The 72,089-nt window shown below is 38.3% G+C and overlaps 1 protein-coding gene across 3 annotated transcripts; it reads right to left on the minus strand.

The window, feature by feature from the left end:
* Positions 1-16,524: 16,524 nt before the first annotated feature.
* Positions 16,525-49,038, minus strand: mpz (myelin protein zero). 3 transcript variants are annotated; one of them, XM_030160505.1, is made up of 6 exons: positions 48,755-49,038; positions 47,249-47,415; positions 35,263-35,476; positions 34,331-34,460; positions 32,414-32,456; positions 16,525-19,785 (listed from the first exon to the last, which is right to left on the minus strand). In XM_030160505.1, the coding sequence occupies exons 1-6, from the start codon at positions 48,798-48,800 to the stop codon at positions 19,774-19,776; spliced, it is 612 nt and encodes a 203-aa protein (XP_030016365.1). In that variant the 5' UTR covers positions 48,801-49,038; the 3' UTR covers positions 16,525-19,773. The 3 variants fall into 3 exon arrangements, with proteins under 3 accessions (XP_030016365.1, XP_030016363.1, XP_030016364.1); XM_030160503.1 differs by having other exon boundaries at positions 16,525-20,798; XM_030160504.1 differs by lacking the exon at positions 16,525-19,785 and adding an exon at positions 20,814-21,090.
* Positions 49,039-72,089: the final 23,051 nt, after the last annotated feature.

The raw sequence follows: 72,089 nt of genomic DNA on the forward strand, positions 1-72,089 counted from the left end.
TCCTTTTTTTCTCGTATCACTCTATCTGATGTCTGGATGGCGCTGCATTTTTATGCCCAGCAACGGGTCAGAGAGAGAAAAGTACGAGAGGAAGAAACGAACATTCCGGAAGAACATCACTGGAGGAAGAACTTGAAGAAACCTGAATCTTTGACAAACCCCCACAGTATCTCTGAGTATGAATGTAAGAGTATAAGTGAGTAAGCAGAAACCTGTTTAATTGAATTCTGCATACTGACTATCCTACATTGTCACTGTTTGAGGTTTGCCAAAACTTATGTGCATATTTGCAAACAGAGTGTGGAAGTATATGTTGTTGTTTTTCCTTCTTTTTCTTTTTGTGTAGTAAGTAAAGAAGTAATAAGTGAAGTAAAGTGAGAATAAGAGAAATCTGACCCCAGGATATGTCTACCATTTCTTCTCTATCTACATGTTTTCTGTCTCGTGGTGCCAGTTCAGGGTCAGAGCGGCCTCTTGCCTTTGGGGGAAGAGTGCAAACGCGGTCACTGAACCCATACATCATGTGTTTTGGATACCTAAGCCAATGGTGAACTTGGCGAATTATGTTTGGACACTTTGGCCTATGGTTGTAATATCCATGTTCTTTCATAAGAACTTAAGGTGGCCACACACTGTGTGATTATTTCGATCATTGCACGCAGCTCCATCTCAAACTGTGCGAATCAATCGTAAAGTCAGGCTCACGATTCATGTTCTCACACCGTACGGACTGATGCACGTATGCAACCTGACTGCTCACACTGTAGGACCATACACCAGAGGATGCACGACACGTTCGAGAGTTGTATCCAAAAATACAACGTTAAAATACCAAGGAATCCAAAAGTGCATAGACGATTTTGCATTGGCATGAGTCACGAAATGGTAGTGCTAAACAAAAACCAACGAGCTGCTTTGGCAATATGTGCCATTATCTGAGAGGAATCAAAAAAGAAGAAAAGAGGACGACGTGTTTGGCGCAGGAATTAGTTGTCCAGATGTGGACAGTATGGGCTGTTAATTCTACAGCAAAGGGAACTAGAGGGAAGCTGCAAAAGCTGAACTGCACTAGGACAATAGCCAGCTACTGTAAGCTTAGAATTAGCTTACAGTAGCTGGCTATTATTGTATTCACGCGTGCACAGTGTGACAGTTTGAGGCCCATGGGCTCATGGCACTGCTTTGACAGTGCGATACCCTCACAAGGAGCGAGCAGGATTTCAGACAGCTCCATTTTCCTTGCAAACACACAATTGCTGGTCGTGAGGTGGTCGTGAGGTGTTAAGCGCTTCTCCCTACCCCTTGTACACTGCACAAAGCATGACACACGATTAGAGGCACATCTGGCCCGATCCCAGAAATAGTCGAACGAGTGAGAAATCGTCTCTAAAATCGCACAGTGTATGGACGCCTGTAGACTTCCTGGTGTTAGTCAGGCAGCTGCTGAATTTTGTTGTATGTACTTGACTCTTTGGCGCAAGTAAAGTCTTCTGATTCCAGAATCCAGTGACTCTGTCTGATTCTTAGATGGTATCTCAGAATTTTTCTATCAATCTGGTATGTTGTTATTTTATCTGGTTAGTTCCACTGGTGCAACATACATCTGCATAAACCGCTAATACTGGATCAGTTTAAGACTTTAAGAATTTATTGATTTAGTTTGAACTTCTGCACAAGCCCTTTCCCACTGTTCATCTGATATTTCAATTCACAGATCTTCTTTCCAGGCATTTAGTCTCTTTTGTGGATTTTCAGATGAAAAGAGTGTCAAAAAATTATAGAAGTCTGAAATACTACTTCTCAGACCGGCCTTTATCATAATCTTTTCCATATTTGAATGATTAGGTCGAGTGACAACTTTATTTTGGTTTGATTTGATAAAATTTTGGAGTTTCATATATTTAAAGAAATGTTTTCAATTAAGATTAAATCTAATCCTCAATTCTTCAAAAGACATTCTGTTACCTGAATTTGGAAGAGATAAATCTTGGATCTTTTGGATTTCTTTTAAAGTCTGTATTTTAAATGCACCATCTGCTCTTCCTGGTACAAAGTGGTGATTACCTCATATTGGTCTAAACTGTGACACTGAATGTGGTTCTTTCAATTATGCTTTAACTTCACACTATATCTTGATCATGTGTTTTAAGATTGGATTTTTACCTTGTTTCTGTAACTTTTTAGGTGAGTTTCAGCTGAGTTCTTACTATACCATACCATACCAACTTTATTTATAAAGCACTTTAAGAACTTGACAGCTGGCCAAAGTGCCGTACACCAAACATAAAACAAGGAATTAAATAAGGAAATAAAACTAGTGAAAACACAGGGTGTTAAGTGGGCTAAGAACAACACAATACAAACATAAAAACAAAGACAAGTTAAAATCTGTTAAAAACAGCATTAACAAAAAAAAAAAAAAGTTCTTCTGAGTTAATATTTCATATCTCTAATCTAGCTAAGAAACTCAAATTGAAGATTGGCTTTTAGTTTAGAAATAAATCCTGTTTCAAATTTTCCACAAAGAAAACACTTGTGGAAGCTACCTTTCTGCCTGTGACTGATAATGGTGATCTACTGTACAGACATGCAGCTACCTTCACTGTAAGGAGCCTCCATTCAGTATATCATGCTTCTTTATGTTTTATTTCTGATACAAAGTCTCTCACTCGCCACTGCATTCTCTATGACTTAGTGGGCTGAACATCATTAACCATCCGTAGACAAAAACACTGGTTTATGTTCATCTATAAGGCTCTGCTGGGTAAACTCCCAGAATACCTCAGTAATCTTCTTTCTGCTAGCTCTAGTAGTTTCCATTTATATTTCTCCAAGTGGTTGCTTTTGGCTGTTCCCTGAGTTCTGACAGACTTTGGAAAAACAGCATTTTCCTACCATGAACCATGGTCGTGGAATAATCTTCAAAAAACTGCAAAACTACATACATTCATTTCTGTAAATGATTTTAAAAGTATCATGGAGAATGCAGTGAAGGAGGAATGTCACTGTTTTTCTTGATGCCATTATGGTTGAATAGTTGTTATTCTTCATTGTGTATCATGTATGTGTTTTATGTTTTGGTTTTTTTTTACTTTGTATGGCTGCTACCTTGGCCAGGTCTCCCCTGCAAAAGAGATTCCTAATCTCAATGGGACTTCCTGGTTAAATAAAGGTAAAATAAATAAATAACATTTCTATACAGACTTTATGATATGCTTCAGTAATCCCAAACTGGGAGAGGTCAGGGTGATTTCAGGAAGGGGTGAGGACTGCAGCTCGAAAATGAAGCCAGTGTGGAAGTAACTTAACCCATGAAGACCCATAAAACAGACACTGGCAACCAAAACCATCTACTGATCTAAACTGTGTAATACCTGTTGATCCACTAATCCTGACAACACATGTAAATAATTGGTGCAAAATGCTGTTTGTCATCTTTTCATGGTCATCAGATATGACCCATTTGGACGTTCAGGGGACCGTCATCTTCTACAACACTGACTCACCAGTAAAACCCATGGAGTTGGATCAATGACAGTGGATGGACACACTTGTTTTATGTTCAGTTAATGATATATTTGACTGAAAAAGTCACTTTTCTTCAGTTTTCTCTCTCCCTCAACTTTAATCTGAGCTTTTATGAAAATCTACATGATCAGTAAATTAAATACAGGAAAATACCTGATTTTCACTGAAAAAATGCAAAATAATGGAGATATTACAATAAATGGTCATAAATCACTTAAGAAAAGGTAAATATTGAGGAAAATTTATTTGGGAACTGCCACAAAAGTAGCACTGGGTCTTTATGGGTTAAAGTTATCGCACCACTGACAACTACTGGTGTTTGGCCCCAACTGGCTCCCATAGACTTACACTGATTATCTCTGAAAATACTGTCAATGATTTGTTGACCAGGACTCATCTATGATTTTTGGACCCTCTAGTACACAGGTGTCAAACATGCGGCCCGCGGGCCAAAACCAGCCCGCCAAAGGGTCCATTCTGGCCCCTGGGATGAATTTGTGAAATGCAGAAATTACAGTGACAATATTAACAATCAAGGATGTTAGAATCATTTTAGGTCAATTCAATCTCAAGTGGGTCAGACCAGTAAAATACTATCATAATAACCTATAAATAATAATGAAAACTACAAATTTCTCTCTTTGTTGAGTAAAAAAAAAGGAATATTACACAAAAATGTTTACATTTACAGACAAGCCTTTTACAAAAAAATGTGAATTTCCTGAAATTTTTTAAGAGAAGTATGTGGAATTGTACCAATATTCTGCCTCTTACTAAATGTTTTGTGTATTGGTAGATCCATTGTAATCTGTAAGTTGTGATGCATATGTATAAATGATAAACTAAGGCATAAAATTGTTCAAATTGCACTTATTTTTCTCAAGAATTTTCAGGTTCATATTTGTTCATGTTATGTTCAAGTACGGTTCGTAGATGTAAACATTTTCATTACGGAATTTGACTTTTTTCACTCAAAAACAGAAAAAAACTTTGGAGTTGACATTATTTATCAGTTCTTATCCTATTATTTATATTATTTTACTGGTCCGGCCCACTTTATATCATATTAAGCTGTATGTGGCCCCTGAACTAAAATGAGTTTCACACCCCTGCTCTAGTAAGTGACCTGGTGGTCCATCTTTAGATGTTTTTCACTGTTGATCAGATCTCAGGTTAAATAAAAGCTTTGACATATTCATTGGTACAAATATATTAGTGTCAAACATAGCCATGGGAACCCATTTCAAATCGCGGGTGCTGTGAGGATCATACCAATGATGACGCAAAATCAATTCGTTTTTTCAGTTGATGAAAATACATTGCTTGACTATTAATGCGGTATTACTTGTGTAAAATAAATAAATAAATAATAAATAAAAAAAACCACAGGCTTCACAAAATGTAAGATAAATGAGTGACTGACTCATAGAAAATCCAGATTTACACAATACTGCAGCAAGTACGAACAACCAAAAACTGGCAGCTGTGGAGGCTACTGGCTGCAGAAAGCAAGATTTAAAAAACAGACTATTTTAAGAGCATGGACTACTGATAAATAATATTCAAGGAAAAGAACAGACATATGTTTCTTCAAACTGAGGTGATGATGAGCGGGTAGACCTATTTATGCCCAGTCTGAATGGGATTTCATATGGGACAGGAAATGAATTGTCCTTCTCATTAAAAGTCCTTTGTCAATTGATAATAGAAATACTAGGATTTTTTTTTTTTTTTTTTTGTGATGAAAACAGGAATCAAATTAGACACTGACAGTGGACCTGCAACAGGTGACAGGAGTGTGAGCGGTGCTGTCCATGGTTCTGACAGGGTCCTTTTCAGAAACATGGATAGCAACCTTATATTAAACAGTGGTGCTTTACCACAATTTACAATTTGTTTGTATGTTTTTTTTTTCATTAGGTCAGAAAGGAGGCTCTTCACATACTGCTTGCTTACTGTCATTTATTTTCAGAAACTTTTCAGAAGCATTTCCACCTTTACGTTTTTCACAAATCATACTCTGGGTTTACTGTTGTAGCAGTTGCACGGACCTTAAGCTGATGCTCCAAATGTGTTTTTACGTTCTGGGATAACACTGATGAACGTTTTCACCATCTCCCATATATCCAGCTGTTCCACAATGTCTGTGTGCACGTGCATGAATGTGAGGTGCGTCAGTCTCTTCTGGGTCATGCTGCTTCTCAACCAGGCTTAAGGCGTCTAAGTGCTTCTGTCTGAGGCGGCAACAGATATCGACTGGCACATGCATAGTTTTATTAGGTTCTCTGCTTCTTCAAAAAATTTTCTGGTTTGGGGATGAAGTTCTGAGAGAACTGCAGCAACCTCCTGCACTGTCTGAAAGGGAGCAGTCTCTTTGAAGGTGTTTCCCAGCATTTGGAGCTGAAGATGCAGGCGGCCCAGATCAAACTCCTTGGGGAGAGAGAGTGACTGTCCGTCCTTTTTGTTTGCAGCGTTGATGATGGTCATCTCCCTGAGTGCAGCTACTCCCATTCCATCCTGGTCGAGTCTCCTTCTGAGTTCGGCATAAATCAGACCTACTGCTTCATAAAACTCTGCTCTCCATCGGTCCTTGTATATGGTATGTGATGATGATTCAGGCTCTCTGGTCTGACAATAGCAGGCAGGAATTTTGCTTTGCCTCCATTCAGCTGTATGAGGCATTTGTAGACCATTCTGCAGGGCACTCTCTTTCACTGCACTGACCATAGATGCCACCTTATTATCAGCTCACAGTGCCCTCACTTGTTCAACCAGAACGAACACATTCCGTAGCACCAAGAGCACTACCCTTTTTGCTCTGCAGGGTTTTTGCGACAGCTTCACACGGTCCAAACAGCATCTCACAACAGCTCAGGCTGCAGAGAGTTCTTCTTTTGAGGGTCTTCTTATGAAGTCCAGCTACTTTGGCACTGGTGTGCCTTCTGACATTTCTGTCCTCCTTCAGACTCTCCAGTGTTGCCAGTAACACAGGGTAGGATGAGCAACAGCCCTGGATTGCTTTTGTTCATATACACCATCTCGTTGGACACAAGCCCAAAATGTTGACAACCAAAAAGTGATTCAAACAGCTGTTTGTGTTTAGCTGATTCATTCATGAGTACAGCTATACTCTACACAAAATTCTGTACTTCTGCATTCAGGCTCACCTCACATGCAACCTCTTGAAGAACAAGATCTAAGGAATGATTGCAACAATGCACATAGAGCGAGTGTGGGCTTACTTCTTTAAGTCGGGCGTGAACACCAGACAAACGGCCGGACATGTTGGCAGCACCATCAAAGCAATAACCCTGAAGTTGAATGATGGGAATGTTGAGCCTCAGTAGAATGTCCTTCAAACATGTGAACTGTGTCTCTGCAGAAGAGCCTGGGCAATTGTAGAATCCCAAAAAGTCACAATGTCTCTGCAGATCCTTGTCAACATACTCCACACAGCAAGAAAATTGCTCTGCAGCGCTGTCATCAGTTGTGCCATCAGCTGTCAGTCTGTAAAAGCCACAGCCTGATGAGCAGGATACTACTTTCCGTTGGACAAAGTGCACAAACTGGGCAATGATTTCATTTTGGATTGTGTTGCTCATCCAGTTATCTCGCCTCATTATCCATCTTCTTTCTTTTGGAGAATTATAAGTCCGCTCCAGCATCAGCTCATAGAGAACGCCATCACTCGTCATGTCCCCTCTAAATGGCAATCCCTTTCTTCCACAAATCAAAATAAATGAAATAAAATTTCCAGGACGTTTCTTGCTGTCTGTTGTTCTTTAGCTGCCATGTCTGAAAGAAGAGCACTTATAGGCATTTGCTTTAGAGTCTAAATAGCATCTCTGTGTGTTGGTGATTGTTCATGTAAATTGAATTCTGTGGAAGTTTTACACCAGTTGTTGAATACTCTCTCATCAAAAAACTTTTCCAGACCACAGTTGTCCTTCTCCTCATCATAGTGCAGCCATCTCCACTTTTCAAACCAACTGGGCTGAAAGGAATGCAAAAATCTTTCTTCACTAAACTTTTTTCATGGAAAAGCATGATCCCGCAGCTGAAAGGGATGTGTCAGGGTGACTCCCTGTTGTCTGTCAACTGTTGGTCCAGTGTCTGAAGAAGTGCTATGGCTTGCACTAGCAGCTTTGTTGTGTCCAGAAGTTCAATTGTTTAAAGTGTGCAGAGACTGGGCGGTACTCTGGGTGTCATCCACAGCAGAGGGTGTACTCGGGGTGCTGTCAACATTCTCACTTTCTGATGGTGTGGCATGTTTTTTTTTTTTTTTTTTTTTTTTTTTTTTTTGATGGAGTCTTGAAGAAGTCTGAAATTCATTTTTGCTTGGCCATTTTGTGTTCTGTGCTGATTGCCCACTTTCTACGTGTGATGTTATCATGCACATACCAACATACATAAATTAGGAAATCTTAAATCTGCCATGGAAATCCTAAATCCTAAATTAAATGAACATTAGAATACTTACCAACAAACAATAATAAGATCACAGCTCTTTATTGATGTATCAGTGACTTCATTTATTGAATTTATACATTTGGAATGTTTTGTCCTGTGATCCAGAGGGGGGTGCTGCAGCACCCTGTGCACCCCTACTTCCCATGACCTTGGTGTCATAGCAAATCCTACTTCTAATGCTCATGAAATAAGCCTGGTGTAAATTCTCTTTTGGTCAGTCACATTGTTCAAGTTAGCATAAGTCGCATCTCACGCTTTAACACGATTGCTAATTTTAATGAACACTAAAGGAATGTTATCAATATTATTAAAGGGAAGTGGGCTCTGTTTGCGTGTGTTTGTGTTTGTGTGCATGTCTTGGGTATCACATAAAATCTGGAAAGAGCTGACTGTTGCGGTTTGTCAGACATATGTATTTTTGGTCAAGGAAGAGACTAGGGAAAACAGCAAGTTGCTAGGACCCAAAATTTTGGATGATATTAGTCATTTTGGAATACAATAGCCTTACAATCATGTTGCTATGCTAATGACAGTTGACAGGAAGCGCAGTACCACGCTGCATGACGGGAAATTAAGTTAACAACAGGAACGACGCATTTACTAACTTCAGCCCCTAGATGTTGATGTTAATAATTTCATTGTCATTTGAATTTTAAAGAGTCAGCATTTATAAAATATAGACTAACATGTTTTCCCAAAAGTCAGCTCCACAGCATAAAAACTACCACATCTAGAACCCATGGTTCCCCACACGCTATTAAGGAATATAACAGTTATGTCAGTTTAAGCGGCTTAACCTGCATGGTTTAGGCCCTAAACTTTAGGGTTTATGAGAGTTAACATAAGGAGAACCATCTTTTGTACTTACCTTGGAGAAGGAGAAGGAGAAAAAAAATGTGTTTATCCAAGTTTGCACAGGTTTATTTGATGACTATACACTTAGGAACACTAGACTGACATGTCACATAGCTCATTAGTGGTTAGCCATCTGCTAACTGTTGCACGGTTTTTTCTGCAGGTTTAACCAGGGCTTCAGAATGTAAGTTCAAGTATTTAAGTACTACAGGTTTTATCTTATTTTATGTTATCAGCAAAATATAAATGTAAAAGGCTACATGTTTTTTCAAATGAAACGATGCCTATCTCTGTTTAAGTAGCTTTAATGACAGCAGGACTGGAGTAAAGAAAAGTAAAATGAATGAAACTGAACAAAAATACAAGCACCCCAGAGGGGAAAAAAAACAACAAAAAAGCAATCTCCATTTCCAGATGTAATGGAAAAAAGCTAAACTGACTTTGACTTGACATATATAATTTTTAAGAGATAACAGAACATGCAGTAAGAAGTTGAGAGGTAAAAGGGAGAAATGGCAGCATTTTGAAGGTGGTGCTTCTACGTTCAACATAAAACCCCAACATGTAGGACTTCAGCTCCTTCTTTCCATCAGTAATTGTATCTATTGTATCTATAGACACATGTGGCCTTTCAGTCTGGACTCACTGACATGAGAAACAATAGACTGCACTAATATGGTGTCTCTCCCTCAAACAAAAACGGATATTAGACTAAAATAAACCATGCTTGATGTGTTCTTATTTAGAGTAAGAAGGCAAAAAAAAACCTGAGAACAATCTATACAAGTGTCAGACTAAGACTGGAAGCATGTCGAAACAGCTTTCCTGACTCCATGCGAAATCCAATAATCCATCTACTGAAACAACTCTGAAGCTCACTAAGACGTTGTATCTTATTTGTCTAAATCATGCAAAACTGTGTGAAATACTTTCACACTATCCTGTGAACAGGTTCTTGTGGTCAATGTGAGGTTGCAAGGCCACCATCAAAGACTCCCAGCACAGACATGCCGTTCAGATACTGTTCATCAGCTGAACTGTAGACCGTTATCCGTGGCCTACCACTCATTATCGTTAGACTAGCGCTTATTTGCAGATTAAACAGACGTGTTAATGAGCTTCAGAGGTGTATCTCAGCATTAACCTTTGACAGATGGAGGGGAACCGTTTCCACAGCTGTGGTCTGTATGGAAGACTACACTAACAATAGCTACTGTTTATTAGTCATACTGTAGACTTAGCTTCCATTCCAGTGCTGTTCTTGTTTCCATTTGTGCACCTGTCATGTTGGCCTTCATGCAAATTTTACTGAGAAGTGGAAGATACAAACGTATGGGAATGTTTTTTTTTCTTGTTTTTTTTTCTCCTCCACTCAGCTGCTGGGGATTAAACGCTAAAAAGAAAGCAGCCTTAAATTACAGACAAGAATCTCCTTATCTAAATCTGAAAAGGACATAAGGGAGGTTGTCAGACAGACAGGAAAAAGTGAATGTTTGGCAAGATGCTACTTTAAAGAAAAGAAATATATGTACTCTTATAGTGTATAATACACTGCTCAAAAAAAAAAGTCGCACATGCAATATCTGACTGCACCACCTTTGGTTTTAATTACAGGAGACATTCACTGACACATCTTTTTTTGCCACATGAGGCTTCTGTAGTGTCACAATAAGGTTCATAATATTTTTTCCATCCATAGTTGCAGTAATTTTTGATGCATCAAAGCTGCATCAAGTTTTCATCACATCCCAAATTATAATCTGGACTTTATGGAGGCTAATCCATGTGTAAATCATGTTTCATTCTCCCTGAACCATTCTGTTACAAACCTGATGAGCCTGATCAATCCTGGCATTGTCCAATCTGTATGAGGTTAAAGACATGAGAGGACACTGACTGCATCAGTTAGAGCAGTGGTCCCCAGCCCCCAGTCCCCAGGCTGGTACTGGTCCATGGATCATTTGGTACTGGGCCGCAAAGAAAAAAAAAAATTGTGGTTAATATCAAAGCAATTTTTCCATTAGTCTTGCAGAGATTTTATTTTGAAATGCGACCGTTTCCGCCCTTGTCTTAACCGCTCTTGGCTCTGGTGCAATTTCGTGAATCAGTAGTAACTCAAGCTAAAGAAATGAGCCAAAAACAAAATTCACTGCAGAACTTTTTTGGGAAGAAACGAGGAAACGATGGTGCTGCAGGAGGGTCACAGACCGCCTGAAAACAGAAGCTGCATTTAGAAGGAAATATCAGGATTCCTGCCTCAGTTACAGGTTCGTCGCAACAGGTGACACACAAGCGCCTCCAAACTGCTCCGGCACATCAATCCATGTTTGAGACAACTTCAAACCGCTGTGCATTCTAGATTAAAGTCAAAGCAGAATATGCGGATATCACCACAAAAGCCCTGAAAGTCCTTCCTCCGTTTCCAACCTCATATGTTTGTGTGTCTGGGTTTTCTGCGATGAGTAAACTGGATCTACGGAACACACCTGGAGTGTGTGTCTCCCATCAGCCCCAGATGGGACCGTCTAGTTGCAGGGAAACAAGTCCAGGGTTCCACTGGTTCTGCATTAGGGTGAGTTGATATTCTACTGTAGAATCATTGTAATTACCTGATATACAGTGGAAGTGTTTCAGATCACATGCTCTGAACTGACAAAGGTTTTTGGTACTGGAACCCCCACACCTCTACCTGGTGCGTGGAAAATTTTCATGCATGAAACCGGTCCGTAGTACCAAAAAGGTTGGGGACCACTGAGTTAGAGTTCAATAAACAGCCTGGACAAAAAAAACAGTAACTGCCTGGATTTAACTAAGCAGATGGTTCGGATCCTTTCATGGGTCAGTACTGCAGTGGTTCAGAATGTTTCAGCTGGAACAGGTTATTGAACTCTAACTGATGCAGTCAGTGTCCTCTCATGTCTTTAACCTCATACAGATTGGACAATGCCAGGATTGATCAGGGTCATCAGGTTTGTGACAGAATGGTTCAGGGAGGATGAGACATCACTTACACATGGATTAGATCCATAAAGTTCAGACTGTAATCGGGGATGTGATGAAGACTTGATGCAGCGGTCCCACTCTCCATCATCAAAGATCTAAAATTACTGCAACTGTGGTTGGAAAAATTATTATGAACCTTATTGTGACACTACATAAGCATTATGTGGCAAAAAAGATGGGACAGTGAATGTCTCCTGCAACCAAAACCAAAGGTGGTTCAGTCAAATATTGCATGTGCCACATTTTTTTTGCCCAGGCAGTGTATATACTGCAGGCCAAAAACAAAGATTAATGTCTTTCAACTGCAACAAAAAGTTCTTTACATTAAAATAACGCAGTGTGGAGCTTCTCATTTGTTAAACCACCGTCAGTTTGATAGAGAGCATCAGCTTCAGTGGAAAAGTGTCATGTTCCACAGTGATGGGTGCATCAGGGTGAGAAGGGCGGCAGCAAAGTGAAGTGATTACCCATCATGCCTAGTGCCTACAGTACAACCCTTTGGGGGCAGTGTTATGATCTGGGGTTGGTTCAGATGGTCAGGTCTAGGTTCAGTAATGTTATGTGTCCGTAAAACCAGGTCAGCTGACCCTGAATAAACTGAATGACCAGGTCTGAACATTAGTGGATTTTTTTCTTCCCTGATGACACAGACACATTCCAAAGATACCAGGATTCACATGAAGGAGTAGTTGAGTAGCATGAGACATGATTTTCACAGACTGGCCATCACAGAGTCCAGACCTGAGCCCCACTGAGACTTTGGGATGTGCTGAAGAAGACTTTACCCAGGTGTGACCCTCCATCATCAATACAAGATCTTGGCTAAAAAATACTTCTCTAAATGGAAATAAAAGTGGCGTTTATTGTGACGTTGCATAAACAGTGTGTGGCTTGAATGATGCCACAGTGACAAACAACATATTGACTTTCTTTGGTTGGACAGTGTATATTCCTCTTATTATGTTGTATAGTTATTAACTGTCAGTTCTTCTTTCAGCTTTTTCTTGAGCATTTTCACTAAACTGAATAATTTTCTCTTATGACACAAAAATGTAAAACCAAACCTTAAATTATATGCAAATGACAGACATTTATAGTCATTACTGTCAAACTGTGCTCTTTATGTTGCATTAAAGTACAAAAACTATATAAACTTATGTTTTCAAAGACTTGTTGAACTTGTACTTATTTAATAATTCCAATTTACATTTTACCGTATCATCCTTTCAACACTGTTGAATACTTTTTGCAATTTAGGATCAGTGAGGATTATTACCTTATCTATTATCTTCCTGTAAGGCAATACTCAGCTGTTTTAAAGGCACTTTAACATCCCACTATTGTGCATGTTTTGTCAGTACCAAACAATATTTCACATTTCTGTGACCTCACAATTTCAAAATAACTCCTCATTAGCAATTAGGAAAAAACATTTGCATAAATCTCTAACATTATGTGACTGATGCAAAGTTATGACACCAACAACACACATGCATGCAACACTTACTGTGTTCAAAACCAGAATGAGTCTGAGACAAAATGTACTGAGGGCACTAATAATGGAAAACACCGGGGGGTTAAGGTTAAGAAACGAAGAGATCAAACTCTGATGCTTTTTTGACAACACTTTTACTGATGTTACTATGGTACACACAATTATCTGTCACTTTTTACCCATGTAGATCGTTCAGCAGCAGTTAGGAGTATAGGCATAGAGATTAGAGAGAAAAGACTCCTATTGTGATGCTTTTTAAGAACTGCTTTCAGTGCAGACTGGTGAAAAAAGCAGCTCTACCACACAACTGCAATGGAAAAACACTCCAGCTCTCACTTCTTGTCAATATAAGTTCTTTGCCTCAGTAACATGACCTTGATTTGGCTCCTTCAACTAAATGAGGCTGCCTGTGGAATGCCAATTTAACGTTGTAAATCAATATATTGTCACAGCAGAGGAAATGAATTTTAGTGACAAAATGTAACAGATTCCTACACTTAGAAATACACAGCCTAGCAAAAAAAAAAAAAAAAAGTCACAGACAACATTCTGTTAGACCAAGTTTTAATTATGGGATGCATTTGCAGTGGCATGTTTTATTCAACACAATCCTTATGCAACATCACAATTTCGGTCATTTATTTACACTGGCATTTATTTCCTTCTGTAGTTTCTTTAATTGTTTACTAAGGTCTTGTGTTGATTATGGAGAGTCAGACCACTGTCCAGAGTCTTCTCCATCACATCCCACAGATCAGGGGTGGACAATATGTAGATTGTGACTGCATTAAAAAAAAAAAAAAAAAAAACTAATCTATGGCCTAAATGACTTTTGTCCAGGTTCCAGCCAGGATTTGAACCCCAGTCTACTGCATCTAAGGCTACGTTCAGGCAGAAGGAGGCAGAATATTTTGGCGAAAACCAATTTTTTGTGTGCTTGTTCATATTACACATTAAATGAAACTTCTATTCATTCATTCATTTATTAGTTTTGAGCAGAAGAAAAAAGCAAAACATTTTCATGTGTACAAGGAGCTAATATCAGAGCAAATACATTAATAAATAAGGGTGATCAAGACAATATAGCAATTGCCATGTACACTAGTAATAACAAAATAAATTCAATATGTACTGCTCAAAAAGGAGTGGGAAGAAGAAAACTTATTAACCTTTACCTTTAACCTCCATCAGTTTTGAATATGAACTGAATGCAACCCTGAAGTGACCCACATGCGTGAAAGAGGTCCTGACGTAATACGTGACCACACAGACAAACACTGTGTTTTCGGAAGGAAATATGGAGGTGTCTCAGTATGTGTGTGGCACTGATCTGTATCACTTGACGTTTGTGGCATTTCAATGACCTAAGGGTCGGATAAATGCAACTTTGCTGTTCAGACGGAAGTGGTATTGCAAAATATCAGATAGGTATCAGGTTTAGGACCACATATGAAAGTGGCCTGGGTCAGATTTGAAAAAATCAGATTTGTGCTGTTCAAACTGTCTTTAACAGATCGGATACAGGTCACATATGGCCGAAAAAATCAGTTTTGGGCCACATTGTCTGCAGTCTGAATGTAGCCTAAGTCAGTAGTGTTACCTACTGAGCTATCCACTGACATATATATCAGAATATAGTGGAGAGAGAATACTTTTCCCTTGGTCACTTTAAAATTAACTCACAAGCCAAAAAAGTGTGGGCACCTCTGCCGTACATTCTCACTGGGGTTCAGGTCTGGAACACTCTTTCATATTTTGATCCTGAAGAATCCTGGCTTTGTCATCTTGGAATAAGAAGAAAAAAATTGAGACCTGGTCATTTAGTATATTCAGGTTCAGCTGAACTCATATTATGGACATATAACAGTACTGTAAATATAAACCAGACCAGCTGATGTAACCCCAGATCATAACACTGCCCCCACAGGCTTCATCTGCCTCTCTTCACTCTGGAACAGGGTCAGTCTGGACTCATCAGACCACATGACCTTCTTCCATTGAAACAGTCAGATCTTTATGCTCTCTATCAAACTGATGGTTGTCACCGCTTCAGTTAAAGGATTAAAGAACTCGTTGCCACTGAAACATATTAATCACTGCAGTAATTATTCAGTGGAAGGACGTGAACCGTTTGAGTTAATCCAGGTGAAGACTTTCTTTTGGATAGGCTGTGTGTATGAATGAAGTCAATGATTACCAGATTAAATGTTTTTATTCTTAATAATACTTTTGCTTCACTTTTAAAAATTAGAATTTAAAGAACTAATTTTGAGACACCAAAGCACATTTTATAACAGGACAAGGTTTTAACATTTACCAGATTTTAAATGAGAATGAGTGTAATTATTTCCTTTTTATCTGCTGTGACAGTGGAAACATCATGTCAACAGCCTTTAAACATATTTTCTCCAAATGTATTCCACCATGATTAGACACAGTAACTTTACAACCCTGAAGTGAAGGATTTCATTGTGTCCAGTGGCATTTAGAAGTTATGTCTAAACAGGCAGTGTGGCGGACAGCAGTTCTCAGACCGTTCAGGTGCTGCAGTCAAGCAGGTCAGTGGGTATCAACCAAAGACCCTGTCCACACTGTGTGTGTGTGTGTGTGTGTGTGTGTGTGTGTGTGTGTGTCTGTGTGTGTGTGTGCGTGCATGCGTGCATGTGTGTGTGTAACTGCCTGAATATGAAGCGGAGCTTTTGGCAATAGAGTGTGCATGCTCACTGAACCCTACCTGCAAATTTAGTTGAAAAAATGAAAATTACCGCTCATTTTACCACCCTGTGAATGTGAAAGGTTGTAAATGGATAGTGATCTCTTATTTTCAGTTCATCATTATTGCATTTAGGTAGATGGCTAACAGAATCAGTTTAGCTCTTAGCAGCCTCCACAGAGCAGACATTTCAAAGTTTAATTCCAGTTGCTTTGCTCTTTGAAATAATCAAATAGTGGTCATTGTTCTGTATTAAAAAATAAAAACTATTGTCAATGTGTATGCAAATATCTTCATTAGCTAATAGATCCTGTACTGTTTTAAAATAAGTCTCACTTTCAAGTATTCAACTGTTGCAATTGGTAAAATATTTAATCAAGTTTTTTTCCTTGATTAGTTGACAAAGGAACAAAACCTCAGCCTGGGAGTGGAAAGAAAGCAGACCAGAGATGTTTTCATCTACTGTGTGTTGTGTTGACAACAGCTGCGCTGGGGCTTTAATTTTTATTTCTCTTTACAACATATTACACAGAGTCATCAAAAGTTGTTGTTAGTGCTCTGGAATTATCACAAGCATTAACATAAATGTAAAAAAAAAAAAAATGTAAGAAGCTCCAGTCATTTTCAAATAAAGAGGTGTTAACAGTGCAACTATGACTAATACAGTTCATAATACATACAAATAAAACATCTTTTTAGGTTATTTTAGTGCTGTTTGTCTTATATCAGGTGTCTGTGTGGCTTTGCTGAAAAAAAGAAGAAAACATTCAAACTAATCCATGTGAACGGATAGTTAAACAGCTTCTAGTGAAACAGTTCTCCAGTTATAAAGTTGTGGATTTTAGCACCTCCATTCCAGTTATGAATTTTAAAGGAACATTCAAGTCGACACTATCCACCCTGCATATCAAGCGCGTAGATCGCAATCCATCTTTGGCTCAGGGTTGGGGAAGGCGCACCCTTAAAAGACAGCTGTGGGGAAGAGAAGGCTCTATCTGTAGTGATACATATGGATTTTTGGCTTGGCGTAACACACACCAGATAAGTCTCTTCCACCAAAGCTCTCTCCCACAGCAAACACCTTCCTCCCACCCCCTCATCATTTTTTTTCCTCTTCCCAGCCACCTCGCTCTGAATCTGAGGTTAACCAGACTCTTATCTGCTCTCATCTTCTCTTTTATCACCGCACAACAACCTCAATTCCCCTTCTTCTATAGAACAAAACACGTACCAAAGAGGCAGCCACACAGTACCATCCATAACACGCAAGGTCAGAAACACAATAGGATATTCCATTACATTTCTGTCCTGTATTGATAGACATGTTGCTACATGTGTCTTCTTGTGCACACGTAAAACAATGTCTTAGAAATATTATTGGCTTTACTTAGGGTGATGTACAGGTTGTTGCTTTATATCAAATCTCATTTTTAACACTCTTAAACAAGACACACATATACATAAAAACATATCTGCAATTGGAAACGAGCTAGCTAGATTATAAGTTTCTGTTTGGCATCTTCAGTAGAACAAAAAGGTGGATTTACAACCCAATCGCCAGGAAAAAAATGTTGGCATTGTGAACCATGGACACGAGTAATGTAACATTTGTGAACCAAAAATACTCCTTTTGACACAAGTGGTTGTGGTGGATGGACTGTGATTTTACATCTATGAAAACCACGGCACTAAAGGCCTGACTTTGCACCCCTAAAGCTTTGACAATAAAAGCGCTTTGATAAAAAGACTCAGGACTCAATATTTCCATATTCGATTCCTCATCGGACAGGGATTTTCTGTACTGAGTGTCTGTTCTGTGCAAATACTAATACTGATCACTAATGCTAACACAAGGTGTTGTGTGCATTTGGATGGGTATAATAGGAGAGACCAAGTTAACGTTAACATTTCTTTCATCTTTGCAGACTTTTTCAGGTATCAACAAGAAAAGCCATTTGGTTCAGGCTGGGAAAAGATACCGGCTTGGTGGAAATTTAGCTAAAAAGATCATGACTCATTTTTTAAATCGCACCTATATGAAATCTATACGGAATGAAGGCACTTTGGTGCAGGTTAAGAAAAGACTGGTTTGGTTTTTGACGTTACTAAATAAATCACTGACTTTTTATGAGCTCTTGTATCTTTTCCTAACCCTAACCAACCTGGGATCAGTCAAAACACTGTAAAGTAAATACACTAATGAATAAATGTTGATATGGAACACATTTTCGGTTCACATATAAATATATATGTTGTATATATATTTATATATTTCTGGCTTTGCGTATAGGTACAATGGCCAACATTTATTCTGGCGACAGGGCTGGGATATCTGCCCATGTATTTCCTTCCATTGCCGGTAAGAGGCGGAGGAGAGCATTTCAGCCTTCGAACCAGCAGAAATGTGGAAGTAAAAGGGGTTTGAAGGAGGGGGCATGCCTTTGAGGGAGGTGGCATTTGAAGGGCAACTGTCGATCATTGGGCAAGATGGAGGGAGGGGAAGGAGAATCTGTCGTAGAGTTTTGAAAAAGAAGGAGGAGAAGGATGTGAGGAAGGACAAGAAGAGAGGAGAGCATTGAGCTGTAGGGCTGACAGTCAGATAAGAAGAGGCTTAAAGAGTGGAGTGGATTGTGTAGAGGCCTTTTCTGTAGGGGAATAACGCAGAGCCGAGTCACCAGACGACAGGAAGAGGAAGAGATAAAGGAAGGGACAAAGAGAACGAAAAGAAACTGTTGTTTGGAAGAGGTGAGTCCTGAGATGGGAGAATAGATGTAGAGTGAATAATAAGAGAGCGCAGACAGCAGAGGACAGGAAAAGATGGAGAAGGAGATATCTTGTTACCAGCACGCGCTGAAATAATTAGCCCTGGGTTGGTGGGGAGAAAACGTGCGGGTGGATTAACCAGACCTAAAAAAAGCTGCACCTCCTCCTGGTAAGCCCCTTTGGTCAAGACTCCTGAGAGCGTCCGGCGGCCCTCGAGGGGGTGGGGGCCGTGTGACGTCATTCTCGGTTGTCAGTCGCCGGCCGTCGAGTTAGCAGCGGACACGACTCAGGCACAAACAGCAGGACAGCGGGCCACCCCTCCCTCCCCGGCTCGCCATCCCCCCACCCTCCTCCTGATGGCTGAAAAATGTGCAGCTGTTACAGTAAGCCCGTACACTCTTATAGCGCCAGAAATAGCCCCATTTAGCCAGGGCAGGGACACAGCGACAACCTCCATTAGCTCAAATGTGAGAGGATTGAATCACCCCGAGCTTGAGGGCTTGAACCTCTATCTAAGCTGGCTGAGGGCAGGAATCATATTTCTCTCCCACTATCATTCTCTTCTCCCTCTCTGCCTTGCTTTTTCTCTATCTGAAGTCCAGAGTGCACTCACAGCTCCACTCAGCGTGTGCAACTGAGTCGTAAACATTAAGGGAAGATTCAGGGAACTCTAAACACGAGGGGATGTCTTTCAGGTTCCTCTTAAGGAAGTAATGTGTGCAGTTAGGCCTTAAACACTTTTACAGTTTGCCCAATGAGTGAATACGGGGTCTCTGATGAGGCGTTGTAAAAATTATTTGACATTGTTGCCACTGATATAGCAAGACAATTCTTACAGCCAATGCTGCCTTGAAAGAGAAGAGATAATGGGAAATAATGGGGGCTGCATCAGGCTGGGCAGAAAAGGAGGGAGCAGACTAGAGGAGTGGAGGCAGTCATGGAGAAGTCAGACCTTTATCTACAGGAAAAAGAAAAGAAAAAAGAAGGGGAGGGAAGTGACAGAGGAAGAGAGACAGGATAGAGCAGTTAGCATATAAATCACTTCTGTAATTTGAATTAACAAGAAAAGTCAGGAAATTCACAGAGAAGGAGCAAGAAATGGGATAGAGGAGAGAGGAAAAAGAAAGTGAGGGGGGAAGTTAGAGTTTGACACGTTGCCTCCGAAAGAAAGCAAATTGGCTTGTCCCCACAGCTGGGAGATTCGTGATGCGTATCAGATGCACTTGGAGAAAGCGTGTTTTTTTTCTTTTTTTTCACCGGATAGGATCACAATGAAAGGAACCAGAAAGGCAAACCGGGGGAGCAGCTTTTTAGATTTTGTTATCAAACCCAGGCAGTCTTTGGGTCTTGCTTCAAATGGCATATCTTATGACCTGACAGAAGTCGTCGGGGTGCCGGCTGGTGGAAGAGATTATCACCACATCTTAGATCTCTGCCCCTGCGTCATCAGCCTGTGACGATGGCAGATATCATTGGACTCATTTCTCGGGGACTCAGGTTGGAGTTGCGGGGAAGTACAGTAAGCTAAACACCCCCCCACCCCCCACTTTTTCCTCCTCCTCCTCGCCCTCCCCTCCTCCACATCCCTACTTATTTAAACGTGAGCCGGTTGGCGAGACGAGAGAGCAAGCCACGGGGTTGGGGCCTGGCAGTGCCCTCCTGGCCAGGCTTCTCCTCCCCGTTTTTGCGGGTCAGCTCCAGTTCGATGGTCATCAGCACCCGACCCCCTTCTTCACTGCCTCCCTCCCCCACCCTTGTTTTAGTGAGCACGGTTTGCTGCTGCTGCTTCTCCTGCCTGGGCCAAGCCTTCGCCACCGCCACCGTATGGCGCACGGGCTGGAGCAGCCGGCCGGCGAGCCCGCCCCAGCCCCTCCCCGTATCCTATTTCTTTTCCTTGCGTGACTCCTGCTTCTTCTTTTCCGAGGTGGCCGCCTTCACCTTGGAGGGGTCGGCGGCGGGAGGTGCGGGGCCCTGTGGGGGGAGGACGGAGAAGGGGGTCAGGGGGGAGAACAGGGGAGGAGAGTCACTTCAGGAGGAAAGGAGTGTGAGAGTGAGAGATGGGGAGGGTGAGAACGGGTGAGAATGGGTGAGTTAGCAAGTGAGAGGATGAAAGGGTGTGTTAGCAAGACAGGAAGAGGTGTGTGAAGAGGAGAGAAAAACACATTTAGGAGGAGAGAGGAAAGAGAAACACAGAGTAAGGGAGGAGGTAGAGACAGTCCTTTTAGGGGAGGGGGTAGCAAGTGAGAGGAGGCGGTGTCCAGAGCTGTGGGGGGGTGACAAAACAGGTAACCATGCGTTAGGATGGGACACAGTGGCCAGCAGCCTCCAACCAACACCTGTGATAACTGGGTGACAATTGATCAACATCACACACACACACACACACACACACACACACACACACACACACACACATACAATGCATACCACACGGGTGTCACTGGCAACAAATATGAAGCTTGAATTTCCAATGATGCTCAAACCCATACTGATGCCAGATACCTGTTTGATACTGTGTGTGATTCCACTTAAGTTTTTTTTACTGAATATCCTGAAATTTTGCCTCTAAAAATGTTTGGCAATGGCAAAATAAAGCCTTCAATTTTTTTTGTTAAATGACTAATGGAAATACTCTTTAAAGTTCTAATGTGGCACCCATTTAATTCTTCTGACTGATCAGCTGACTCTGATCCCTGGGGTTTTCTTGGATATTCTAATGGCTGACACTGTGGACTGATGGGAAGAACAAGTTACCCCTTTGCTTGAAACACACAGATATTTTAGCCTAGCAATGGAATGTTCCACTTCTGTTTATTCCAATCTGCATATCATAGCCCATACCACCACCTACTAACAACATTAAAATGCTCAGACGTCCCTTCACACCCATTTCCATATAGAATTCTCATTACCTCCGCCAGGGGGTATTGTGACCACTTTGCTTTGTTTGTTTGTTTGCAACTTTATGGAAAAACTATTCCAACCATTGTTACCAAATCGTCCCCACAGATAGGCCTAGGCCCTGGGACCAACCCATTAGATTTTGGGCCAAGTAGGCCAAAGTTCAAGGTCACAGCAAGGTCACAACATCTACAATTTTCGTATCTCTCATCATTGAGCAATTTTCAAAAATTCATAAAAAAATTCAAAACGACTCCAATTAGCCTCCAATTTGATCCACCCGTAGCTTAGAACAATATCTGGTATCTGACACAAAATTGTCCACATCCACTGTGGAATGTGGACTCTGTGGACATTTACATTTAACATTGAAAATCCCGTTTACCACACATTTTTCATTATAACTCAACAAATATTAATTGGAATTTAATATAATTTGACATACACATGACTGGTACCAAGCTTCAACTTCTTCTGCTGTATGGAACAACCTGGAAACTGTTTAATTTAAAAAGATATAGACAATCCACACATGCACACAGTTCGGGGTGCTTGGCGGAGGTTTGCGTTCTCTGAACACTTGTTTTCTTTGGTAAGCCCTTTCAGAAGTTCACCTCATATTTGCTTGACATTTTATGCAAAGTTTCAAACAGGTAGATTAGATATTACTGGAAACTTTTAAAAATGTATTTAAATATAATGATTCACAGACCTTTTCAAAATTTTTAAAAGGAAAAATATTACCATCACTGTAGCAAAAGAGACAATGTATGTTCACTCAAAGAAAGACTTGATGGGCAAAAAGAAACATTCTGTTTCCCATTCTAAATACTTGTGACTTATTTATTTATTTATTTATTTATTTATTTATTTATTTAATCAATAAGCATGAGGATTAAAGCATCTCTCCAGTTGTGAAAACGGTTAATTTTTTTGGAAATTAAACAACAATAAAATAAAAACCAGACCCATACTTAATAGAATGTGTCTCTTCCCACAGTTCCAGACATTTTAAGACATGTTAAGAATGTAAAAACCAAAAACTACATTTACAGCCTGACATTTGTGGTATTTGGTGATATCTAGTCATGAACTAATACACTCCTACGTTCCACTACAGTGGCTGTAAAAGACAGACCCCTAAATCCCTGTAAATCTTAGACCCTAGACTTGTTTTTTTGAGGAGTACACAGGCAGACTCTGCACTTTTACAGACAGGAGGAAGTAACATACCAAGTAGGGAGCTAACAACACAGTCTGCAGTTTGGAGGGATTTCATGTTTGCAGCATCACCTACTTCTGTGGCTACTTTTGCAAAAATGTTTTGGGTGTTGGTATCCTTTGTCATATAACATACCTATATTAATCATGTGATGAAGAAAAAAACATGAGACCAATCAAGCAGAAAAATTGTCGAATAATTGTAGAATTGGTCTACTTTTTCTGGCACAATGCTTCAACTTGCAATTGGCAAAAATGAACGTTCTTGAATTCATTGCCCTAGAAGAACAGCTTGTGACAGTTGGCAAAACCTTGGAAATAAATTGTTTCATTATGTTTTACAAGTTAGATAGGATGGCAATGTTGAAGTAGCAATTGAAGTTGCGTTACACGGGAAAGAATGTTCCTAATCTTCTCACTGCAAGGCGTAGAGCTTATTAATTAGACCCTAGTATTGGATAGATACTCAGCGCTGGGACGGGAAAGGTCAGATCAGTGCATCTCTAATTTGTAGTGCTAATATTCACCATCTTTAAACTGATGGCATGTGTAGGCGAAGAAGAAAAAGTGGCAGAACCAACCAAATTAGGTTTAAAATTGAGTTTTTGGCGATCTATATTAAAATGAACACTGTTAAAACATGCTCTCAGAAAATATCTAGCGGTTAAATGATCTAAAATTCTGCACAACTTTATTGAAATTATTCATTAAGTTACTTTCATGTTGCTAACTTTATCAAACCTCTGTTTTAAATGATTTATCTATGTATTTATTTTTTGTAAATCAAATATTTATTGTCATTTTCCCTCCCTCTTTTTCCTTCTAACATTTACTGTCAACAACAGTTTGTGTAATGTAATATCTCCTCCAGACTCTTCAAAAACACAACGCTGCATCCCTGGAGGCTTACCGTAATAACACTACATTTGCTTAAAACTTTTACTTTTAACCAAATAGAGGCTGGTTGTTGCAAAACTACAAAGCACACAACTAAAATGTTTTGTTTTTTTACTCGTCCTCAACATGTGATCGGACCATAACCACTATGGTGGTTCAAGTCTTTAGCTTCTCCAGACTTTGCTTTAAGGCTCTAATCTTTTCTGACACCGCAGCCATGTTCAGGCCTGTATTTCAATATGCTCTCAAACAAAGGCAGCGACAGATGTATTCCCTCAAGATTAGCGTTTACAAAACTCTTAGCTCAAATTCATATGCAGTCAATCCGTCTGATAATTGTGTTTCTGTATAAATGTCAAACATATTTTAAGTAAACACATCAACTTCAATCACATGTCTGCTATCCTTGAATCAGAGGCATTTCAATTATAGTGCCATGCTTGGCAAGACCAAAATCAATTTCACCTGAAATAGCTGAGAAATTGATTTAACATGTAATGGGATGACAGGAAGGACAAACTTTCTGACAGATTCATGGTTGCAATTAAAGGACTGTGAATTTGGACCAATTAAACTAGGCTTTGTAATGTTCTCAAATGTGACTCTATAGACTGTTTTAGACATTGCTTTAATAAACAGAATGGAAATAGAAAAACAGTGTTCTGTTCTTGTTTTCCAGGTTAAACGACTGTGAGGATTTTTTTTCGACCATGGGCTTCTAGAACACTTTGGTCACCTCATCAGTTCACAAAACCTGTTGGTACAAGCAGTCATGTAGTACTCACATTTTATAGGAATATCCAGGGATAGACCAGGAAAATAGTTGAGGACGTAAATTAAATGTTTGCTACATCAGAAGTAACTGGAGAAGGTGCTTCCATTTTTTTATTAACAACATTAACTCTTTTCAAAAAGATGCAAAAATCAGCATAAGCCAGAGTACACCATAACCTTTTCTCTCACAGTTGTTATCCACCTTTTCCAATATGATCATTCAAAATAAGTTGGTGACAACATGGCTACGGTCCCTCCAACAAATACTTCCATCTCAGGTGTCACTGGCTGACTTGCTCCCACTACCACAGAATTGTGATATTTGTCATTGTTGGCTGATGTAAAAGTTGCATGAATTTTCCTTGTGACTCCTCTGCTTTACAAAAAAATCAGACCCCAAGAGTCTCAGATTTAGTACCAGATCTGAGTCATATATAAGTTTAAAAAAAAAATCCAATTTTGGCCTCTATTGCCTGCAGTCTGAAGTTTGCAAGAGAGAAATAAATTCTTGTTGATGTTTTTGACTGTTAAGCTGTAGCTGCATTCAGGGGTGAACCTGCCTTACTGTCTGATATTTAAAGCAGCAGCTTTCACCAAACTATTACTTACATAATTCATCCATTCACTCCCACTCATTCTTTATATTGTCTGTGCAATGCCTGTAAACATTTCTGTGCAGAAACCTATAAAAGGATGAGAAGTAAGAGGGGAAAAGGAGCGCAACAAATCCATCAGGAAGGTCTGGACATAGTGGACATAAGGTCAAGGTAACACTTAACTTTACAATAGCCACATTCCAGTGTATTAACCTGTGATTTAACCTGCTGAAAAGTACCCCAAGTGTTTAATGCAAAGTTCTCTCATGTATAATGTTTTTTCGATACTGTACTTCAAGTACAGTTCCACAGGTTAAATCACCAGCCTGTACACCATTGTGAAGTATTAGAGAGTACAGATGGAGTTTGAGAGAAATTCTTCTGCGCTACATCAGGTAAAACATTAGGTTAGTCAACAGTGAAAAGCACACTAGAGGCTGCATCTACCCACTGAAGCTGCGCCTAATAATACCCTGCTGATTGCATTAGAAAATTTATCATCTTTAATTATGTACTCTGCAAAAGCAGCGTGCACTCTGACAAGACAGCTATTGAGGTGAAGGCTGCAGCAAACATACAACTCGAAGGGGCGGCTTGTACAGCCCATCCGGTGTCATTACCTTCGATCATACTTACATTCTCTCATACATCATTGTATTGTTTACCATTAAGCATCCCACGGTAGGCTCAGTTTTGTGCTGCAATGTATTGCAGAGTTCCCACGCTAATGATGGGGCTGCCTCATAAACACACTCCAGCTCTGCTCAGGCGAAATGCAGAGCCTCCCTTGTTACAGAGGAAATGTGGGTATAGTGGCAAAAAAAAGGAGGTACTAGTGAGAAGGAGGTAAGTGTCTGCATCCCCTGCTGCATACTAAAAAGAGACAGTGACAGGTGAACGGGAAGATTGAGAGGTAGATGAAGAGTGAGAGGTAGCGATTTTCTGTCCAGAACCAAAGCTGATCAGAACCAAGAAGACCTGAAGAGGGGAGAGGAGAGAAACTGGGAAAGGGAAAGAAGAGGAGGAGGAGGAGGAGGAAGGATCGACAGCACGAGAAAGAGGGGGAATGGAAAGGGTAAAGGAGAGGGGGAATTACAGACAGACAGATGCTTCTCATGGTCAGCAAAGAAGTCAAAGGCATGGAGAAAAAAGAGGAGGAGGAGGAGGAGGAGGAGGATGCAACTGAAGAGAGGGGTAGACAGGGGACCGGATAAAAGGAATGTGAATGAGAGTGGGAGAGGGAGAGGGAGTGAAGGGAGCAACGGAGGGAGAGAGGGAGGCAACTGGGGGATGGAAAGAAGAATGGGTGGGTTGTGTGTGTGCATGTGTGAGCTCGGATCGATACAGGCACACTCAATTATCATTCCAGTACAGTGTGTGTGTGTGTGTGTGTGTGCGTGTGTGTGTGTGTGTGTGTGTGTGTGTGTGTGTGTGTGTGTGCGCGTCCATTCCTCTGAGCTCTCTTATGTGTGCAGCTGCAGGGTAAACTCCTCTCCTACAACTCCACCTAATGGGGAGTAGCACAGACCGTGTGGTTCCTTTGTTTCTCTGACTCTCTCTCTCTCTCCCCCATCACTCCCTCACCCACCGTCTTCAGGAGGTTTGTAGTGCAAGCCCAGCAAACGGAAAGTAACCAAGATGGTGCGGCTGATACAAAATTGTGTTGTGTCAGCAGAGCCTCCTAATCAGGGCTATTTGATCAAACAACCACTTATGAGCGCGCTAAAATCCCACGAGTCCACCGTGTGCGGCGAGATACAAGAGGAGGGGGAAAAAAACAAGCGAGCCCAATAAAAAATAAGGCACAGAGACCTCGGCAGATGGAATAACTGCTTTCCCTGTATATTTTCCTTCCGAGCTGAGACTTTGCAGGAGAGTAACTGTAAATGACAACGTTGTCAAATATTTCAGTGTCCTTTTGGCGGCAAGTTATTTATTCATATATGCACTGTCACTCGCCACAGGCACTTGAGAGCAACTGACTGCAGCTCAAGAGTAACCTGACAATCATACGACACTATAAAGGCAAGAAGAAGACAGAGAGAGGAAGGAGGGCTCTGGGGAGATGAGAGGGAGCTGCTTATTTGAGGCTGGGGGAAGGGTGATTCCCCTCCTCCTGCTGCTCGTTGGGTTTGAGCCAGTGTGGGGACGAGGTATTACCGTATACCTGTGGATACAGGACTCACCGGGTGGGTTTCAGTCCCAGTGCACGGCGAACATCAACCAAAAATCCAAAAACTGGTGCGGGAACTGAAAAGTATGTGCCTTTCCATCTACTGTGAGATGAATTTTAGAAGTTGCTTCAACATCACACTGTAAAAAAAGTCTGTATTTTAACAGAATTTTCACTGTTTATTTTACAGATTTTTCCTGTATTTTTAAGATACAGGAAAATATCAATGAAATGACAAAAATAGACTGTGATTTTACATGTCAAATGTAACATGTAACATGAAAAAACTGTAGCTGTAAATAACCATAAAATTTCAATTTTTTAAAAGAAATTGTTTCTTTTTTCACAGAAAAATACAGTTAAAATACATTTGCAAATGTATCATAATTTCACAAATATTTCTTTTCTATTTATGAGATTAAATTGTTAATTTCAAGTTTAATACTGTAAAAAAATAATTTAAAAAAAGATAAAACTACTGATAATTAACCATAAAAGAAGTATTCATTCTGTAAGTTTAACCAGACTTGTTTGTTAATTGACAAATATCTTGTGTAATTACAGGAGGTTTCACAACAAAAATGTTGAATAAATGTATTTTTATGAATGTATAACATGTATAAGCACTGATAAACTGTCCAAATACAGTTTTTATGGATTGTACAACTTAGTCTCATTGAATATTATATATAAATTTATTTATGTATTTATATGTAATTTGATTGTTTTAATACATGTAAATATTCTTTATTAAACATTAAAAAGTAAAAAAAAAAATATGCAAAAATCTCATGTAAAGTTAGGGCAAAAAACTATATTTTAATTATGGAAAATGACCGTATTTTTATAAGATGGTTATTTTCCATTATTTTACAGTATTTTTTCGGCACCCCTGCTGCCGGAATATTACCGTTTTTTCACAGTTTTTGTTTTTTGTTGTTTTTTTTTTACACTGCAGGGCTGTCAAACTCATTTTGGTTCAGGGGTCACATTTAGCTCAATTTGATCTCAAGTGAGCCGGACTAGTAAAATATAATTACCTACAAATAATGACAACTTCAAGTTTTTCTCTTTGTTTTAATACAAAAAACAAAACATTAAATTATGAAAATATTTACATTTTACAAAAAAGGTGTGGATAACCTGAAAAAAACTGAATTTTCATCAGAAAAATTAATGCAGTTTTAACAGTATTATGCCTTGACTTAATATTTATACGTGTACATTACACACAATGTTACACAAACATTTAGAAACAGGCAAAATATTATTAAAACTTTGGAGTTTGAAACTAAAATAAGAACAATTTCTACAATATTACATCACAATTTATAGATCACAGTGGATCTATAAATGCACAAAACATTTATTAACAGGCAGAATGTTGCTAAAATTGCACATTTCAGGTTCATATTTGTTTTTATTTATGAATTTATTTGCATTTTATTGTGAAAGGATAGTTTGTAAATGTAAATGTTATTAAATGTTTGTGGGGGTTTTTTCACTTACATTTTTTCACATAATTTTTCCAAGAAAATTTGTAGTTGTCATTATTTATAAATTATTATGTTATTATTTTACTTGAGATCCCATTAATCTGTATGTGGAACCTGAACTACAATGATTTGGACCACCTTGACTGTTACTATCTTCAGTGTAATTTTTGCCCTTTCATCCCGTGGGCTGGATTGGAACCTTTGGCAGGTTGGTTCTGGCCCATGGGCTGCATGTTTGACACCCTGAATTAGACTGTGTTTCATGTACAAATGAGCTCCTCAGATGCTGATAAATGCAGAAGATGCTTGGTTTAAAAAACCTGCTTTTTCTTGCCTTACTCTCTATATATGTTGATGTTTTCTTGCCTTTTATCTGATCTGTCATTTCTCTTTGTTTCTGGTATTTATACAGTGAACACTGCAGTCACTTCATCCACACAGACTATAGAATTTTTTTTGCCAAATCTGTTTCCTGCAGTTATTTGCATCAACTTTTTTTTTTTTGACAGACCAGCTTTCGCTCCTCTCCCAAGCTATCTTGTGATATTTTGAGATTTTTTTTTCTTTAAGTTTTCTATATTTCCACTTTGGTGTTTTTTATGTGCAAATTGAAAATATGAATAAAAAGGGAAATGAAGGGAAATGTGTCTACTGACTGCAAAATAGTGTTTGCCCTTACTCCAAAAAACAGAATATTTTAGATATAAAGGTATTCCAACCACAGAGCGGAACTATTTCAGTAAAATATGTAATGAATTTCTTCTGAGTATGTATTATTTTGTATTTTGTCTGACAGAACAAAGTAAGATCTAAGGTGGAATACTGTTTGTACCATTTCCATTTGTCTGTGTGCTTTCATGGTGCTTAATATTACAGTCTGTTTTGTCATTTATTTACCCACTCCATTTCTAAGGGAACACTAATTAATGTTATTAGCTAGAAAATGATTTCCAGTAGCAGTATTTTGGGTTCTATTCTGACACATTTATGAGCTTGCAACAAGATACATTTTTTTGTGCTTGTGCCCATCTCCTATTCCTATGTACAGGACATGAATTAAAAAAATAGTATTCCACTGATATTCTGCTTAATGTGAAAGTTTGTATACTCTTAACTCTACACCAAGTAATTTCTAAACACATGAAAATATGAAGAAAAAAAAAAAAGGAATGGCTGAAGGATCTTCAGCCATTTCTTTTTGTGTCAAAAAAGGATTTTAGAATTTTTTAACCAGCATCCAATTTGTTTGACTACATTAAAAGAGTCTCCCTTTTTAAATCTGTCATCTATTTTTTTTTTTTTTTTTTTTTTTACAAGGCTTGGCATTGTATTATTAGTGCATATCCAAAAACCTGCTAATATCTGATCTGAGCCTGATCATTTAACAGGAAGTGTGTTTCTTCTACTAATTACAAATATGGATTTTAACAGCAATGGTTTTGAGGGCTGATCGAGTAACACACATGTATTTAAGTTTCAACTGTAGCACAGCGAATAAGGGACGTTTAAGATGAAAAGTAGCGCTAAGTTATAGCAGTGCTTTATACTAGCTAGAATTCCTTTCAAACATTATTCATTCAAAGTTTATTTTGCGATAATAAAAAATCTCAAATTGACATCCTGTAAATTCCTGCCAGTAAAGCAATTTCTGTCTCATTTAACTGAAATGGCTACTGGTTTTGCTACAAAAAACATGAATAAAATGTATAGATTAATGAAAATAGACTTGTACCTGCCCTTTTCTTAACGGAAAATAAGGCTTTTTTGAAATGTAAAATCCTATTAACTTCACCTCATGTAGAACCAACGGGAATGCTGGACTTTTGCCATAACCGGGCTAAGCTACAGCAGGTGGTCAAGGTGATGCATATGCAGACGACTACAGATCTATTTCCACTTAACATGAAAACGATCATTACTTAAGATCACCAATGTGGAGATTTGATTTAGGCACTCTTCTCTACCGCATTTTTGCAATCCTTGAGCGACCTGTTTATACCTGACTGCAGTACTGGATACATGTGCATAAAACCAAAGAACATTTTTGTATTACAAACCTTAATTGAAAAATACTCCATTTAGATCATTTCAGATTATTTCACCTGTATCAACCTGAGAATAATTAATTCTTTTTTTCTTTTTTTTTTCTCTGTGTATTGTTCATTTCCGGGGAGGTATTCATATAAACGTTTTTTGGCTTTTAACCTCTCCTGCACAATGATGTTACTTGTTTGAATGTTGTTGGGGTTTTTTTTATTTTCTTTTGCTGTTTTATGATGGGCAAAATAAATAAATAAAAATAAATAAATAAATAAATATCCTCATATTCAGGATAGCAGTGGAATATAAGTGTGCATGTCGATGTAAAAGGACTGTCACACTAAAACGTTACATCTTGCACTTTATACATACACAACATCTTGGTGTCTGTTGTGTTTCAAAGCGACTTTTGATTTAGGAAAGTGCCTTGAAATCAAATCCCTTGATTTAATTTTTTCACTATCAGCATGCAAGGCATACAGTCGATTACAATACACCCCTGCAACCATCCAGCCCCCACATAACCACACAGTAATCACACAGAACTTGCCCCGGTGCCTTGTATTCACAAAAGAATACAAGCAACCAAAATGTCTGATTAATCCACCACTTGAGGCTATCACACTCCCATGAGGAAAAGAGAGAAAAAATACCCCAAATCCTCAGCGTGCAGCAGTGTAAAAGCCCTGATAACAGCTCACACCATAATAGACCCAGTGATTTTCATTTGACTCCCAGTGAGCGAAATCAGCAGCTCCTGTCCATTTCCCCACTGCAAGCAAATCACAGTCCCATTCAACACAGCAATAGCATTAGCGCTGTGACCTGGCCTCGGCCATTTCACAGTCGCTGGTTTGATTTTTGCCCCGTGGCTGTTTACTTGCACCGTGCTGTTTGGCCCCCCTGAAGGAGCTGAAGGAGGTGTGAGGGCCATGAGAAAGCGAGAGGAGGGACAGTACAGCCTTTAAACCACCTCAAAAGCTGCGACGGCGCTGGAATTTTAACAGCGTGAACACTGTTATTAGTGTTTGGCGGGCAGACTTTGAATGACATGTTATTTTGTTGTTGATATGTTGCTTCGAGGAGGAGCCAGCTAAGTGTGTGGACATATTGGAACTGCTTGGACTGCCATTGAGGGAATGCGATTATGAAACTGTGCCGTTATGCACTGTCATGTCGGATGTGTGCTATTGTGTGGCTGTGCTGCCACAGAATGGATGAATATTCCTTCTGACAACAGGCTTACTGAGCCCAACAGATACTCAAACACTGAATGCTATTATAATCGCGCCAAAATGATGTGATTTTACTGTTTGGCGCCTGCTTTGTGACGGCAAAGGAAGCTGTTGCTTGTGGTGTTTGGTGTCAAGTGGATGTGTACATAGGGTGGGGTGTTCAAAGAGAGGAGACAGACAAAGAAGGGAAACAGGAAGAAGAAGAAGAGGAAGAAGGGATGTGAAAGGATGGAGAGGAAAGGAGAGAACTTGCCTGTCTCTGCTGTGATCCCTCTTTCTTTTTCTTGCCATGTTTGCTGGAGGGGACAAAAGAAAGACAATGTCAGGATGTCGAATCTATCTCTCCCTCCAGTGGTCACAGGGCAGCACTGCCTGGCAGCCATCATAAAAGAGAACATCAACTTAATCTACTGGCCCTGTCGCAAAAACAGCCCTCAGGTTAATGCTGGATGCATTAAGATCTCAGGTGATTGGAGAGGTATAAGAAAGATGATGTCTCCACCGTTATCCAGTGGATTATCCTCCCTTAAAGGAGTCATTTTGAATATTTCTATTTTGTGATCTTCAAAAATGAACTCCAATTATCATCAGAGTGCGAAGAAATAGCAGTTCTGACTTTATATCATGATGTAAATGAACAGTACTGCAGAGATATCTGCAATAGTCACCATGCTGATCAGCTAACTTAGGACTTTTGCCCTGTTGATCATTTTAGCTCAAAAATGGTCTGTAATTATCATCAGAGTGTGAAGAAATAACAGTTGCAACGTTAAGCCAAAGATGTCAGTGTAATGTATTGCAGAGATATGTGCAGTAGTTAGAATACTAATCATTTCGCCCTGGACTGTCCTCTCTATTAATACAACATTGTATCTCAGGAGGCGCAGTGAGTCAGTGTAGTTTGGTCTGCTCTCAGTTCAACATGAGAAGAAGTGGTACCGTCTGAGTTGGTGCCATGAAGTATTAAGAGAAATAACACATCCCTGCTAATTGTGATCATCACATCTCAATACATTCTGAGGAACCAGTACAAAAATATACAAAGGTGAGTGTCCACTATATAAGAAGAGTGATATAATAATGATAATAGTTTAAAGCAGGAAAATACCTAATAAGTCATTCATCACTTCACATCAACCCCTTAAAAAGAAAATAAGTGCTGTGGGAAAGAAAAACAGTTTTGTCTTTATCATGAATTGAAATGAAAAATCAAGTGGTTAGTCAATAAATCTGAAACTGAAGCGATTCAAGGTATGAGCTTCATTTTCTAGGCTAAGTCAGTAATTGTTGTTGAGAAGGCTACGGTTAGCTGTCAAACACCAACCCCAAACCACCATCTGCCCATATATGTAGGCTATAAGATGCTCTGTCTGCATCATTGAATCCATTTTACAGATTAATCAGTGTATTCCCAGAGGCTTATGTCTGTTATAAAATCCCAAATGGCATTAACATACTGTATGTTGTTGCTGTGGCTGTTTTCTTGCTACTTTGGTCTTTAAAGCCACCAGACTTTCTTGACATACACGGTCATTTTAGTTTGCAGACCATGGGAGGTTCTGGTCTACCACTGCCTCATTTGTTTGGAGGTGAAGAAACCAGTTAAAACACCAACACCAAATAACAGAAACTAACAAATGGAGGCAGTGGTAGAGCAGGTGGTGCTGTGTTCTGCAAAGTAAAATGACTGTTCGTGTCAAAGGAGTCTGGTGGCAGCTGCTCCAGGGCCTTGGTTCTCTTCAGGAATGGCTGCCTTTTGGCCGGTTAATGTCAGAAAAATATTGTAATTATAGTTCACACTTAAGATAATATGGAGAGGATCTGGTCGTGGACAGTAACACCACACCTTTCTGGTCAAATGCTGCCCCCCACTGTTGATAGCAGCATTTCTGAATAAACCTTTAAACCTCCACTTCATCGCCTTTCATTTTCTTGCTGTCGTCTTTGATTCTGTTTTAGATTCAGTCTAAACAAGATATTATCTGCCTCTTTCCAACTGAATAATCTGAAGTCTAAACCTCTCAGACCTAACTAAATCAAATAGTGGCAGGGCAGCTATGCCAGCTTGGCCACGCATGTGTCGGTGCCAGGGATGGGCTCCGGCTTGAGCTCCCGTCCCTGGCACAGACCCCACTGGCAGAGGGCCCCCAGCCAAGGGCCGGGCACTGACCTGACACTGAGGCTGAAGACTCTGCGTGCCACCAGGAACCTCATCAGGTAGTAGATTACCACGATGAGCACCAGCAGGCCGAGCACCACCCCAATGATGGCTCCTGTGATCACGCCTGCCTGAATGGGCACTGCAAAGGAAAGAAGGGTGACAAGGTGAAGCAGTGCCGCAGAGAATGTGGGGGTAAACAGGAAGGAGGGTGGGAATGAAACATGACAGGGAGTTTGAGAGGGGAGAGGAAAGCGAAGGTGTGAAGAAAGGGAGCGAGAAAGGAAAGATTTTGAAATAGCAGGGAAAGAGACAGGAGAGGATAGAGAGGAACACACTAGAAGGAAGGGGAATGAGAGATGAAAGTAGAATGGAAAACAAAGCAAAGGTAATGCAAAGGTTGAAAGGAAGATGAAGAATACAGTGAAGCAGAGAAGCAGACTTAACGAAGGAGTGATAAGATACAACGTAGGCTAAAGGAGGTGAAAGTAGGGAGAAGCTGGGGGAAAGGGACAGGACAGAACAAAGTGAAACAGGAGCGAAATGAGAGAAGACGGAACAGGGCAAGGGGGGAAGGGACTGAAAGTAAGGCAGTGATAGCAATCTCATGTAAAGAAAGAGATAAAATTGTAATTGATTTCATTTAACAGGAGGTGCAAGGAATTCTACCAAAGCAGTTCCACGACTAGTGTGAACATAGTGTTTGCTATAGTCTGATGCGCAGCGCAAATTGAGATTAATTTCAGAGTTTGGAATGATTATAACAACAATTGAGAACAGTTGGCTTCTGACGAAAAAACATTCACCAAAATCTGCCATATGGGCTCAGTGGAAAGCTAATGAGCAGACGCAGATGTAAGACAATGCAGGCATTAGACTTTACATAGTGAGGGAAATTGATTTTACAGAGGAGAAGCCCCACAGGACTGCCCTGAACATCTCACCCTTCTCAAAAACCAGCAGGCGGACGCTGGAGGGCCGGCCCACTATGTCAGGGGGGTTCTTGGCGTCGCAGGTGAAGGTGCCGTTGTCGCTGAAGTCCAGGTTCTTGAGTAGGATGGAGCCATCACGGCGGCTTGGGTTCCCCACAAACTCTAGCCTGTCCCTGAATGGACCCTTGTTGTCAACGTAGGCAACACCACCAGTGTAGTGGAAGATCTGCAAAAGACGAGGAGGTGTCGGACAGCACCACGACAGGCATTTCACATGTCGGCTGACTGAAGGCAAATACACTTATTCACAATTCTGAACATTTGCCGTTAAGTTTGTGATGGAGTCTGTGTTGCAGGAGCTAAAATTGCACTGTTGCTGCTGTTGAGAAACAGAGAAGAACTGAAAGAAACTTGGAACCAAATAACTGCCTTGTTCCTGCATTGTAAAAAAAAACAAAAAAAAAACAGTATTATTCCGGCAGCAGGGGGGCTGAAAAAATACTGTAAAATAACGGAAAATAACCATCTCATAAAAATACGGTAATTTTCCATAATTAAAATACAGGTTTTTGCCCTAACTTTACATGAGATTTTGCATATTTTTTTTGACTTTTTAATGTTTAATAAAGAATATTTACATGTATTAAAACAATCAAATTACCTATAAATAAATATAAATGAGACTAAGTTGTACAATCCACTGATAAAAACTGTATTTGGACAGTTTATCAGTGCTTATACATTTTATACATTCACAAAAATACATTTATTCAACATTTTAGTTGTGAAACCTCCTGTAATTACACAAAATATTTGTCAATTAAACAAGTCTTGGGAAACTTACAGAACAAATACTTCTTTTATGGTTAATTGTCAGTAATTTTATCTGGTTTGAAATCTTTTGTTTTTACAGTATTAAACTTGAAATTAACAGTTTAATCTCATAAATAGAAAAGAATTATTTGTGAAATATGATACATTTGCAAATGTATTTTAACTGTGTTTTTCTGCGAAAAACGAAAAAATTTCTTTTAAAACATTTTAATTTTTTTGGTTATTCACAGTTACAGTTTTTTCGTGTTATTTTACATTTGACATGTAAAATCACAGTCTGTTTTTCTCATGTCATTAATATGTTCCAGTATCTTAAAAATACAGGAAAAATCTGTGAAATAAACAGTGAAAATTCTGTTAAATTAAAGATTTTTTTTACAGTGTGTACATACAATAGCATGAACGTAGGCAACCACGACTGACTTTAGCTTCGGTCAAGTCAAGTCAGTATCAACAGGCAATCAAGCGCAGAACAGACTCCAACATTTCATGTAAGTTCACAAGCATGGACTAATTTTATGCACAAATATCACAGTTTTAAGACCAACTTTACAATAACAAAAACTTAAGATAAATAAATGAAGTCTCCATCTAGCTGGACTTATGGGTTACCTCAGGGTCCAGAATGGTCGTACTCTATAATTTGAACGTAGGATTGGATTATTTTGATTTCATTTTTAAAAAAACATTAATAGAAAAAAATCAGGTGATAATTCCCATATCTCAGTACTTTTAAGAATTTTCATAAATTGCTTTAAGACATTTTAACCCATGAAGACCCAGAGCTACTTTCGTGGCAGTTCCCAAATGAAATTTTCCCTCTATTTAACCTTGCTTAATGATTCATCATCCCTTATTACAATACTGTCCCCTGCATTTTGAATTTTTTTCAGATGATAATCAAGTATTTTTCGATATTTTATTTACCAATTATATAGATATTCATCGAAATTCAGGTTAAAGTTCAGGGTTATTATATCAGAAACAGAGGAAACTGAAGAAAAAGTGACTTTTTCAGTTAAATTTCTCATTAACTGAACATAAACCCAGTGTGTCCATCCACTGTCATTGATCCAACTCCATGGGTTTTACTGGTGAGTCAATGTTGTAGAAGATGATAGTGTTTCCACGGTAACTACGGAGCTTCTGAATGTCCAAATGGGTCATATCTGATGACCATGAAAATTGACAAACTGTACTTTACACCAATTATTGACATGTATTGATAGGATTAATGGATCAACAGGTATTGAACAGTTTGGATCAGTATGGGTTAAGGTGAGTTAAGGCTTTATATTTAGGTTAATGAATTCAGCTTCCCTTTAAGGATCTGTGCCAACTCTGTTATTTTATCAAGGAGGGTCAAAAGTTTATATCCACCAAGTTCACTGTGTTTTTAAGACAGCCTGGCTGGGAGCCTCAGATTAGCTAACTGTCATTATAGGGAATCAATTGAAGGCGTATCTGTGGCTGTATTTCAGGGCCTTGTTTCAGATGTGGTGTCCTTTTTTCTTGGATCATGAGAAAATCTAAACAAATCAACCATGCTTAGACCTCAGTAAAAAGACTTCCACAAGTTTCTCCCACGCTGGACCTTTAACCCAAACTGGAATGGAAATGTTTAGCCTTTGAGGATGTGGTAACATAAATAAAATCAGAAATAAAATTTTAAAAAATGTCTGAACCATTAGTTTTATATTTTATCTAAATAAAGTAGTTGAGCTAATAGAACCAATGGGGGAATGAAATGAAACATTCCAAACTGTGATAAACTGAGTCTGAATACACTAAGCATCAGCTTACATAAACTTCTGACCTCAACCCAGTTCTCATGAGTAATTGTTGCATTATTTTATGCTTAAGTGCTTTATATATCTGAATAGATTTCCTTCTCACTGGAGGCTTACAGTTTGCTGCTGCCTGCGGTGGAATCCAGCACAAAATAATGTCAAAAACATACAGTCAAGTCCTCGAAATACATTGGCAAGGTCAGGTATAGGGTCTTCATACTTTCCTGCACAGACCAAAATGTGTCTGGACATCATATCAAAACCTGTCAAGCCCTGAAAGCTGCGAGTATATTTCTGCTCAGCACCGTCTTATTTTGGGGATATTCGATTTAGACTCTTTTCTCCTCTGCTGGATTACTTTGTGTAGACGACATTTAAGATTTCACTATGTTAGCTACTTGTCAAGTGCATTTTGTTTCAGTTTCACAAAGTACAGAATAAGTATTGTCAAGTGTTAAAATAAACGCACAAAAACCCAAACGTTACCATTGACCAAAACCATCTACTGATCTAAACTGTTTAATACCTGTTAATCCACTAATCATATTAATACATGTCAATAATTGGTGTAAAATACAGTTCTTCATCTTTTCATAGTCATCAGATATGACCCATTTGCATGTTCAGACGCTCCATAGTTACTGTGGAAACACCATCATCTTCTACAACACTGATTTACCAGTAAAACCCATGGAGTTGGATCAATGACAGTGGATGGTGACACTTGTTTTACGTTCAGTTATTGATATCTTTGCTGAAAAAGTCACTTTTTTTGTCTGTTTCTGATAAAACAAGTGGTTCCAGGCACCACAAACCCCACCCCTTATTTTGGCATCTATCCAGCTAATGTCATCATATTAATGTGTGTGCTGATGTCAGCATATCACATACCTCTTTTTATGTGCCAAGTTTGAAGTAAATTGAAAGAAAATTGATGTTTTAATAGACATTTGAAATTTCACCCATTATAAGTAAACGGGAGAAGAAAAAAAGAGTTTAAAAATTTATTAAAAATTTGAACTTTGACCTACTTTTCCCAAAATGGAACGAGATCTTTTCTGGGTCACTGGCAATCTATAAACCCAATTTAGTATTAATTCAACCAAGAGTTTTGCTGCTACAGGCATTTCAAATTTCACCCATTATAAGTAAAAAGAAAAAAAAAAAAAAAGATTTCAAAAATTCATAAAAGTTTTTTAACTTTGATCTACTTTTCCCAAAATGTGATCAGATTTATTCTGGGTTATTGTTAATCTATAAACCCAATTTTAGTATGAATTCAACCAATAGTTTTGTTGCTAGAGTGTTAACAATCAGACACAGAAACAAAGAAACAAACAAAGAAATAAACCAAACCAAAAACAACACCCCTTGCTTCCCCGTCGGGGGGGGGGAGGGGGCTACTAACCCTCAACTTTACTCTGAGCTTTTATGAACATCTACATGATCAGCATATTGAATAGAGGAAAAAATCTGGATTTTCATTGATAAATGCAAAGTACAGAGGATAATGTTTTAACAAATGGTGATAAATCGATCAAAAAAGGTTAAATAGAGAGAAAAATTCATTTGTGAGCTGCCACATAAGTAGTGCTGAGTGTTTATGGGTTAAAATGGACAGGGTCATTTATTAGTGGATTCAGAACAAACAAAACAAATCAGACAAAAATGATTATGTCTCTGAGACATTTTTTGGATTCAACCTCTAATAGTCATCAGTTGTATTACAATTTTAAGATATTATGTTCATGACTTTCGACATTTTGGAACTGAGGTCCTTGTCCCTTGGTTTATACATTATGAAGGTACATTTAAGTTTCATCAAACACCGTTGTGTTTGACTTTTCCTTAGTTTCCTCTGTTCTGATAAAATAACCTTTGAATTTCCTCTGAGCTTTTACGAACATCTACATGATCAGTGAATTAAACACAGGAAAATACCTGATTTCCACTGAAAAAAAGCAAAATACAGAGGATAATATAATAATAAATGGTGATGAATCACTTGAGAAAGGTTAAAAAGAGAGAAAAATTAATTTGTGACCTGTCACAAAGGGAGCCCTGGGTTTCTGCAATAGAATCAAAATGATAATAAATGACAACTAACCCTTTCAGAACCCCTCTTAAATGCCAGACAGCCGCTTTACCGAGTGCTATTGTCAAATGTGGTGTTTGAAGATTGATTTTTTTTTTAACATGCTGCTAATTGATTTTTTTTAGAGGCAGAGCGACACAAGTGGGCTAAAAGTAAATGTATCACAATGTACTGAAAAACAAGGTCAAATTTGATGTTTGAGATGACCCAGGAGACATTTAAGTCCATCATCCGTGAATGAAACCCAGCTGCTCATATGATACAAACATGTCAGAAAGCAGATATCACACATTGGAGGACAAATGCACCGTGAAAACAGACAGAGGTATAAAACTGAATCTGTCTACGCTGGTTAGAGGAGCCGTGACACAAGATGAGAAGATGGAGGAAGAAAAAAAAGAAAGATAGACCGGAGAAATGCAGTTTCAAAGTGAGGGCACTACAGGAGACAGATGAAGGCAGAGGAGGTGAGGGGAGGAGATAATGAGAGAGGAGGGGAGGGACAAAGGAGGCTGGGGCTGGGGGGGAGGAGGAGATTAAGGGAGGTGGACAGAGGGAGGCACAGTCAGGACGGGGAGATAGAGAGATTAGAGAGATGGCGGGACGATAAGGGCAGGGAAAGGGAAATTAAAGCACAGGATGCAGGTGAGGCCGGCTGAACACATGGGGGGGGGGGGTCTGTGAGCTGGTGTCCTGCTGGGAGCCATGGCTGCACATCTGTGTGGATGTGGATGAAGGGGGGGGGGGGTACGTATAGATGTGTCTGGTTGTATGATGTCACTTCCAAAATCTGCAATAGAAGTGGGTCAAAAATCTGTGTGTTTTTACACTGTTTTACTGTTTTTACTTTTATCTTACTGCTTACCCTACTGCACTGGGACCTGCACTGTAAAAAATATCTGTAATTTAACAGAATTTTCACTGTTTATTTTACAGATTTTTCCTGTATTTTTAAGATAAAGGAAAATATCAATGAAATGACCAAACTAGACTGTGATTTTACATGTCAAATGTAAAATAACACGAAAAAACTGTAACTGTAAATAACCATAACATTTCCATTTTTTAAAAGAAATATTTTCTTTTTTCACAGAAAAATACAGTTAAAATATGTTTGCAAATGTATCGTCATTTCACAAATATTTCTTTTCTATTCATGAGATTACACTGTTAAAGTTTAATACTGTAAAAAAAAAACAATAATAAAATGAGATAAAATTACTGACAATTTAACCGAAAAAGAAGTATTTGTTCTGTAAGTTTAATGAGACTTGTTTGTTAATATTGACAAATTGACAAATATCTTGCATAATTACGGGATGTTTCACAACAAAAATGTTGAATAAATATATTTTTGTGAATGTATAACATGTATAAGCACTGATAAACTGTCCAAATACAGTTTTTATCAGTGGATTGGACAACTTCATCTCATTGAAATTTATTTATATACATATATTTGTAGGTAATTTGAATGTTTTAATACATGAAAATATTCTTTATTAAACATTATAAAGTAAAAAAAAAAAAAAGCAAAATCTCATGTAAAGTTAGGGCAAAAAATTGTATTTTAATTCTGGAATATTACCGTATTTTTATGAGATGGTTATTATCCGTTATTTTACAGCATTTTTTCAGCACCCCTGCTGCCGGAATAATACTGTTTTTTATGGGGGTTTTTTTGCAGTGAGAGTACAGATTTTGTTCCTTTGTGTGTAACATGGAAAATAAAGACAATAATATGAACTTTGGAAAGACCTGATAAGGTTACTTCTTTGCAATATTTCTATCATTTCATATTCCAGGAATATATCAAAAAAACATGTTATTGACATCATGCCAATTAAATTTTTAAATTATCTTTTAAACATTTTATGACAAAGTAGTTTTTGTTTTACTACCCCAAGCTTCCATAGGTGAGTCGAAAATGACCTGCATTCATTTACAATGGAATTTCACTGGAACCTTTCTACATTGATTCATTCAAAAAATAAAAATTAAAAAGAAATTTTCAAACATAAAATCATTCTTTTGTGGACCAAAATAAAGAAAAAAGTAAACTCTCAGAAAAAACAACATAAAACCAAAATGCAAAGACATTTTGAAAATCTGGTCATATGTGTTTATTACCTCCGCCAAGTGTAACAGCAGAGGTTATGTTTTCATCGGGGTTTGTCTGTTAGCCAGATGACTCAAAAAGTTATGGATGGATTTGGAGGAAATTTTCAGGAAATGTTGATACTGGCACAAGGAACAAATGATTAAATTTTGGTGGTGATTGGGGGGGTTGATCTGCCTTGGCGGAGGTCTGCGCTCTCCGAGTGCTTTTCTAGTTGTCCATGTAATTGTCCTTTGATCGACACCAGTGTCCTGGGTCCGTTTTCATGCTTCAGTGAACAACGCTAATTTGAATTGTGCAAAAAAAAAAAATTGTCTTTTGTGCATGGAAGTGTAAGGGTTAATATGAGATCTGTCGCCATGGATGACAAGTTCCATTGGTTCTTTACTTGCATACATTAAACAGGAAAAAAAATGACATGTGAACCCCCTACCATCGTTACAAAGATTTCACACTTTGGTGAGAAACTGATAATTAACAGCAAAATTTGCTCAGCATGTCCAGATTTGGGTTTTACACGTCAGGATTTGAAGTGAAGGCACACACTTCCGTTAGTCGAAGGATTCCAGCAGGTTTAGTCTTCCTCAACATACCTGCGATGGCACATCTAACCATGCCCCTGTCCTGCCTCAGGTTTTCCACTTCAGCTGGGATGGTGCAACGAGTTACCTTTGCTGTATTTATTTGATATCTGCCTGTGTGGGTGTGCAAGTGGGTGTGCGTATGTGTGTGTGTGTGTGTGTGTGTGTGTGTGTGTGTGTGTGTGTGTGTGTGTGTGTGTGTGTGTGTGTGAGTGAATGACTAGTGAAGAGCTTTGAAATTTTATTGTATTGTACAATGCAATGACAATATTCTATTCTATTCTATTCTATTCTATTCTATTCTATTCTATTCTATTCTCTTCTGGCTGAAATGTTTCAAATTTCAAATGGCCAGCTCCAGACTAGCTTAAAGAATCCTTGCCAACAGCATTAACCCCTTGTGTTTGACTTGACAGAATCAAACCTGTCGTTAATGTGAAATCTGCGTATGGATGGGGGGGGGGGGTGTTCACATGTAATTATTTTTTTCCTGTTTAATGTATGCAAGTAAAAGACCGATGGAACTTGTCATCCATGGCGACAGATCTCATATTAACCCTTATGCTTCCATGCACAAAAGACTTTTATTTTGCACAATTCAAATTCGTGTTGTTCACTGAAGCATGAAAACGGACCCAGGACCCTGGTGTCAATCACAGGACAATTACATGGACAATAAACACATATGAGCAGATTTACTAAATGTCTTCGCATTTTGGTTTTATGTTATTTTTTTCTGAGAGTCTACTTTTTTTCTGATATACCCTGTTTAATAGAAAAATATAATTTATTGACAAAATGGTAAAAGTGGCATAAAAACCAACTGATTCTAACAGGGGTCATGTTTGACCCACTCATGGAAGAATGTAGGGTTCAGTCACTCATGCATCTAACCCAGTGGTTCCCAGACTTTTTAAGCTTGTGACCCCATGTTAACATCACAAATTTTTGGTGACCCCAGACATTCTTTTGCTAAAATTAATTTGTTTTTGAACATGTAATAGTTTGCTATATTGTGTTGCAAATAAACATTAATTTTAGAGGACATTTAGTCTATATAATGTATATTATTATGGACGGAGGCAGAAAAGCCAGGTGTAGATCACTGCACAAAGTGAGAATTAGATTTTCCTTGGTCAGGATATGTACAGTCAGTCCAGCTGTGATTTACAAGGCTGACAATTAATACTGAACAAACAAGAACTCAAACTGTGAATTATGAAAGAGCTGCAGCATCTGAAACTGACCACGATGAACGTTTGACAGATAAACAGAACCACAGTGCTGCAGTTTCAGCTTCACAGTTTGTCTTTTATGGATTGTGATTGTCTTTGTCAACTCACCAAATATTTTTTATTAGTAAGTTTTGTTTTGTTTTTTTAATCAGTTACTAGAAATTTCAGTTGACCCCATTTGAATTCCAGGCGACCCCACTTGAGGTCTCGACCCCAAGGTTGAAAAACACTGATCTAAGAGGTAAGCAAATATAAGCAAAAAATGCCCCAAAATATACAACAACACAATAAACTGTGATGTATATCACATTAAATCATGTTTCCTTCATGATTTTCTGAAAAAATGTGAAGTGCAGTACATGCTCTGGATAAATGTAGACCGAACTGTAATTACATTACAGCCACTAATCCAAATGTTAGTGTTTACAAAGGACTAAATCTGAAGACCTGCTATTAGTGAAAATGTTTGCACAGCTTTGAAAATGTAATTATACCACCTGTGGTTTTCTGTAGAAGCTCAGTACTGCATTTTAGTGTGACCTTTTGACTTTGTTCTCTTGCTGTATTATTGCTTGTAGATTGTTTTTTACTATCAGATGCTCTTACTTTTTCCATCACTTGTCGATGAGGAGATTGGGTTTTTATCATTCATTTAATTACAGACTTTAAAAAAGATGTGAAACGAACATTTCATGTGTCATTTGTGTGATTTTTGCCTCCGATTAGAGGAAGAGTGTGCTGGCTGTACATGTCATACTTTGTGACAAATGGTGATTTTATGTTGCTTTTTCACAATGGTCCAATAATTACCTGCAAAAATGTAATATGCTTTTGGAAATAAAATGACACTTATGATGATTTATAGAGTTGGATTAAATTTAACTTTTATGTTTCTGTTTTATTGTCCAGATTAAAATATTTATTGGAAAAGCATTTAAAAAGTAATTGAATGTAATGAATTTAACCCTTTCATGCATGAATTATGAGAACCTTAATCAAGAGTTTTTTTCCCCAAGTGTTTTTATTCCTATTTAGTCCTGAAAAAAACAATGTGATTGAAAATTTTCACTGAAAATGTGTTTAATATCTGAAGCAAAAAAAAATTAATTTACTGATATATTGTGTGAAAACTATTAAATAAAAACATTTCTAATGCTGCTAGTCTTTTTTTCCCCCACATTTTAACATACTCTACTACTAGTCATTACTCACTTCATGGAGATAATATGCAAAAAAAAAACAACCTGTTGTTTATATAAAAAAAATACTTAATTACAGTCTAATAATAATAACAAGCAATTGATTTACACTCAAGCATGTTAGTGCAGATCAGGTTTATCAAAAACAGCAAAGTTACAGTAATGATATGAATTGCAGAGAAGATGCATAAGCATCCACTGTGTTGGCTGATATGGAACTAAAACAACAAAAGCCATGAATATATCTTCCTGAGACCCAGTAAGTAAACATTTTCGCCATTTTACATTAAATACTTGCTTTAATTGGAAAAAGCATGATGCAACAGTTTTTTTCAGATACTTTTTTTTTTTTTAATTATATAATGTCCTTTTCAGTGAACATTTATGTATTTTTCTAAGTAAAGCTGTGAAACTCTAGTCCACTACAGAAGACAAAGATGCACTGCTGGGTCTCAGGAGGATATAAGAGCACATCTTTGAGTAGCTGTCCACTGCAGTGACCACTGTGCATGAAAGGGTTAAATAAATTATTCAAAATTGCATTACATATTAAATTTTTTAACAGGGTTTCTGCTTATCTGTAAATTGGTATATTTCTATTGTCACTAGGTTTAAATTCATAAATTTATGCCGTTAAGTTGCCCAATACAAGTCAATACATGTTTCCGAAAGCCAACACAAACACATTCAGGGAAAAGGACTTTCCAGAAACCAGGCCATGTGACATCTGACCGCACCCTTCTTTGACATTTGGCCGCTCTTTGTGTCTCGTATGGGTGTACCATTCTGAAAAGGACAACCCCATGTTTATGAGTCTGGATATCTGTGTACACATATCTATGCTATTTTCCTTCCGTAAATGAGCAAAACAATCTCATCAAGTGGAACTTTAATCTACAACATTGAATATAAACAGTAATAGGATGAGATGTAATCAGTTACAGATTACTTGTCAGGCAGGAAATCTGCTAAAAGAAGACAGCAAGGCAGCATAATGTTATATTCAACATATATTCAGATGTAAATCATCGTTTTTGCAAAAGGAGGATTAGAGACTATAAGTGATTGACACATTTTCCTGCCATAACTGTCACTGATTACATGGTTACATGATTTATGTCATTTAGTTACATTTGGCTGTTCGATGCAATCAATTACTCCCCAACACTGTACATGAATATGAATATTTTAGGTAGTTGTTGGTTATTTTAGATGTTTATTGACTATTGCTGCTAACTGGTTTATATTCAGTTTAACTGTTCATACTGTTTTTACCACTGTACATACCGTTTTGCATGTCTTTTTATATACAGTACTGTGCAAAAGTTTTAGGCCGCCTTTAGATTTGTTGTTTTTGCAGGTTGAAGTGAGCAAACACATTTATTTCTAATTGTCTTTTCTTCAGATACAACAAAAAAATACAGGGAATATGTGCACACCCTTAAAAAAAAAACAAAAAAAAAAACCCACAACTAATTGGGTTCTAAAGGTTAAAGTCAGTATTTAGTGTGACCCCTGACCCCATGACAAGAAACAGCAACAACCATTAGAAACATCTGGCATGTGTTGAATGAAACCAGGAATAAAAAATCAGAACGTGAACAAAAGGATTAAAGACATGTTCAGTGTAAAAGGAAGGTCACACTAAATACGACCACTTTGGTTTAGAGAAGCTGGGTTTTTTTTCACTGAAACTGTTGTTTTTACTGATGTACAGTTGAGTAGGGGTCAGGGGTCACACTAAATACTGACTTTAACCTTTAGAACCCATTTAGTTCTGTTTTTTGTGTGTCTTTTAAAGCTGTGCACATATTTCCTTGTATTTTCTTGTATCGGAAGAAAAGAGAATAAGAAATTAATGTGCATGCTCATTTCAACGCTGCAAAAACAACCAATCTAAAAGCCGCCTCAAACTTTTGCACAGTACTGTATATGATGTACACGTTATAGTGTGTTGATATTTTGTCTTTAACTTCACCCATTAGCCGAGAACTACCTGCCTAAATGTCCTTATATGTAGCTTACACATAATGACAATAAAAACTTCTTGAATCTTTCTAATAGTTTGATTCCACTGCCTGTTTCCTTAAATGGATCTGATGCGTTATTTCACTGTTTTGTCTGGTGTTTGTGTGAGTTAATTACAGAGATGCTGTCCCGGGAACCGTCAGGCCTGTACGTCCAGGAGAAAGTGACGTCCTCAGAGGTCCAGCGCCATGAGAAGAAGGAACAAGACAGCCGGATGTCGGAGCCCACCAGGGCATGGCGCTCCCAGCCGGTGTAAATCACTATGGCCTGGGACTGTTCAGGCACTGAGCGACAAACACAGAGCAGATGGTTATTGGGTTAAAATCCACAAACACGACAACAATGGTAAAATGTCCCAAAAGGTCCATCATAAGGTTTGTGGTTTGGTTAAAGAAACATCCATTCACCCAAAAGACACTCCATGAGCATATTTTAGCTGTAAATGCACCAAATAAAAAATGCCAAAGATGCTAATACACTTGTTGAAAGCACACATTTAGTGTCTGCACTTCTGCCACTGTTTCAACATGCACTCAGTAAATGTTTGGGTTATTACTGGAATATTGGTGCTAGTCTCAAAAAGTCAAAGGGGAACATCATATCCTCCATTAATATGGATTATGTTGGCTTAATCATGTGCACTGTTTATGCTTGAATAATATTTAATGGTCGATGTTAATTTGGTTTTGGTTGCAAAATCAATATTTTACTTCCCTAGAAAATACTCTCAGCATCTCAAACAACCAGGCCAAGTCCCCCGGCAGCCGCACACACCTGCCACCTTAACATCCCACTGCCTGGAACAACACAAGTTTTGTATTGTTCACTATTTTACCCAAAATGTACCGACGGGGCCTGGTGGCTATGCTCTAATGCCTCAGAGTTCCTCTGAAGCTTAAGAGAGAAAAGTTCACAGCTTTTACCACCAAGTGTCCTTGAGCGTTTGCTGTTGGTGCAGTCAGCCCACACAAAACCTTGTCAACAAAATCATGCTTAAAATTGTTCATTAAAATGCTGACACAAAAAATGCAAATATCTGATGGGAAGGAAGTAGGAGAAGCTGAGTGCTTGAGAGCAAAATGCTCTGCCAAAAAAAAAAAAAGTAAATGAATAAAAAATTGTTAGTTGTCTTTAACTTTGCAAGTTCAGAGACACCTGCTTAAGCAGAGCACAGATGGACAGGGCTATGCATGTATTAGCATCTGAATATAAACTACAACGTGTCCTCCACAGGTGCGCTGTTGCCCTTTTTTGATAAATCATTACAGAAAAATCAAGATAGCAATTAAAATTCTTGCATTTAGTGATAATCCTGCGTAAAGGGAGGAATTACATTGCCCTCAAAGATAAATTAATTCACCACTAAGCCTATCGACTGACTTTATTATCTAGTTCATCAATTTTCAGGTAAGCACTGAAGAAGAAAACAGAAAAAGCCTTTGAATATCCTCATTTAACCTTTAACCTCACATCAGAGGAAAGAGAATTTCTACATTTGCTGCATTTTCAATTGATCAAACACTCAGTCGGCTCTTTTGAACCCTCATCAAAACAAAAGTTAATAAAATTAAAAACAGGAATTATTCTTGTCTATCTTTTCTTTTCTTTTTTTTTTTTTTTTACCTATTCCCAGGAGGACAACAGACGCCAGTGCCAAAAACGTCAGCATGGTTTCTGGTTGCTTCTTTTTTTTTGTCCTGCTCCCAAAAGACTTGGATGCTGATGCTGCTGCTGCTGCAGACCTGACAGGAGTCTGTGGAGGAAGAGGAGTCCTATACACACTGGAGGCAGGGTGAGAGTGAGGAAGGAGGAGAGAGAAAAGGGAAGAGAAGAGACGAGAGAGAGAGAAAGAGAGAGAGAGAGAGAGAGAGATGGAAGGGTGCGGGATGCGAGGACAGAAGGCCTTCAAAAACAGGAGGACAACAGAAAACCCACTGTCCCTGGGTTTATACCCGACCACACCCCTTGCTCACCCGCCCAGGACCGGCCCGGCCCGGCCCATTCTTCCTCTCCTCTGTTTTTTCAGTTTCTGTGTCTTCTTTTTTGCAAACGCACCACCATCACCCACCATGTCTTGCCATTTCTCTCCATTTCGTCCCTCATTGAAACAAATTACACACGTTTTCTTCTGAAGTGGAAGTAAAACGCAGGCGAGGGGCACCTGCAGTACAGTCGCAGTTGAATTAATTGGATAAACAATAGGCAACTTGGGGCAAATTTGCAAACTTATGACGAATGCAATGTGTGTGATTACACCCTAACTGAGATGTGATTGAGTTGAGAGGGAGCACTAATCAACGCCTAGCATGTAGGCAAGGCTGAGGGCGGTACGGTGGGAATCGTGACCATCTGCAGCCGCTCTGTGTGTGATCACGGCACATATGTAAATATTAAATCTAAAAATGGTGAGTCGGTGGGTGGGCCTGTTTGTGTTATGTTTACAGTGCCGGGGGAGGGGGATCCTGCTCCGAGGTCAGCCCAGTGCCCTCTCCTCCATCCCCATCCCCATCCCCATCCCTCTTCCCTTCTTTCTCCTCTCTCTGCACTTTCACCCGTCTCTAAGGCCAAGCGGCTAAAACAAAGCCCCGACTCTTCCCTCTCTGTCCTCCCTCTCTCCAGATTCCTATGCTTTGCTGACGTCTAGCACTCAGAGACAATGGAGAGAGAGGGGGACAGGGGCTGACTGGTGTTTAGCTAGTCTGTCAATGGTGCTTTCTTCCTCTCCAGCCTCTCGTTTTCTTTCTTTCTTTTTCTCTCTCAAAGACAAAGCTGCACATTCACTCCCTCAGCGGCAGCAGCGGCGGCAGCAGAAGCCCACCACTCCTCACTTTTCCAGTAACACAGACAACAGAAACAGTCGGGGAGAGACCTGGCTATATATAGATGGGTTGATATGAGGACAGACACACAGACATGAGAGGGAGACGGTAGCAGATACAGCAGACGCACCAGAGGAAAAAAATGAGAGAAAACAGGAGCACTGAGCAGAGTGTGAATGAGCGCACACGGCGGAGTGGAATTTCTGTAAAAGCCTCATTTCTGGAGGCCTCATTCCATCATTTTGTCACATGTCATAAATATGCATTCATTTAGCCGCTGGCACAGTAGTGAATACACGCACAAATTAATGGTCTGCAATAGTCTTCTAGCTTCAGCAAACGTCGAAGCTGGATTCACACATTCGGAAATGTAAACCATATCAATTTCATTCCGACTCCTCCTACTACCCTGGGGGATATACACAAACATTTATAGGATGAGTAAGGAGAGGAAGTACTTAAAAAGGACGTCCACTCCATCCACTTCACTTTGATTTTATATTACACCTACTTATCCCGTACTAATTCCAAGGATCTCTTTCACAAGGGGCTCTTAGCCAATACAGTATCACATCATTTAGCGCAATGCGAGAAGCTTTACCTTACAGTCAGTATAAATTATTGCCACTAATTACAACCACTCATAATCTGCTGGTAAACTAAAAAAAAAACAAAACAAAAAAAAAAACGACCATCTGTCAACTTTTTGGCGCTGTCAACTTTGCATCTAAATCAGGGATGTCAAACTCATTTTAGTTCAGTTCCACATTCAGCTAAATTAGATCTGCAGTGGGCCGAACCAGTAAAATAATAACATAATGATATATAAATAATAATAATAATAATAATAATAATAATAATAATAATAACTTTATTTGTATAGCACCTTTAAAAACAAAGTTTACAAAGTGCTTTGACATAGTGCACAACAGCAGGATACATGAAGCAAGTAAAAACCCCAAAACAGAAGCAACACAATAAGAGAGATGTGTGAAACAAATTAATAATCTAAGAGGATCAAATTTAAAAATTAAAATTAAAAATTAAAAAGTTGAAAAGGGACAGACATCACATAAAAGCAAGTCTGTAAAAATGTGTTTTAAGAGGTGATTTAAAAGATGTCACTGATTCCTCAGCCTTACCTCCTCGGGCAGGCTGTTCCAAAGTCGAGGGGCCCTGATGGAAAAGGCCCGTTCACCTTTCGATTTAAGCCTGGACTTTGGAACAGCCAGGAGCCCTCTGCCCGAGGATCTAAGGCTGTGTACTGGCTCGTAGTCAACTAGCATCTCATCTATATAACTTGGGGCCAGACCTATTCGGGCTTTAAAATAACGTCAACTCCAAACTTTTCTCTATGTTTTAGAGCGAAAAAAGTAAATTTACATTATGAAAAGGTTTATATCTGCAAACTGTCTTTTCAAAAGATGTGAATAACATGAACAAACTGAAAAAATAAGTGTAATTTTAACAATATTATGCTTCAGTTTATCATTTACACACGTACATTATAACTTACAGATCACAGTGGATCTACAAACACACAAAACATTGAGTAACAGGCAGAATCTTGTTAAAATTGGACTTACGTCTTTTAAGACATTTCAGGTTGTTCATATTTGTTCAGGTTATTCATGTTTTTGCAAAATTACACTTTGTTTTAGTGTAAATACATGAAAATATTTACATTTACAAAGAGACAAATTTGGAGTTGTCATTATTTATATGTTATTATAGTATTTGACTGGTCCTGCCCACTTGAAATTGAATCGTTCTGAATGTGGAACCTGAACTAAAAGGATTGTTCATATCTTAGTGTAATTTTTGCATTTCACAAATTCATCTCAAGGACCGGACTGGACCCTTTGGCGGGCCGGATTTGGCCCCCGGGCCACATGTTTGACACCTGTGATCTAAATTGACATTTCAACCATTGCTATCTTGGCTGTTTTGAGTCATAAATGACCATTTTTGCACAAGAGCATGGAGCTGGACAATGTGTGAAAGTGGGCTAATGCTAACTAATTAAAAAATACAGATTTAAGAAAAAAGTAGCTTTCCTTCCTCGTCAGATGTTAAAATACACAGTTGCATCAGTGCTAGTAACGTCAGCTTCATGTAATGTATAAATTTGTATAAATTAATACTAATTAGAAGGTGACAGATCCTGCAGCGGGTGAGCAAATGTGAAGCCTTTGATGTTTCCTACTTTTTTCCATTAATTGGTCAAAAATGGGATTGATCTCCATCTATGCCACAACTATAGACAAACATGCAAATCAAATCACATCTAATGCTCAATTCATTTTCAAATATACATTCTAATGACACTGTATAATGTCACACAGAATTAATGTGTTCATAGCAGACTTGGCTTATAAAAGCCGACGAAGCACAGAAATCACTGTTAATACACGGAATGCAGAAATCTTACCAATACCAATCACACCCATGATTTCTGCTTTAATGAGTCAAAATGTCAGGGGTGAAAAAAGTCTATTAGTGCCAAATTAATGCATATAGAGAGGCTAAGTCTGACCCCTTCCAATGGAGCCTAACTTTGGAAAGAATATGAACAGCGATCAGCTTTGAGAGACAGGTCATTGTTTTGATCCTGTACGAATAATGCTCCCATTTACACATACAGGGGTTGGACAAAATAATGGAAATACGTTCACCTCAAGATGATAATGCCCTAATCCATACAGCTAGAATTGTTAAAGAATGGCATGAGGAACATTCTAATGAAGTTGAGCATCTCGTATGGCCGGCACAGTCCCCAGACCTCAACATTATTGAGCATTTATGGTCAGTTTTAGAGATTCAAGTAAGACGTCGATTTCCACCGCCATCGTCTCTAAAAGAGTTGGAGGGTATTCTAACTGAAGAATGGCTTAAAATTCCTTTGGAAACAATTCACAAGTTGTATGAATCAATACCTCGGAGAATTGAGGCTGTAATTGCCACAAAAGGCGGACCTACACCATATTAAATTATATTTTGTTGATTTTTTAAGGTGTTTCCATTATTTTGTCCAACCCCTGTATGTTGTTTGTGAATCCATAAAGACCCAAACATCCACAGGCGACCAAGAGCATCTACTGATCTAAACTGTTTAATACCTGTGGATCCACTAATCCTATCAAGCCATGTAAATAATTGGTGTAAAATACAGTTATTCATCTTTTCATGGTCATCAGATATGGCCCATTTGGACATTCAGAGGCTCTGTAGTTACCATGGAAACACTGTCATCTTCTACAACATTGATTCACCAGTAAAACCCATGGAGTTGAATCAATGACAGTGGATGGAGACGCTTGTTTTTATGTTCAGTTAATGATAGCTTTGCTGAAAAACTCACTTTTTCATAATAACCTCAAAATAACCTTTGAGTTAACTCTCAGTTTCCATGACCATTCTAGATTAAATATAGGAAATTAAATACAGGAAAACACATGATTTATAATGGAAAATGGAAAATATAGAGCAGGGCTCTCAAACTCATTGTCCTTCAGGGGCCACATTCAGCCCGATTTGGATCTGAAGTGGGCCGGACCAGTAAAATAATAATATAATAACATATAAATAATGACAACTCCAAATTTGTGTCTTTGTTTTAATGTAAAGAGAAAAAACATTAAATTATGAAAAAACTTACTTTTATAAACTATCCAAACAAAAAAGATGTGAATAACCTGAAAAACTGAAATTTCATAAGAAAAATAAGGGCCATTTTAACAATATTCTGTCTCAACTTATCATTCTTACATGTGCATTATAGATCGGATCTACAAAGACACTAAACTCTTAGTAACAGGCAGAAAATTGTTAAAATTGTGTTTAATTTTCTTTAGACATTTCAAGTTGTTCATATTGGTTCAGGTTATTCATATTTTATTGTTACAGAATAGTTTGTAAATGTAAATATTTTCATAATTTAATGTTATTTTTTGGACTAAAACAAAGACAAAAAATTGAAGTTGTTAATTCAAGATTTTTTGTGCTTAGTTCAAGATTTATTTGCTAAATTTAAGATTTTTTTTTTTTTTTGCTTAATTCAAGATAATTTTTTTTTTTTTTTTTGGCTTAATTCAAGCAAATGTTATTATTTTTTTTGCTTGATTCAATTCAAGACTGTGGAATTTTTGACTTTGCAAATTCATCCCACAGGCCGGATTGGAACCTTTGGTGGGCTGCATTTGGCCCCTGGGCCGCATGTTTGAGTCCCTGATATAGAGGATAATGTTATGATAAATCATGATAAATCACTTAAGAAAGGCTAAACAGAGAGAAAAAAATCAAGCAGCACTGGGTCTTTATGGGTTAATTTAGAATGTAATTTTACAGGTCAACAAAGTTGTTTACCTATGTATGTGTTACCGATAGTTTGGTAACATTTAGCTTCGAGTGAAACAGTGGAATGCATTTGTTAACCAAACATGATCCAAGTCACCAACACTAAAAGGGCTGATACGCCGGCATATTACATCTGAATGTCCAAGAGTCAAGTGAAAAGTATTAAAAGAGGTGAAAATCATTACAGTCTGGGTATGTTGAGGTTAGAGACTTTTTCTGCAAAGATAGACACATACAATGATGTTGGGTGTGTAGTCTTTATATTTACATTTTTCACAGTCTGATACTTCAACAGTTTTGCCACGAGCTGCAACTGTCTTGATTTACAAAATTATCTTTTTGACTCGCAAACATCACACTTGGAAAACGGCATAATTCCAAAAGCATCAAAAAATGCCTCTCACCACTTCGATGATACATTTTTTCCCCAAAATAAGATTTCATGGGGTGCAACCAGAAGGGACAGAACAAACTCTCTCTATTTGGACAAGAGGATGGACCTGGATAAGACTGATGATTAAACACTGCTAAGCTAAGGCTAATGCTAACTTACTGAAAAGACTGACCACACTGCTGACTAGGACAAAGATTTCATACCAAAAGTCATTTCAGCGTTACTTACACTACATTGGGTTTTTTTTATTATTTGAACAGTAATGTTTATGCAAATACATTATGCACCAAGACTGAATCAATAGCTAATGTAGCTAATTTCTAATGTAATTAAGTAATAGAAACCTTCATTAGCGATCAGTCCTGGACTTCTACTTACAAGATCATGGAGCCAAGGACATGTGAGGTGAAACATTATTTTAATCTACAGCAGGGGTGTCAAACTCATTTTAGCTCAGGGGCCACATTCAGCTAAATATGATCTGAAGTGAGCCGAAGCAGTAAAAAAATTACATAATAATATATAAATAATGTCATCTCCTAACTTTTCTCTATGTTCTAGAGCGAAAAAAGTAAATTTACATTATGAAAAGGTTTACATCTACAAACTATCCTTTCAAAAGATGTGAATAATATGAACAACCTGAAAAATATGTGTAATTTTAAAAATATTATGCCTCGGTTTATCATTTCCACATGTACATTACAATGTACAGATTACAGTGGATCTACAAACACACAAAACCTTTAATAACAGACAGAATATTGGTGCAATTACTCTTAATTCTCTTAAGACATTTCAGGTTGTTCATATTTGTTCAGGTTTTTCACATTTCTTGCAAATGGCTAGTCTGTAAATTTTAATATTTTTGTGTAATTTTACTTTTTTTACACAAAAGCAAAGAGAAAAATTTGTGGTTTTCATTATTTGTAGCTTATTATGATAGTATTTTAGTGGTCTGACCCACTTCAGATGGAATTGAACTAAATTTATTTTGACATCCTTGATTGTTAATATCTTCAGTGTAATTTTTGTATTTCACTAATTCATCCCGCGGGCCAGATTGGACCCTTTGGTGGGCCGGTTTTGGCCCCCGGGCCATATGTTTGATACCCCTGATCTAGGTTGTTGAATTCTTAAGTTTAATCACATATTAGTCGGTGTTAGTTAGGATTCCTTTGTGTCACTAGATTTCTTTGCTTCACTGGTCAGTTGTAAAGTTCTTAGGATAGGTCACATCTTGGTCAACATACTAAAGTGACAGATTTATGAACACAGGACTTAGGTTTTACCTTAGACACACTTAAATACACATGCTCACAGACGATCGTAAACAACAAGAGATAAGAGGAAAACACAGTCAATATGGGGTTTTACATAGAGTTGAGGTATCACATCTGCTTGACTTTAGAGTCACATGACACCAGTCCATTTTCTGTGACCCAGCCCACCTAGCACAAGGGGTCGGCCCATAGCTTGAAGATCAGTTTACAAGGATTATAAAAGTCTTGTGCATTGGAATGTCTGGATCCATTTCCTACTTGGTGTGGATCCTCAGCGCTGAGTCATACCATGTACTTTGTTTGTGGTCAGATAAGCCAAATTAAATTGATAAAAATGAGACCTAAAAGAATCCAGGCTTATTCTTGGAGCTTCCAACAGAAGAACATGTTAACAGAGGGGTGAACTGTTAAACTTCACAAGGTAAAGTTAGGGCTAAAGCTAACTCATGAAACCACTAACCAACCATGCTGCTTACTAGAAAACATGGTCAGCCTTCTCAGTGTGTTTTTTAACCATGTATTTCTGTATGAGAGAAAAAATGTTATATTTGAAGAGAACAGTCAGACTCTGTTCAGAGGTCTGGCTACAGTTCGCATGGCAGACATCAAAAACTTGCCACAGCTCTACAATTTTATTTATAAAGCAGTAATCAGCCTGGTTCAATTTCCTCCTCCAACCCCTTTTGGGATATGCAGGTATTTATATGAAGAGCGAAACGAGGTAGGACTTAAAAAGGACATCCACTCTGTCTACCTCACTTTGATTTGATGTTACACCTACTTATCCCATTCTAAATTCAAGGATCTCTTCTGCATGGGGCTCTTGGCCAAGTCATCAGTAAAGCATTTAGCGATAGATCAACTTTTGCCCACATTTGAGACTACGGCATAAATTCTTGCCGTTTGCGACAAATCGCAAGCTCTCATTCATGCTAACAACTCAAATACCCTGCTGACGGATCAGCTGAACAAAATGGACCATCTGCCAACTCGTTGGCGCCGTCAACTGTCTAAGCTTTGGCTTCAATGTCTAAATCGCAACATCCTTAACAATTATGGCAGATCCTGCCTTCAGGCCCCAGAGAAACAGGGGGATTCTTTATGAGCCTGGCAGGTGCAGAATGTGGCAAGCACCCAAACTCGTCAGCACCGAGTGACGGTAGCAGCAGCGGTGGCTGAGCTTGGCAGGGGAAAACTGTATCACAGACAGAGCAAAGGCCTCATTCCTTTAGCAGGCAGTAAAGTAGAGCTCTAATGTAGGAGAGGGAGAGCTTATCTGCTGGTACAGAGGGGGTGGGGGGGTGGCTACCTGCAAGAGACAGCCACAGCAAACTGCATCTGTTAAGAGATTTTTACCAAATTATACATGAGCTGCACTTAAGTGATATTGAGGTAGACAAGGTTTAATATCAGCTGCTGTTATTAGAGATGACTGAATACGCTAAGTACCTCAGGCTTGAGTTACTGTGTGAATGAAACTATCTCAGCTGTCTGCCTGTGTAACTCATCCAGCAAGTGTTCATGCAGTGAGACGGCGGCCTCAGTTGCATATTGTGAGGGCATGTCATTAGACATCCATAAAAATTTACAGAGCATATTTGTTTTATAATATTGTGCATTTCTTTGACGTTGAAAAAAAAAAGGAAAAAAAAAAAACATACCCCGCATACATTCAAAAAGAGCAGGGATAATCACAGTCTGGGAACGTATCCCAAGCTGGAGATGTTAGGGGTTGTTGTCAACTCTACCCATGTCTAATTTTTCTGCTATGTTGAGGATGTTTGTCACAGCTCTGAGTGCAGCCCTGATGACAAGGCAGGCTGGCAGATGTGCAAAAAGGGAATGTCTTCTGTGAACGGAGAGGGTCTTCCAGACTAAAGGGCTGTCGTAGAGACAACAGCAAGTGAGGAAAAAGGCAGAACACATACACAGTACAATGACTGGTTCACAAAAAGGTCATAAGACTAATGACCATCAGCAGTGATCCAATGGACTGTGGTGCAGTCTTCCACCCTTAAGCACAAGCCTCTCAGTGTGGGCCAAAGTGAAGCACTGACAACGGGAGAAAAACAACGACCGCCATCATAAACCAATCATAAAGTGCTTTCTTAAACGACTACATCAGTTCAAAATTTTACTGCAGGGGTTGCATAATCAAGTGAAGCATTACCATAACCAAATAAGGCAAATGAGCCGTGGTGAGCAATTGGCCAGAAAACTGTCAAAAGTTAAGGCCAGAGGGCAGGATTAAATTTAAATACAGCTGTTTATCCCATCTACATTTCTGAGAAGGACACAGGTTAACAGCCTGTTGACTAAAAAAAGCTCTTAGTGAATACCTGCCCCCAAAAACAGGTCCAGAAAACACTGTAGGCAAAGTGTTTTGAACCAAGTCATATTTAGCAACTGTACATTAGGGATCAAAGGAAACAGAAAGACACAAGCGTCATTATATCTTGTATGCAAATGCACATTCAAAGGAAGCTTCTTTTTTTTTTTTTTTTTTAAGACTATATAGGAAAAAAAAAACTCCATGATGCCACACACTGTATTTCTATGAAATCTTGGAGCCTGGGTGAAACTCGTCAAGGCACCACGAACTGAAAACACCACCCATGCTGACCACACTTCTAACTAGATGTTACATGAATCACAATAAATTCATTTCATCTCTTACCTAAATGTTAACACATACATTTGTGTTTATTCATAATGTAAAAAAAAAAAAAAAAAAAAAGTGTTATAGGATGAATAGAATTGCCAAAAGGGAGAAAATGTGGGAATGCCCTTGCAGACCATTTCCACATTTTCTGGGATTGTCCAAGAATTAGACTTTACTGGATTGAAACAATGAAAATGATTAACACAATAATGGGGTTTGAGATTTAACATGATTTCTGCACAGTTATCTACCACCCACAGTTGATTCTAGAGACAAATACCTGATTAATACAGGGTGAGTCAGAAAAAACGCTCTTTTCATTTAAAGAAATTGTACCACTGAAATGGAAATGCTTATTTTTCTTTTGATTATACAGTCATATTGATGTGGTTATTGAGCATGTCTGGCGATTGAATCATTGATTTATGGCATAGCATAACAGAGGGAATGTCCATTGTTTATTGTGCACCGAAATATCTGCCAACACAGTTTATGCCACCGTGAATGAAATTGAAATTGTCAACCATTACAGCATGTTTACTCGCCATCAAAATGTTTTGTCTCAACGAAGTCGTCCGGCACGACCTTCAACCTGGCTACCATTCAGACTGATGCAAATCTGTGCTCGTTGTCGCATCTCTAACACAGCTCTTCTCGCCATTCGTGTTCGTCGTAGGACTTGGATTTCAGCCGTGATGCGATTTCGGAGTTCCTGAAGAGTTTGTGGAACAGTCTGATACACACAGTTTTTAAGATACCCCCACAAGAAAAAATCAAGGGGGGTCAAGTCCAGGGATCTCGGTGGCCACTCTCTCTCCTGACCCAAACAGACAACTCGATGAGGAAATAATACCTGCAATCGCTGTGGTCTTGCCATGATGAAAACTCCCTGGGCACTGTCATGTAGGCCTATGTCCTGAGTGTGAAAGCAAAGCCCCGACTCCTGTAATTGTTGTCGATTTCAAGTTTGTTCACTGTGGCATACATTGTGTTGGCAGGTATTTCAGTGCCCAATAAACAATGGACCTTCTCTCTCTTATGCAATGTAATAAATCTATGACTACATCACCAGACATGCTCAATATCCACATCAATATGACTGTATGGTCAAAAGAAAAATCAGTGTTTCCGTTTTAGCAGTACAATTTCTTTAAATGGAAAGAGTGTTTTTTCTGACTCACCCTGTATAATGATGGCAGCCTGTAAAAAAGCCAGAACAAGAAAATGGCTGAGCAAAGAACCCCCAACAAAGAAGAAATGGATTGGAATTATTAAAGAAATGTACAATATGGAAAAACTAACTTTCTCCTTGAACCATAATTTGGACAAATTTACTTATTATTGACTAAAATGGACATCTATCCCAAAAGATGTGACGCCCCAATAAGGACAACACCTTGTTTTTCACATGAGAAATACGCATATATGTCAACATCTGTGTGTTTTACTATCAGCATGTGCATTCCAGGAAAATGTGCACAAACGTTTATGAAAATGATGGATGTAATTATGTCAGCAGGTTTACGGGACATGATCTGATGCAACATGAGAATATAACTGAATGATCTGACATGGACTGAAACAGGACAATACCCAAACTAACTCAACACTCTTATCATGATGGGATAACATTGTGACTCTTTGACCCACTTCTTTATTGTTGTAGTTTAAGTTTTAATACTGCCCTGTCTGCGCTTGTTGACGTCTCTTGTTTCGTATGTCTTTACTTTTTTATTTCACTGTCTGTTTGTTAAAAAATGTAAAATCTGTTAAAAATAAAGTATAAAAAAAAAAAAAAAAGGATCACCAAAGAGGGCGACACGGTGGTGCAGTGGTTAGCACTGGTGCCTCACAGCAAGAAGGTCCGGGTTCGATTCCAACACCAGTCGACGGGGGGTGAGACCTTTCTGTGTGGAGTTTGCATGTTCTCCCCGTGTCTGCGTGGGTTCTTTCTGGCTTCCTCCCACCATCCAAACACATGCACTGATAGGTTAATTGGTTAATCTAAATTGCCCATAGGTGTGAATATGAGAGTGATTGTTTGTCTCTATATGTTCAGCCCTGTAATGAACTGGCGAAATGTCCAGAGTGAACCCTGCCTTCACCCATAAGTAGCTGGGATAGGCTCCAAGTGACCCCCGTGACCCTAGTGAGGATAAAGCAGGTTCAGATAAAGAATGAATGAATGAAAGAATCGCCAAAAGACTCCCGAGTGACCTGTAAATCAAAACAAACCTTCGTGTTTCTAGTGAGATAAGGGAGTGAATGGGAGGCAGTATTTAAGGGACGACATTGGCCTTTCCTAAACTCTCCATGAAATCATCATCAATCAAGTGTTTTTATATAATGTCTTTCTTGCAACTACATGTCACATTAGAAGTGACACAAAAAAAAAAGAAAACAATCCTAAAAATATGCTATTCTAATCTGTATTTATCTCATCAGGATGGGCACAGCCTCCTAAGGTTCCTGGCAATGCTATTAAAGGAAACAAAAACATAACACCCTGGTCAATCTCAACATTTTACATTCAAAGTTATGTTTATTACACCAAGGATTTTATGCATACTGTGCAGTGTTCTTTACTCTGTGACAGCTTTCCTAAAATTAGCTATAAAAAAAACACAACATATTGCCTTACTTAGAGTCTTAATTATTGATTGAAATATTGCATATTGCACGTCTTCTATCTTGTAAGCATGGTCATGTCCAGCCTGTAAGCTTCCTTCATGGTGTTCACAGCTGCACCACAGTGGTAATAGTTAAAATGAGCTGATGAAGAACAACGATGAGTCACAGAGTGCATACAATTCCACTCTGTCTCTTGTGTCGAGGATCTAATACCCTGTTGGAGGGCAGAATGGAGGATGAGGAGGTAAATCATATAATGGTCCTAAAAGAGGGGGCCTGACATCATCAAATCGGAGAGGTTACCGACCAACACAAGACCAAAAGGTTTTATAGAAGAGGTACATTCATTTATTTAAAGCACTAGACAAAGCCTCTGTGTCTCCATGGTTTTATGGACTACTATCATGAAGTCTCAGGAACCAGTGGCTGTCCCCATTTTGTTTTTGAGCCAAAAGTATTCACATAAATGGGTGGAGCTGAGGAGGAGTATAGTATGAAATTCACTGAGCTAATGCTACTGCTAATTATGAATAATATGAAATTTTACATTAAATGCAACCAAGTTATTTTAGCTACTTCCTTAACCCTTTAATGCCAAACGTATCATATTTGATACATGAGGTTTGAAGCCCTCTATATGATCAGTGTGATATTTTTTTCTTGAAAAACCTGATGTATGTATAAAAACTGTACCCCAGGTATACCCAGGACCTGAGATATAAGCAGTGGATTCATAAAGGTATAATGGCTTGGTGTGTACTAATTAACAGGAGTTAAATAAACAGGAGTTTGACTTGACAAATCAAGATCACTTCCAGTACCTACAATTAAGGGACTTTTATCACAAAAAAATAACGCATAATATTGATTCTAATAACAACGAGCTTGGAAAAATGATAACTGGAATATATCATTCTAAAAAATACAAAATTATATCATCTCTTTACAAACATTTAATAGGGAAGAGAGGTTGAAACACTTTGGATGTGAAACAGAAATGGGAAATAGAACTAGGAATATGTGTCTCAGAGGAGGAATGGATCAATATCTGGAGAACTCAACAGTCAACCACTTCTTCAAGAATGTGGAGGGAACATTGCTTGAAAAATATAATTCGATTTTTCATAACACCTAAAATTACAGCTAAATATGTGTCCAGAGTTCAACCTTGTTGGAGAGAATGTGGAGATATCAATGTAGATCATGCTCATATCTTTTGGTTTTGTCCTAAACTTGCATCATTCTGGGATCATGTATATTCAACAACTGTTAAGATATTGGGTTATACAATTCCTAAAACATGTTTGGTGATGTATTTTGGATGTATTATTGGTAATAACATAAGAAAAAATGATAGATATTTGTTTAAAATGCTATTAGCAGCCTGTAAAAAAGCTATTACCAAAAAATGGTGCAGATTAGAACCACCTACAACTAACGACTGGATACAAACTGTGAATGGAATATTTGAGATGGAGAGTCTGACCTATAGACTGAAACTGATGAAGAACACAGTCATGATAAATGGAAGAAATGGACAATTTTAATTTCAGCATCACACTACTAAAAGCAATTGTTAGTCACAGGGTTTATTGTAGTCAATGTATCCCAAATGTCCCCTATGTTTGTCTTGTTTTGTAATGTACATAAAATTACAATAAAAATAAAGTTAAAAAAAAAAAGAAAGAAAGAAAGAAAAACCTGATGTATACAATTAGATACATTCAATACACGAATAATCCACCAGGGGGGAGGAATTCATTCACCTTTCCAGTGACACTACAAGACTGTCATTAATGAGGAGGGAGGAAGACATTATCAATTTGTTAGACAGGTTTCTGTTATATTATGTTTTTGTTTGTTCAACAATAATAATATTTGAGCATTGAGACCCGAAGGATCAAATATGATACAAAATTGAAAGTCATACATGGAAATTGATATTTGAGAAACATTTTTTTGGTTGTTCAGAAGGACCAATAAAGGCTCCAGTTTCAAAGAACTGGAATTTCCTGTTAATGATTTAATGGTTCCAGCTTTACAGAATTAAAACTAAGACATAATTGTGTTCAATTATAGCAATTCCATTTTTGTGTACTAACTAAACAGGCTAATTAGCAGGCTAGCTGTTATGCTAACAGGCTGGTTATTGTCATGAACATGTATATGTAGCTTATGTATCATGAGTCACACAGAGTACACATTTCAGCACAGTCTCTTGTGGAGGTTTAAAAAAAAAAGAGGTGGTCTGACAGCACCAACCCACAAGGTTACTGGATTAGTTAATGTCTGACACTACAGACCAAAGCTGTGTGCTGAACAGTTATATTTATTCATTTATTTCAAGTGGACTTGGTCAGTGTGAAGTAACTCATTGGTTTGTGGACTACTGTTTTGAAGTTTTGAGTTTGTATTTTAGACATTGCTCTTATGCCTTGCTATCTAACTGAATGAAAACATCCACTGATCACATTATTAATAGGAAATGTTGTTTAGAATTTGCTAAATGTTAACACAACGGTGCTTGATAAAACTGAAATGTACTTTTGTAACGTATAAACCAAGGGACAAGGACCTCAGTTCCACAATGTCAAAAGTCTTGAACAAAATAACTTAAAATTGTAATACTACTCCAAAAAAGCCCTGGCTCTCATCGACATAATCATTTTTTGTCAGATTTGTTTTGTTTGTTCTGGATCCGCTAACAAATGACCCTGTCCATCTTAACCCACAAAGACCCAGCACTACTTTTGTGGCAGCTCCCAAATGAATTTTCCCCATCTATTTAACATTTTTAAACTGATTTATCCCTATTTGTTATAACATTTTACTCTGTATTTTGCATTTATCAGTGAAAATCCTGTATTTTCCTATATTCGATTTAATGATTATGTAGTTGTTCATAAAAGCTCAGAGTACGTTGAGGGTTATAATATCAGAAACAGACAAAACTGAGGAAAAAGTGACTTTTCCAGCAAAGATATCTAGAGCTGAATGTAGAACAGGCGTCCATCCACTGTCACTGATCCAACTCCATGGGTTTTACTGGTGAATCAGTGTTGTAGAAGAAGACGGTGTTTCCATGGTAACTACAGAGCCTCTGAATGTCCAAATGGGTCATATCTGATGACCATGAAAAGATGAATAACTGTATTTTACACCAATTATTTCCATATATTGATCAGATTAGTGGATCAACAGGTCTTAAACAGTTTAGATCAGTAGATGGTTTTGTTTACCAGCTGCTGTTTGGGTCTTTGAGGGTCAAAAGACTTGCTCCGTTAATAAGATGTCTGGTCAAACAGAGGGTTTTTGGAGTTTCTGTTGTCTTATAAATGCATATTTTCCTAACAGACACTAAGAAGCCCTGTGTCAATGAATTAGCATTTAGCATGACGTCTCGTGATCCAGCAACACTGCCCCTTTGTCCAAATATGGTCACTTCTGGCTCCAAAATATCCAAACATGGCTATCGTCAAAATACACTATTGGCTTCAAAATAGCAGGTCAGAAACCAATGGGTGATGCTCCAGTTTCTTCATCCACATCTGGAATATAGTCTTTAGTATAAATACACTAATTAATAAACTAGCTGACATTTGAGAGAAGAATTAAGAGTCTTTATTTTGTCAGTAGGGGTTCACACATGTAAACATGCACATGCACCACACACCAAAATTCATCTTCTGCCTGGAACCCATCACTAGATCATGCATCACACACTGTAGACCAGGAGCAGTGGGCTCACCATATCAGGCACCAATGACCTAACAACATTAGTTGGTGTAGTTATGTTATGGTAACCACTGTTGTGCAAGTTACTTTACCAGTTACCTATAATCCATTACAGATTACTTACTGTTATTTAAAAGTAATTCCTTACCTTACAATATTACTGTCTCAGAATTGTAATACGTTACATGACTCCTGTATTACTTTTGACTTAAATATAGACTGTAGTCATAAATGGTGTGTAAGCAGTAGAACCCCCCCACCCCCAATTACATGTGGACGCATTGCTCAGTAAGTAACGCTACAGTCTACGAAGTTCGAATCTCAGCAGGAACACTTCCACTGTTTTCAACATTTTACAAGTCCAAGCAGGGGGCGAGGACGTCGGTAGATAAATCTGCTATCGATAAAGGGGGTCAGGAGGTAGAGCGGGTCGTCCAATAACTGAAGGGTTGTTGGTTCGAATCCCGCTCTGTCCCAGTCGTGTGCTGTTGTGTCCTTGGACAAGACACTTCACCCTCCTTGTCCCCAGCGTCACTCACACTGGTGTATGAATGTGTATGAATGTTTGGTGGTGGATGGAGGGGCTGTAGGCATGAATTGGCAGCCACGCTTCCGTCAGTCTGCCCCAGGGCAACTGTGGATACAGATGTAGTTTACCACCACCAGAGGGGGAATGTGAGAGTGACTGAGTAATGGATCCACTGTACATGCTTTGAGTATGCATTCATAGACAAGTGCTATATAAATCTAATCCATTATTATTATTATTATTATTATTATTATTATTATTTATAAAGAATTCTAACTAGTCATAGACACATTAGCTTACCTTGTCACTGCTGATCACAGGAGTCATGCTAACTAGCTTCTGTAAAGCAGGGTTAGGGTTAGTAATGAGCATACGTCCATGTGGACAAAGGACTGTCTTCTGCCGTCTTCACCCATTGGCTGAACACCAAAAGGAAATAGAACTTTCCTGCTGTATTTTTGATTCCTTAAGGCAGGGGTGTCAAACTCATTTTCTTTCGGGGGCCACATTCAGCCCAATTTTATCTGAAGTGGGCCGAACCAGTAAAATAACAGCATGATAGCCAATAAATAATGACATCTCTAAATTGTTTTAGTGTAAAAAATAACATTCACTGATGCCAGTATTTACATTTACAAGCTATCCAAATAAAAAGGATGTGAATAACCTAAAAAAAATGGAATTTGTTAAGAAAAGTAAGTACAATTTTATTAATATTATGCCTCGACTTATCATTTCTACATGTGCATTACAGAACAGATCTACAAAGACACTGAACACTTAGTAACAGTCAGAATAGTGTTAAAATTCCACTTAATTTTCTTTAGACATTCCAGGTTGTTCATATTTGTTCAGGTTATTCACGTTAAAGGATAGTTTGTTAATGTAAACATTTTCATAATTTAATGTTTTTTGCACTAAATCAAAGAGAAAAAATGGTGTTGTCATTATTTACAGGTTATTATGATATTACTTTTGAGTTCGATGCCCTAACTTGCACTTTGCAAATTCATCCTGCGGGCCGGATTGGAACCTTTGGCGGGCTAGTTTTGGCCCCCAGGCCACATGTTTGACACCTGTGCCTTAAGGTCTTGCTGTTTTGTTTTTTTTGGTTTTTTTGGGGGGAGGGGGTTGTTTTCATTTGAGCAATTAAATTATGGGTGAAAAGTGTGTTGTAACGCAAGTACTACTGAACATGTACCGAGGAAAATATTACTAAAAATTGATTAGTAATGCCTTACAGTACTGCATTACAGTAAAAAAAAAAAAAAAGTAATCTGTTACTGTAATGCATTACTTTTGTAACGCCTTACTCCCAACCCTGATGCTAACAGGGCAGTTATTGTTTATTAAAAGGTTGACAGTATAATTTCGAGTGGCATGAGTCACTCAGTGCTTACAATTCAGCACTGTCTCTAGTGTTGAGGACGTATTACCCACAGACTGGAGGACGAGGAGGAAAAGTCAAATAAAGGACCCAAAAAAGAGGGGGCCTGACATCATCAAATCCAAAAGGTTACTGGCCAACGCTCGGCGCTCCTGCTCAAGAAAAACACTATTGACATTCCGTGGGTTGGACTGGGGACAAAGGCAGGGCCTGTCCCACTCTGCCTCTCTCTCACTCATGGCCTGGCATGGCAGAGATGTCACAGAGAGCACCAAACAAATGGATGGAGGGATAGAAAGGGATGGAGGAGGTGGAGGAGAACAAACGCATTGTTCTCAGGGTGGAGAAAGGGGTATTGTGACCAAGACAGATAGCTTATGTGGGAGAACGGGGTGGGGGGAAGAAGGAGGGACACAAAAGGACAGAGAAAGGTGAAACCTGACATTTTTTATAGAGATGACCTCCTTTCTCTCGGCAGTTGGAGGTCATCCATAACCCAGCTTTAGAGAACGCTCTCCAAAGTTTTCAAGGAAAGGAGGTGCTTTTGGCTCATTTCATCATCATAACATTAGAGATCACACTCATCATTAGTTTTCACGGTTTTTTTCTTTTTACATTCTCAGCTGAAGCACTGACAAAATGTTTCAGTTACATGTTTTAACTCATACAGACCCCAACATCCACTGGAGACTAAAAGCATCAACTGATCTAAACTGTTAAACACCTGTTGATTCATTAATCCTATCTATATTGATCTTCCGTTCGTTTCCAAAAAACCACGTATGAGTTGTATTCTGACAAGACTGTAATCATTTCCAAAATTTATTAAAACAAAAAAGGCTCATTTACATTTTGGGTCATTCCATATGAAATCAACAGATTTTAAGAAAATTTCCCACCTGACCCTCTCAGATTTTTCTAAATTTTTACATACTTCTAGTACATTATATATGATGGAAAAATCCAAAATTTCAAGGCTTAACTGTAAATAATTATACTTCTCTTTTTTCTTTTGTTCAGACAAGGTATAGCTTGTTTTAGATGTTAAAGCTATACCTTGTCTGAACAAAAGAAAAAAGAGAAGTATAATTACATACACAGAAAATAAAATGAACGTCTTCAGCCTTAATTGTAAATAGTTCCAAAGTTATGACCATTTGAAGTTGGTAGGGGGTACCCTAAAATTGCGACCAAAATAAAGACTTGAAATTTTCGGCTATTTTCAGGCTTCTATAACTTCTGAACAACAAGAGCTAGAGGTCTGAAATTTTCAGAATCATTTCACAGGAATCTATAGTCCTAAGAAATCGAAAAAAAAAAAAAAAATTACTTAAAATTTATAATTGCATGTTACAGAGAATGATAAAGTTGAGATTTTATCCATGGTGAACTTCTAAAATGCTACTTTTGGCCACTCATTACACAAAAAATAATCATCAAATTCATTAGAAATTGTATGTGCTATATCTTGGCTACGTAGGGAATGGATCTGTGTAAAATGAAGGTCCTATGTTATGTTATGTATGATATATGAACAGCTGAAAATCTAAAATATCTGTCCAACCTTCAGATTCAAAGGTCAATATCAGCATGTGGGATAGGTAGGATCACAAAATAACAGACACCATGTGAAAGGACAGGAATTGCCCTAAATTTTGACACCAAGCACCACTTGCTTCTATAAATCCTTCTATCTTAAATGTTCAAATTTGCAACTTCACACAAATAAACTTATAAACATTAATTCCTATTAGCCATCATGCTTTAGCTCTTACACGTATGAATACATGTTCATAATTGGTGTAAAATACAATTATTCGTCTTTTCATGGTCATCAGATATGACCCATCTGGATGTTCTGAGGCTTTGTAGTTACCATGGAAACACTGTCATCTTCTACAACATTGATTCACCAGTAAAACCCATGGAATTGGATCAATGACAGTGGATGGAGACGCTTGTTTTTACATTCAGTTATTGATATATTTACTGGAAAAGTCACTTTTTCATCAGTTTTCTCTGTTTCTGATATAATAACCCATAACTTTATGCTGAGCTTTCTACATGATCAGTGAATTAAATATAGGAAAATAGAGGATTTTCACTGATAAATGCAAAATACAGAGGATAAATGTTATATAAATGATGATGAATCACTTAAGAAAAGTTACATATAGTGAAAAATTCATTTGGGAACTAACACAAAAACAGCTCTGGGTGTTTCTGGGGTAAGTGACATGTGATATTCTGATGCTGAACAAACATTTTACCATCATTACAAATGCTTCGGTGTTTTCATCTTCCATGTTTTCTTCTAATGGAATGAGAACTCAGATTTCACTCATGTTTATCACTGAACTTAAACTAAATGAAGGACATGAATTGCGCTAAATCATGAAATCCAAGCCTACAGGTGTGGGTTTGTTTTTGTTATGCTTTACATCATTTAAAATCTCAGCTTTTATGTCATGTTCATCTGTTGTTTTATTTGGTCTTTTACCAAATTTTCACTTCATTCTCCATTGGTTCACTTTATATACTTTTGGATTAGTTCCGTCCATTTCCATCCTTTTCTTTTTCCCAGTTTGTTTTCATTTGAATTCAATGTGGTTTTCATCTCATCTTATGTTACAACATTTTCATCTTTCACTTCAGATCTTTTTTTTTTTGTTGCTGTCACAGATTTTGTCATTTTCATCTTGTTTTGGTTGTGATCTTCTTTTGTATGTCTCAACTTTTATTTATTTATTTCGAACATATAAAGAAACACAATAAAACAAAATAAAACAAAATGAAACATTTAAATGGACAGAGTCTATCTTCAAGCACATACAAGTCTGAAGTTTGCATGGTCGAAAAGGAGTAGGAAGAAGTATAAACGTATTTAATCCAACCCCTCAATGCTTTTATATCCTTTTAATCATGTCTTTCATACCCGTTTCATCTTATATTGTTTTACATCATTTTTATGAAAAAGTTTAAGCAAGATATATCACCATCACTTTAAAAACTGATAATTATCAGCAGACTGATACTGTGATACTATACACTGTTCAGCTGAAATATTCGGACCACTGAATGGTGAGGAGGGGATAATGCTGCTCTTGTTACAATGGGACCTATTATTTTGGGCAGTGAGTGAACATTTGGTCTTTGAAAGCCATGTGTTGGAAGCAGCAAAATGAGGAGTTATTGTGATGACGCATCAGAGCATCTCCAGAGTCTTCTGCACCAGATCCTTTTATTCCTGCAAGTTACAGTGTGGGCTTCCATGGATAGGATGTGTTTCTGCAGCACATCTACAGATGCACGACTGGACTGGACCGGACTGGACTGGACTGGACCGGACTGGACTGGGTTGTCCTTCTTCAAACCAGTTTGGGTAGGGTACCAAGAACTGCAGACCAGGAAAATCCAAGACCAGATCAGATGCTTGGACCTGTTCCTCTGGCCATCACAGTCTGGTCCTTGTCAAAGTTCCTTCTACCTTATATTTACCATTTTTCTGCTTTCATTACATAAACTTCAAGGACTAAATGTTTACTTTAGAGCTGCAGCTATTGATTATTTTTGTAAATGATTAATCTATTGATTATTTTCTTCGATTTGATTAAACAAAAAATAGTAAAAATGTGAAACAGACATCTCTGACAATGGCAAACAACTTCCAGAACCAGCTGAAACAACAACTACAAAAATACAGAAGTAAAAGGATATATATAAAAAATATCTACATAGAAATAACAACAATAACAATGAGTGTTCAGAGAACGCAAACCTCCACCAAGCACCCTGAACGGTGTTCATGTGTGGATCGACTATTTCTTTTTAAATTAAACAGTTTCCAGGTTGTTCCATACAGCAGAAAAAGTTGAAGCTTGGTACCAGTCATGTGTCGAATTATATTCAATTCCAATCAATATTTGTTGAGTTATAATGAAAAATGTGTGGGAAATGGGATTTTCAGTGTTAAATGTAAATGTCCACAGAGTCCACATTCCACAGTGGATGTGGACAATTTTGTGCCAGATACAAGATATTGTTCTAAGCTACAGGTGGATCAAATTGGAGGCTAATCAGAGTCGTTTTGAATTTTTTTTATGAATTTTTGAAAATTACTCAATGACGAGAGATAGGAAAATTGTAGATGTTGTGACCTTGCTGTGACCTTGAACTTTGGCCTACTTGGCCCAAAATGTAATGGGTTGGTCCCAGGGCCTAGGCCTATTTGCGGGGAAGAGTTGGTAAAGATGGGTGGAATAGTTTTCCCGTAAAGTTGCTAACAAACAAACAAACAAACACACAAACAAACAAGCACACAAAGCAAAGTGATCACAATACCTCCTGGCAGAGGTAACAACAGTATAACAGTATATAACTAGAAGCACTCGGAGAGCGCAGACCTCCGCCAAGGCTGATCAGTGGGCCCCCCCGTGGGCCCCCCCGCCCCCGAATACCACCAAAATTTAATCATTTCTTCCTTATCCCATTTCCAACAAACCCTGAAAATTTCATCCAAATCTGTCCATAACTTTTTGAGTTATGTTGCACACTAACGGACAGACAAACAAACAGACAGACAAACAAACAAACAAACAAACCCTGGCAAAAACATAACCTCCTTGGCGGAGATAAAAATGTATAGATATAGAAGTCACATGACATCTACAAACAATATGTGCACTGCAGTCTACAACACATTTGGATCCAACTGACTAACTTAGACCAACTGAACATGGAACTAACATCCAACTGTGTGCTGGTCCTGGTGCTATGTGCGTCACAATAAGTGTCCGTGTGAAACACAAAGTGGAACCAATGTTTAGCAGCAGAGAAATGAAGGAAACACAGTTCAGAGGTCTGTGCCTTTACTGCTGCAGCTCCTCTCCATATCAGACAGACCTCCTCTGTCTGGTTTTAAATCCTTCTTAAAACTCATCTTTTCTCCTTGGCTTTTGAAACCATGTAAGACGTTTGAATGTATTATTTTGATTCTATTGTTTTATCTGGTATTGGTTGATTGTTCTTATTTTTTTTATTGTTTTTAATCATACAGCTTTTTATGTTTTTTAATTTATTCTTGTATTTTCTTCTTTTATTTTGTTTTTTATTTATTCTTCTGTACAGCACTTTGGTCCACTGCAGTTGTTTTAAAGTGCTTC

Source organism: Sphaeramia orbicularis, chromosome 17, assembly GCF_902148855.1.
Source record: "Sphaeramia orbicularis chromosome 17, fSphaOr1.1, whole genome shotgun sequence".
Taxonomy (NCBI): Eukaryota; Metazoa; Chordata; class Actinopteri; order Kurtiformes; family Apogonidae; genus Sphaeramia; species Sphaeramia orbicularis.

Bases quoted from the DNA above. Each gene is read 5' to 3' on its own strand.
- mpz (XM_030160503.1), bottom strand. From the start codon at position 48,800: ATGCTGACGTTTTTGGCACTGGCGTCTGTTGTCCTCCTGGGAATAG. The intron at 34,461-35,262 runs GTGAGATGTTCA...TTTCCTTTGCAG, and splicing joins CCTGCTGGTTTTTGAGAAGG to TGCCCATTCAGGCAGGCGTG. The intron at 20,799-32,413 runs GCAAGTTCTCTC...CTCCCCCCACAG, and splicing joins AGGGATCACAGCAGAGACAG to GGCCCCGCACCTCCCGCCGC.